Raw genomic sequence first — 68,735 nt, forward strand, 5'->3', positions numbered from 1 at the left:
GTCTGATGACATTTTAGAGTCTCTTGACTTCACAGATTTCAATGTCTGTGTAGATTGTATCAAGGGAAAACAGACCAAAACTAAGAGATTAGGTGCCAATAGAGCTTCAGAAGTCTTAGAATTGATTCACACAGATATTTGTGGGCCATTCCCTACGGCATCTTGGAATGGTCAACAATATTTTATATCATTCATAGACGATTACTCACGTTATGGGTACCTATATCTCATTCATGAAAAATCTCAGTCTGTGGACGTGTTCAAAGCTTACAAAGCTGAAGTTGAGAATCAACTCAACAAAAGGATTAAGAACGTCAAATCTGATCGTGGTGGTGAGTACTACGGTAGATATGATGGCTCAGGTGAACAACGTCCAGGACCATTTGCTAAATTCCTAGAGGAATGTGGTATTGTCCCACAGTACACCATGCCAGGATCACCTAGCATGAATGGTGTTGCTGAGAGACGAAATAGGACTCTTAAGGATATGGTAAGGAGCATGATCGCTCATTCTACCTTACCTGAGTCCCTCTGGGGAGAAGCATTAAAGACGGCGGCTTACATTCTGAATAGAGTACCAAGTAAAGCAGTTGCAAAAACACCTTATGAGCTTTGGACAGGTCGAAAGCCTAGTCTAAAGCATTTCCACATTTGGGGATGTCCAGCTGAGGCAAGGCCTTATAGGCCACATGAAAATAAATTGGACTCCAAAACAGTTAGCAGCTACTTTATTGGTTATTCTGAGCGATCTAGGGGCTATAAGTTTTATGATCCCACTGTCAGAAATATTTTTGAGACGGGAACTGCAACATTTTTTGAGGATGTTGAATTTGGGGGGAGAAATAAGGTTAGAGACATTGTTTTTGAGGAGGAATTGAATTCAAACTCAGTTCCTACTATCATTTTAGACAATGTTCAGGCTTCCACACCTGTCATTGATCAAGAAATGAATCCGGAACCTCAACAAGACAATGTTGAACAACTCCCAAATCAAAATGAGGCTATTGTTCCAGAAGAACAAATTCAACACCCTCAAGAACAAGAGCCATTAAGGAGGTCCACAAGAGAGAGAAGAAATGCTATTTCAGATGACTATTTTGTATTTCTTCAAGAACATGAGGATGAAATTGGAATGATGGAAGATGATCCAATCAACTTGCATCAGGCCATGAAAAGTTCTAACTCTCAAAAGTGGATTAATGCCATGGATGAAGAGAATAAGTCTATGCAAGACAATAAAGTTTGGGAAGTTGTCCCATTACCAGAAGGTGTAAAACCAATTGGTTGTAAGTGGATACTTAAAACCAAGAAGGATGAATATGGTAATGTGGTGAGATTTAAGGCACGTCTTGTAGCAAAAGGCTATACTCAGAAACAAGGCATTGATTATACAGAGACTTTCTCTCCGGTTTCATCGAAAGACTCTTTTAGGATAATATTGGCACTTGTTGCTCATTTTGACCTTGAGTTACATCAGATGGATGTTAAAACAGCGTTTCTCAATGGCGACATTGATGAGACAATTTATATGGAGCAACCAGAAAACTTTGTGGTTGGTGACCCAAAGAATATGGTTTGCAAATTAAAGAAATCCATCTATGGACTCAAGCAAGCTTCTCGTCAGTGGTATCATAAGTTTCACCAAGTAATTATCTCATTTGGTTTTGAGATGAATATTATTGATGATTGTGTATATCACAAGTTCAGTGGGAGTAAATACATATTTCTGGTTCTATATGTCGATGACATATTGCTTGCTACTAATGATATAGGCTTATTGCACGAAACCAAGAGATTTTTATCTAAGCAATTTGAGATGAAAGATCTTGGTGACGCCTCTTTTGTATTAGGAATTCAAATACGTCGAGATCATTCTCGGGGTATTCTTGGATTATCACAAAAGGGCTATATCGATAAAGTACTCAAAAGGTTTGGCATGCAAGATTGTAGACCAGGTGATACCCCTGTTGCTAAAGGAGACAAATTCAGTCTTAGACAATGCCCTAAAAGCAGCCTTGAAATTCAGGAAATGAAAAAGATTCCCTATGCATCAGTTGTAGGGAGTCTAATGTATCTTCAGGTATGTACGCGTCCAGATATTGCGTACATTGTTGGGATGTTAGGCAGATATTTAAGCAACCCTGGTATGGACCATTGGATAGCAGCCAAGAGGGTTATGAGGTATCTTCAGAGAACAAAAGATTACATGCTCACATACGGAAATCGTATCATTTGGAGGTCGTAGGGTATTCGATTCGATTTCGCCGGATGCCAAGATAGCGAAGGTCTACATCGGGCTACATTTTCTTGTTAGTGGAGGAGCTATATCTGGAAAAGTGTCAAACAGTACACTTGTAGCTTCTTCCACTATGGCAAATTTGAATTCGTAGCGTGTTATGAGGCATCAAATCAGGGAATATGGCTGAGAAACTTTGTCACTAGGCTGCGTATTTTGGAGAATGTTGAAAGACCACTTAAGATATTTTGTGACAATAAATCAGCAGTGCTGTATTCCAATAACAATAGGAGCTCATCCAAGTCAAAGCATATTGACATAAAGTTCCTAGTTGTGAAAGAAAGAGTGCAGAGTGGACAGATTTTCATAGAGCATATTGGGACAAACTCCATGATAGCGGATCCGCTCACAAAAGGATTACCACCCAAGGTCTTTCATGAGCACACTGCTCATATGGGTGTAGTATTACTTGAGGATATCATGATTTAGTGGGAGTTTGTATTCTCTTTGCTTTATGTTTGTTTAAGACATTTATGTATTTGGTTATTTTCTGATCAGAAATAAAGTTTTCAGTTTATTCACTCTATTTTGTTATGTTTAATTTTGACCTCACTTTGGTTTAAGGAGGACCAGTTGAAAATAGGCATGTTCGGTTCACATTGCATGTAATTTCCATGCTACACATCCATGATTGATCTATGTCATTTGGCTATATTTGTATATGTGACCATTGATGGGTTTAGTCATGATTGATATGACGAAAATCGCTTTGATCCTATATGGGTATAGTTGATGGACGAGATTGTTGTGAATACCTTTACATAATAGCAAATTTTGAGCTCATAAGGTTATACATTTATCAGGTAACATATGTTGCCCAAGTGGGAGATTGTTGGATTAAAAATCCTTTGTGGGCACATATGTATAATCTATATGCTATTATAAAGTGTGATACAAATTTAAGTGACCAATTATGTTATGGGTATCAAAAGGGTATTAAAGTGTCATGGAATTAATGTGTAGATACCATAAGTTAATTTATAATTTGTTGAGGGGCCAAATTATAAATACCCAAGAGTTATTCTAAGATGACTCTATAAATAGGTAGTGGTCCCCAAGAAACACTAGGGTTTCTGTATTCTCTCCTTCCCCATCAGAGAAAATACTCTAGAAAATAGTGTATTCTTGGAAGATCAAAACCTTCTCTGCAATCTCCAACAATGGCTTCAGGTTAGTGCTTCCGCTGATCTTTTATCATCATCTTCTTCTTTAATTTAGCAAAAGGATTTATGATTTAGGGTTTTCTATATTAAAGCACTTTAGGAATATGTTTAGATCTGTGATTTATATATTTTTTTAAGTGTTTTATTAACCCTAACAATTATTACATAAGGTTTTCGTAGATAGAGAGATAAGCGAGTCCACGTTGAGCCCTGAAGAACTATAAGTTTCATCACAATTGAATTTGTAACCACTAGTAAGAGAAGAAATTGCTCTACCATCATTCCACTTGGCTACAACTTGTTATATATTGTTTTAGATTGTATTTAGCCCACCTTGATATTAAATTTTGAATCCGTCATAAAATAAAGGATTAGTCCTATATAAATATCGACTATGTAAGTACAATAATTGTCAGTACTTGAAACATTATTTAATTTATATTATCATTTCGTACTATAACCAAACAAAGAACTCCCAATTTACCACGGAAATGTAACCAAATGATATTAGGAGTGCATACTAACTCAAATTTGTGGTGGTTTTTCATTTATTGAATTTTTAGATTTTTGCAAATTATAAGGAATAAGTTTAGGTAATTCATTTATTTATTTATTTTTAGCTGCAAGTAATTCTAAGAGTTACTTTTTTTCTTACTGTCTAAAATTGAGAAAGGAATGATAATAATATAACAATATAAATATTATATAATGTTGAAATTAAGAATGTGGGAATAAAAAAGGTGATAACTGGAATAGGTTGGAAGTGAGCAAATGACAGTTGGTAAGAAATCTGCTTTCCCAATTTGGAGGAGATTTCTTTGTTGTTTGAGTTCACCTCCCTTAGTCACAAACTCATGGTCATAGCACCTTCGTTTCATATAGTTTTGTCTTGTGGTTGTGGCTGCCTTTAAGGACCACTCCACATTCATGATATACATATATCATTATTGAACCAAAATAAGCCCACAAAATCTTCATATCCAATCCAAAAAAATTAAAAAATAAAAAACACAAACTACAATTCTCTTCTTCTCTTTTTAGATAAAATAGAAGAAACCTTCCCTGGTTACAACTCATCATTTTCATTCATTGCCTATAATTCATTTTTCAACACTGTTTTATCCCTAATATATATAATTATTGTCTATCCACATGCTTTTTATGTAGGGACTGTAAAAGAGATATTGGAAGTTGTAACATAATATAGGAAATGTGCACTAAGTTTTAACTCTTACTTAAAGAAAATTATTCTCTAACACCATGTTAGTGGTTCAATATTAATTGGATAAATTATAAAATTGAGTAGTCATGCACAATGGACAATACCTGGCACAAATTTAGTAAAGAAATATTACGGTTTTGAATTATAAGCATTGTTACTAAGCATCAATGGTGCCTAGTACATTTGCGACATGTCGTGTTGCGATTGCCTAGCAATACTCTCTAAAAGCTATTATATTAAATTATATGAGACCTGATACTTAATTAGATCAATAACGATATTGACACATAGAAGGGTGCTAAGCACCACGGGTGCCCTTTAGCATTTCTCTTGAATTATAATATAGATTAGATTGCTCTAAAATATAAAATTTGTATTTATTCTATTCAAATTATTAAATGTGGGATTTGTGGCTTAAATATTCAATATTTTTCATACCAGCATTATTATTAGGTACCACTCACAATAATCAACAATATTTTTTAAAAATTATTATGGAAGGAAAATACTAGGCTATTTTAGCATTTCGTAGGAATGAAGCCACTATTATTGAATAAAAAGATAAAATAATCAAACATTGGGAATGAGATATGTTATGACCTCATGGCCGGCCAACTAAGTTGGAATCGAAACCCAATACCCAAAACAAAACTATCCTATTCTCAACTCAAAACCAAAATTGACCAAATTAATTCATACTAAAATTTTTCATATTTCCCCCAAAACGTAAATCTACAAAACCATTTTCATTTTCAATAACCAAAAAGTTTGACTGAATTACTAAGAAGTCCTGATGGTACTCAACAATATATGTCTGAATAGGAGTGCACTCCAAATTTTCTCAATAATAATAATAATAAAAAAAAAATTAAAAGTAATGACAAAGGCATGATTAGGTAGAAATATTAGTATTGGAATTGTGGATGATGGACAATATAAGTTAAGCATAAAAGTTAAATGGTGATATACAGAGTGATATAAAATAAACCAGAGAATTAAGAGACTTTTAGAGAGATATAACAATTTTGTTTAACTTCTTGCAAAGATAAAACAAAAACATTAACAAAAAAATGGAGAATATTAACCAAAATTGTATGCTATTTTTTCTCTTCTTGTTTTTCTTATTACTATATCGTTGTTATTTTATCAAATGAATTAATCATGTACAACACCCAATTGGACCTTTCCTGCTTTATCAAAAGAAGTGGTCGAATTATAAGGCGTTGATGATGATGGATAACAAGCTTTTCTCAGCTCATTATACCTTCCAATATCGAAATCATATTGCTTCATTAATCTTTTCTGCTTAGCCATAAACCTGCTATGGAAAAACCCTTCGAAAGAAGGCTCTTTGGATGTCCTAAGGAAGAATGCATACCCAGCCATGAAGTAAATGGATGTGACATAGAAGCAAATTGGCTCCATCACATCCCAAGACAGTTCCCAAAATGTTAGCCTCATGAACCCAGCCGTTTGAACCATTAGGTAAGCCAGACCGCACCAGAGCTCCTTTCGGACCAGGGACTCGGCCCTCTCGTCAATCTCACCCTTCTGATTCTCTAACTCTTCAAGCTCTTTTCTTCTTGGGTCGTTGGAGCTTGGTTCTGGAGACGGAATCAGTTCTTGAATCACTTTGGCTACCTGAAATTAAGACAATTACAAAAATGTTTGGGTAAAAGATGACTCAGCCTAAACAGATGTAGTGCTATTAGTTAGGGAATATTGTATACATTGACAAGTAACATATATAAAATAGGACTATTATAATAATAATATTAGTATGATAGAATTGAAAATATTGAACTCTTTCGTGAAAGAAAGCAAAACAACAAAATGATCAATCAAGGGACCCCTCCCAATAATGCCAGCCATGAACTAAATTTTAGAAAAGGACAACTGAAACATTTAGAGCCGATGAGGCTAAACATGACTCCAAAAATAATTGTTAGCAATACTATACAATATCATCGAATTCAAACAAACATAAATATATGAATATAAACTATGCAGAACACTAAAAAAAAAAGCCAATTATCTTAGGAAAACCCTGAAGAAGAGAACAAAAAAAAACCTAACAGAGAAATTAAAAGAAAACTAATACCACATGTCCTAAAAGTCCATTATTTAGACTCTCTTAACAAACTTATTATCATCAGCAAATTTATAATAAGTAACTAATTGCTAATTTAGTGATAATAGGTAGAGAAATCTAGCTAATGCCTATCCATAATTCACAATAGCATGGTAGTTATGTATATATATTTTTTTTGAAAAAATAAATAATAAACCAAACAAAACTAAACCAAACAAAACCTCTAATTTAGTTTCAAGAAAAACTCTTAATTTTTTGTTCTTCTAATTTTTCATTTAAAAAACTGTTTTTTTTCCTAGTTGAGAATCCTCTTCCAAAAGAACTTTTATGATCATAATTATGTTCTCACCGAAGAAAAAGTATAATTCCTTTTTCAACTAGTTGATTCTCTCTATTTTTTTTTTTCTTTTTTTCTTTTATTTTTTTGGGGGACCAAATGCAAAAGTTATCATGTTTCTACATGACTCATTAATTTTCTGTCAAGTCCTCAATTTAAATAAATTTTTTTGAGAGGACTGGTATGGGGCCATAAAGGCGGAGGAAAATAAAAATGGTGAAAATTCTTGAGCCATTGTTGAAACCGAAAGGGTTTATATTTGTTCTCCCAACAAACGTGTTTAGATCTGGCGAAACAACAAAGTTTCATTCATTTTCCTGTTGAAAAGAAAATAAATCATTATAAAAATTTATCAGATCCCCAAAATTGAAAAAAAAGAACTAAAACAATCAAAAACACTACGCGAAGTGCATGAATGAATGAATCTCCTGAAAAGAATTTAAACCTTTCAGGACCATGACAATCTGAATCTGAAATCACCAAAAAATTCAAACACACAACAAGAACAAAAATAATACAAACTAATTAATTATCAATTTTATTTATTATGTTAGAATGTAATTTTACCTGTTCTGGTCGGAGAAGAACAACGTTCCCGAAAACGACGACGTTTCCACTCTCATCTAGCATTTTAGCAAATTGTCGTCCTTGCTCTGAATCAGAACAAGTCTCCTCGCAGATCCGTACAAATTCCGTGTAAGAGATACTGCTCTGAGGAATTTCTCTCAGCTTCGATTTAACAGCCTCTAGTTGGGTAACCCGAAGTAACTTTTTCGTATCAGCAATCGTAAGCCCTGGCCTCTCCGACGACGAAGTTTCCGTGGCCGGAGGTGGAGTAAGACCGTCCAAGCGAATCCGGTCCCGGCCGATTCCAATTTCCTTAAGTTTCTCAATCAGGTTACCTCCCATTGGTACTGAGCGTAGCTCGGGAGACATCGCATCCTGCATAGCCCTCTTGTGAATAAAGCGACTGAAGATGGCATTGTCTCCTGGATCAGGAGCGAGATTAGAACGATTAGGACTACGGGGAATGCGATTTTGAGCAGTGGATGAAGATATCCGGCAACTGGTTACGCTTTTGGAAGAGAATTTGTAAATGTTAAAGAGACGCTGGGCTAATGATTTCTTAGACGCCATTGTTGAGTAGAATTAGAGAAAAGAAATCTTCTTTCCGAAGTTTCTGGTAATGAGAGAAGAAAATAAAAGGGTTACTGGTTTTGAGCGATTTAACAATGGTGACTTATTTTCTTTATATAGGGTGTTAATTGGGGAAGACGAAGGAGATATAATGAAAATATCGCGATATTCTCTCGATAAATAAATTTTAGCCTTTACTTTCCGGATGATTCGTTATTACGAGAAATTGATACTAATTCACGAGAGATTTTTTTTTTTTTTAAAAAAAATCTCATGGGTTTGTTTTAATCACCTTACACGTGGTTGGTTAGGTTAGATCATCTAAAACAATCCGTGCCGTTTAATCATATGAAAAATTTAAGAAAGTTGTTATCCAATGATGTTGACTTTCAATAATGTGAGGGTAAAACGAAACGTGGCATAATCTAAACCGTTGAAATAATATTTTTTTGTTAAATCGTTGAAATAATATTTAATTATCAAGAAGAGGAGTAACGTAACACAAATAAATGAGTAGGAAGGAGTAGCTTATTATATCAAATTTTGAATTCTAAAAAATTGTGATTATAAGTTAAGTGTTGATTAACATGTTCGTTTTCCAATTTATTAAAATTAATTAATATTAAAGTATTTGAATTTTTATCAAAGTAAAAATTGCTTAGCTAACCATTGAAAAATTCACATTAAAAGTTAGTATTGAAAATAATAATAATAATAATAATAATAATAATAATAATAATAATTAACAGAGGAGGACAAGTAAATTGACTTAATTGTAACCAAGATTTTCTACAACGGTTCGCTGCATATATTTTGAAATGACACGTGTAAAGGAGTAAGCAGATGTTATCTTGGAGTTAAAAGTAGTAAAATAGAAACGGTCACAGAGTAACATAACTGGCAGCCAAGTCATTAACTGGTGAAGGTGATGTGCATAGCGTGAACGCAAACGTGTCGCCACATATACTATTAATTACCTTTCTCCAATAATGAGAAAAAAAAATATCGTCAATGCAAAAATCTTTCACATTTAATTTTTATCTATGATAATTACTCATTATTAATTTTTTTACTTAACTTTCTTTTTGTCAGGTTCAATAAGGTAACTATTTATTTATTTTTAAAGAATAAGGTAACTACTCGATATAATTCAAAATAATAAAAAATAAGTAATTGTTTGGCTAAGTTACTGAAAATAATTTTTAAAACTCACTGGTTACCTTTAGTAACTTAGCCAAACAAATAATGTAAAAGTAATTTTTTACCCAACTAATGCAAAAAATAATAATAATAAAATCTAAATTCATTATTCAATGTGCTAAAATAATGTTCTTTATTCTTATATATTAATAACTTCTTTTTTTTTTTCTGAAAGTAATTAATAAAAATTTTATTATTAAAAGTTTAAGACAAAATTAAATTTTGTTGAAAATTAATTTAAATTTATTAATTCTAGTTAAATTTGGATAATAAGAACAAGAACCAGAATTATGACCACGCGCGGTTAATTTCCATATATTTATAAAACAGAACATTATTACTTGAATTTTCAAAAACCGATTAAATTTAATATTTGTTTAAAATGATTTATTTTTTATAAAATTACACTAAATATAATATTTATTCAATTATCAAGATTTTATGGGGTTAAAATGAAAATTTTCTTATAATTATAATTAATCCGTGAAAATCAAGAAATCTAATCTAATAATTAAGTAAAACGCGCAGCATTTAATGATAATGCGTAGAATAGCTAATGCTATATTCACAATAGCATGGTAGTTATATGTATAATTTTTTTTTTAAAAAAAAAACTAAACTAAACCAAAAACAACTCGTAATGTCATTAATTAAATAGGTAGTTAGTTGCTCATTATAATAATTAATAATAATAAGGCTCTTCTTTCTTCAGGTTGATCAATTACGATAAGAAAAATTTAATGTATTGTACAGTTAATTTCAATGTGATTTTATAAAACAGATTTTATAAATGATTAAATTCAAATTTGGTTCAAATGATATTTTTTTTGGAACTGATCATATAGATTGAGTTAACACATCAGATGATAACATTACTCGATATTTATATAATGTCTGCAAAATTAATATAAATATCTAATTTTTCAAAACTGATAATTTTTTTTCAGAAAAAAGAGTAAATAACTAAAAATGGTTAATCTATAGGTATATAGTCATTAGTTTGCTTTTGTGGCAAATGATTTGTATAAATCCATATTTTTAGTGGGATAATTAAGTGTCAAAATTCACTGATGATGTGAATATCATCCTGTCATTTTACGTATATAATTGGCAAAAATTAACTATATATATTTCATCATTATCTAAACTTCTTCATAATTAGGCTGCCTAATTAAGTTGTATATTTACATCTCAAAAAAAAAAATTTAAGTTGTATATATATATAATGATCATGTAGATATATATATATATAATTGTATTTTGTTTATGTTATATTTTTTTTTTTAAAAAAAAAACCCATTTTGAATTGATAGATTTCAAAAGGTTATATACATATATATATATACTAGGTAGGAGTTACGTGCCGAGGCACGTAAATGTTAGTTTTAGGTAAAATTTACTTTTTTTTTTTACTTCTTATTTAGATTGTATGTGAAGGTATGATTATACGAATGATTTGTTTTAGCAAATTAATATTTGTGCTATTATAATTGGTTGGTAAAATATAATTAGGTATATATAAATCAAAATAAAATGATACTTATTATTTACTTCTAGAAAATTTGGTATATGAAATACTTGCATACAATACTCCATGTAAATCCGTAGATAACAAGTCAATAGAAAGTGAAAGAAGCTCGGCACCAAGAAAAGTCTTAACACTAAATAAAATAAAATTACTGTAAAAGAAAAATGGCAACTTCTGCCTAATCTTCCATTGGTTCAACTGCTTGAATGGTGAACTGATTGTACTTTGAACTCATTGTTCGGTTTGCATCTACGTACAACTGAATTCTCCATTTTTTGGCTGATAGTTGCCTTGTAGTTTTTTGGACAAACAACTTATGTTTCTGAAGAAAAAAAAATGATTGGTTATAAGTTTTAATGTATTTCTATGTACGAAAATGTATAAATTTTACATATTTATTTTTTTATAGTTACCTCGTCCGAATATGATCTTAATTGAACTGCAGTACATGAGAATATGTTTTCTGCAACATCACCGAACATCACAGCATCTAGCAACTCTGTACCATCGTCGAGTTGTACATATGTCCTTGCACTAATAATTTATACAGAATATGTAACGGTTAGTATGAATATGCAAGAAGTTCAACGATTGATTGATTGATTTTATGGTCCAATTAATGGAAAACAATTTAAGATATATTGATGGAAATGCAATGCACACATTAGAATATAAACAGTTACTATTAGTTAGAGTTTTATATCTTACAAGAGCATTGCAAGCCTAGCAGAATTTAGTAGATAAGACAAACATTAGTATGCAGGTTTATTAGTATGCTAGAAAACTAAATCGTTGAGTAACCACTTGGGGCTAGCTCAAGTGGCCATAGGTGGGTGTGTGAGTGTTGGAGGTCCTGGGTTCGAGTCCCAGGTAAAACATGATGTAATATATAAACGCTTGAATAAAAAAAAAAAAACTAAATCGTTGAAACTTTGATGTAGTCTTGAGCCCCAGACACTTCTGTCTTCTAAATAGTACTTGTGACAGGCTGCATATATATATTGGAAAAAGCAATAAACATTTGGAGCAGACATATTGTGAGACATAACAAGCATGAGCCAAAAGAAAAAGTTAATGTTTCTTTCCCCCCAATAAAACCTCCAAAATTAAAAAATCTATACTAAATTAATAGAACAAATATAAGCACAGTAACTACAGTGATGTCATGTGATTAACTTACTAATCATTAATCATTACATAAGAAAAACCTAGTCAGTGAAAAAAAGAAAAATACACGCGAACATCAAATAAACCTCTACATGCGAATGACCATATATTTTTCTATCTTTTCAAAGGAAGAAAAAACAAATACTAATTTCAAGTCACAATACAGAGCAAGCAACATTTCCAGAAGAAGATATAACGATCATCCATATTCAAGGCCTCTGTGTAGTCATCCATATTCAAGGCCTCTGTGCAGTCATCCTCAGCATCCTAGAAAAGAGAAAAATACACGCGAACATCAAATAAACCTCTACATGCGAATGGCCATATATTTTTCTATCTTTAATGTAACGATCATCCATATTCAAGGCCTCTGTGCAGTCATCCTCAGCATCCAAGTATATCTTTGCAAGTTGATTGATTTTATGGTATTATTTTTAATAAAAAAAATTATTATATCAACGATTTCTATTAAATAAACACAGTACTTATATATAAAGATATATATTTATATCTATATATATATTTATATGTATAGCATGCTATAAGGTATATATTAAAGCGATCGAAAAGAGTATAATAAGAATAATAACATAGAAAAATGCAAAATCTAGTTTAAATATACCCTTAAATATAAATTTATACAGTATAACTTATACTAAAACTTTTATACATATATATTGTGCTATATATATGCATGAGATTCCTTATAGAACTAACTTATTCTTTAATTAATTAGCTATTATTGGTTAAAAAGTAATGGTCTATCAAAAATACTTACACATATATAAACAAATTATTATTATTACTATTTTTTTCACAAAACAAATAACTTTAAAATATAAAAGGGCAAAGAAATCACGGATCGGCCATCAAAACCCAGAAGACAAAATACTCAGCAGACTGGCCATCAAAAATACTTACACATATATAAACAAATTATTATTATTACTATTTTTTTCACAAAACAAATAACTTTAAAATATAAAAGGGCAGCAAAATCAGTACCCACGCAATTGAAAATTATAGAAAAATTGCAATAAACTTTAATTACCAGCAAACATAAAGTCAACGAAATTGGAAAGAATCCAGCAAATTTGAGAATAGAGTAAAAAGACGATAAGGTGTTGAGAAGTAAAAAGACAATGAAGACAGAGTACTCTTACCAGTACCAGTAGAAAGACAACGAGAAGAACTTGAAGTTGTCGAGGCCACGGAGCGAGTAAATTGGAGTGGAGGCTTCAGGATTGACCTTGATTGAGAAAGGAGAGGAGAAGACGATGATAAAGAAAGAGAGTTTTAGTGTTAGTTAATTAAATCTAAACATTATAAATATGAAAGTGAGATTATTAAAAATTGCATTACAGTGAGATGGAATTGAGACCTGAGAGCAAATCTATGGAGAGAGGAGAAGAAGAGATGAGCCAGCAGAGATATTAGGTATGATTAACCTAATATCACATCCCTAAGTTCAAATTCAAAAAATTAACAATTTTCAAATTAAAACTGCTTCCTTATTTCATGATGATATTTATGAGCATAACTAAAAATATTCAGTTTCTTAAAAAAATAAAATAAAAAAAATAACAATAATTTGAATAACATTCAAATAACTTTTAAATAGGAAACACATGTATATTTATATTTATTTAATATACACGTATATTACTTTAATTCAAATTCATATTTAAACAAAAAAAAAAAAACAACAGAAAATAACAATAAATTGCCAGTGTTAATATTCACTAAACGTGTGAAAAGTAATTATTTAAAATAAATGTAAGCTAAACTCGGCTATTGATGCTATTGCTAAGCATTTGTCTTACGATACAATCAGGAGGCCCCCCATGACTTTCAGGATCTTTCTTGAAATCCTCAAGTAGTTCAGAATACCTTCCAAAAAGCAATGCACAATCAGAAATTCTCATTTCTCACCACAATTTACACAGGAAAATGGCAAGAGCTTTGATTCGATAGAAGTTGGAATCTTGTCATAACGATCTAAAAACAAAGAAAAAAGCTGAAATGGCAGTTTTAAGTAAAAAGAGCTCAAGATACTTCAGACTTGAAAAGCCTAAAATAAAAGTTTACATAGACAAGTCCATGACCAAGATCTAAAGCAAGTTTCAGTTCTTTTATTATGAGCTTGTTATCACCTGACAAGTGGTATTCTATATTGAAACTTAAACACATATTCAATCATCTGCAACAAACTTAGACGAAAAAAGGATTTACCTCTGAGATCTGGAACAACAGAAGTGGCAGCAATGGCACGATGTACTAAGGGATCTAAGTTTTTCAACTGTAAGAATTGTAACAGAAGAATAAAGTAGAGAAACTAACTGAGAATAAATGAATAAAATGCCAATTGAAAATGACAGCCAATGTAACGTCCCCGCTTCAAGCCTCCATTGGACCCTTACACCCACAGATTAATGGCTCTTATACACGAGTACGCCACTCTGGCTGCTTCCTGGATTGATGACTGACCCTACAGACCAACACAAGTGTTTCCAGCGTGCTTTGTCCTCACTCACACGCATCCTGGGAAAACTTCCCAGGAGGTCACCCATCCTTGAAATTGCTCCAAGCCAAGCACGCTTAACTGTGGAGTTCTTTCGAGATGGGCTACCGAAAAACAAGATGCACCTTGTTGATATAGGTAGTACCAATCAATCCATTTAAGCTTTCTTTAACTGTGTAGTCCCATACCTACACAGTCTCAGAATCATCCCACTTGACCTTCCCCAGGCGGTGTGGGATTGCACAGCCTTACCGGTGTTTCCCCTTACGGATCACGGGACTACCGATCCGTCACAATCACCCCCGCTACGGGGTCCGACGTCTCGTCGACCACCTTCCGGCAGGTCAAGGCTCGATACCATTTGTAACGTCCCCGCTTCAAGCCTCCATTGGGTCCTTACACCCACGGAATGAATGGCTCTTATACACGAGTACGCCACTCTGGCTACTTCATGGACTGATGACTGACCCTACAGACCAACACGAGTGTTTCCAGCATGCTTTGTCCTCACTCGCACGCTTCCTGAGAAAACTTCCCAGGAGGTCACCCATGCTTTGACATAGGTAGTACCAATCAATCCATTTAAACCCTCTTCAACTGTGTAGTCCCATACCTACACAGTCTCAGAATCATCCCACTTGACATTCCCCAGGCGGTGTGGGATTGCACAGCTTACCCGGTGTTTCCCCTTACGGATCACGGATACCGACCGTCACAATTTATCGTGATAGCCGCAGTCCCGTGATCCGTGGGGAAACACCGGTAGCCGTGCAATCCCACACCGCCCGGGAATGTCAAGTGGGATGATTCAGACCGTGTGCATGGACTACTACAAGAAGCAGGTTTAAATGGATTGATCGGGTACTACCTATGTCAACAAGTGCATCTTGTTTTCGGTAGCCCATCACGAAAGAACTCCACAAGTTAAGCGTGCTTGACACAGGAGCAATTTCAAGGATGGGTGACCTCCCGGGAAGTTTTCCCGGGAAGCGTGCGAGTGAGGACAAAGCACGCCGGAAACACTCGTGTTGGTCCGTAGGTCGATCATCGATCCAGAAGCGGTAGTGGACGAACTCGTGTATAAGAGCCATTAGTCCGTGGGTGTAAGCGGCCCAATGGAGGCTTGAAGCGGGGGACGTTACAAATGGTATCGCAGCCTCGACCCGGCCGGGAAGGTGGTCGACGAGACGCTCGGACCCCGTGGCGGGGGGGGGTGATTGTGATGGCCGCAGCTCGTGATCCGTAAGGGGAAACATCGGTAAGCCGTGCAATCCCACACCGCCCGGGGAAGGTCGTTGTCGGGCAGGATGATTCTGAGACTGTGTAGGTATGGGACTACACAGTTAAAGAAAGCTTAAATGGATTGATTGGTACTACCTATATCAACAAGGTGCATCTTGTTTTTCGGTAGCCCATCTCGAAAGAACTCCACAGTTAAGCGTGCTTGGCCTGGAGCAATTTCAAGGATGGGTGACCTCCTGGGAAGTTTTCCCAGGATGCGTGTGAGTGAGGACAAAGCACGCCGAAACACTCGTGTTGGTCCGTAGGGTCACCATCAATCCAGAAGCGGCCAGCAGTGGTGTACTCGTGTATAAGAGCCATTAATCCGTGGGTGTAAGGGTCCAATGGAGGCTTGAAGCGGGGACGTTACAAAATGGTATCGCAGCCTCGACCCCAAACGTGGAAGTGTGGTCGACGAGGACGTCGGACCCCGTAAGGGGGGGTGATTGTGACAGTCAGTAGTCCCGTGATCCGTAAGGGGAAACACCGGGTAAGCTGTGCAATCCCACACCGCCTGGGGAATGTCAAGTGGGATGATTCTGAGACTGTGTAGGTATGGGACTACACAGTTGAAGAGGGTTTAAATGGATTGATTGGTACTACCTATGTCAACAAGGTGCATCTTGTTTTTCGGTAGCCCATCACGAAAGAACTCCACAGTTAAGCGTGCTTGACCTGGGAGCAATTTCAAGGATGGGTGACCTCCTGGGAAGTTTTCCCAGGAAGCGTGCGAGTGAGGACAAAGCACGCTGGAAACACTCGTGTTGGTCTGTAGGGTCAGTCATCGATCCAGGAAGCAGCCAGAGTGACGAACTCGTGTATAAGAGCCATTAGTCCGTGGGTGTAAGGGCCCAATGGAGGCTTGAAGCGGGGACGTTACAGCCAATTAGGAGCTAAATATTTGTTTGGAAAGGGGGGAAGTTATCACCTCAACATTGACACCAGATAATTCACGCAAGCCTTTTTCAGCCAGGGACAAAGAAGATGGAGGAAAAATCCAAATCCTGCAGAGTGAATAGCATAATATCATGGAAAATTTACACAAAGTGCTATTTTTGTTAAAAATAAATGTAAGCTAAACTCGGCTATTGATGCTATTGCTAAGCATTTGTCTTACGATACAATCAGGAGGCCCCCCATGACTTTCAGGATCTTTCTTGAAATCCTCAAGTAGTTCAGAATACCTTCCAAAAAGCAATGCACAATCAAAAATTCTCATTTCTCACCACAATTTACACAGGAAAAATATAAAACCGATGCTTTTAAGGGAATTTGGTGAATTTCAGCACTTATGATTAAAAGGCTCATAACATAAAGACAAAAGAAAAATCAAACCTTTGAGCAAATTTTTCAGCTTGAATCGGAGCATCAGGAACAGTAGAATCACTCTCAGCTCGTTTTCTTCAAAACAAAACAGCAATTGTACACGACAATCTAATGAATCCTTGATCCCTAAAAAAACATAAATAAAAATCGAAAAAAGAAACTTTAGACAAATCAAATCTCATATAGTTACATACCGGAGACGCCCCAAATGTGTCATATGATCTCACTATTGCAATAGTAGGAAGTTGATTATGTCTGAGAAAGAATCAATTTACAATAGCCTTATGGAGAAGATCAAACAGAGAATCGCAGGCCATACCAAACCATTTTATAAATTTAATATATCTTCTTGATACAAAACTATTATATATGTATACATGATCTTTAACAGGAAGATACACAATAGAGAAACTTTCCCTCTTTTACTCGAATAGCACATGAACCAATACCAATATATTGAAACAAAATATCATAGACAAATCAACCAACTAAACAGCGGTAACTATTTTGGTCTGTGTTGTTAACTTACTGTAATGACTGATGTTGCAAGTCTAGGTCTTTCCTAGCATCTTTTAAGGTAACCATTTTCAGAATAAAGAATGTAGCATAGTACCATAGTGGTGGTAAGATAAACCTCAATGAAAACCTGTGCACTGAAACATGACAGTAAAAAAAAATATCAATGAACAAAAGAAAAGAACTTGCCTCATAAGCCTCAGAGATCTGCTTAAATGTAGCTTCGGCTTCCTCTTTGTTATTACGTGCATATATGCATTTGAAACATGATTTTTCATTTTACACTTGCATTTTGGTTCCAGATGAGGAGGAGAAAAGGAGAATTCCAAAAGTACAATTCTGAACACATAATTAAGAAAAATTATCTCTTACTTTGGAAAGAAAAAAACTATCTTAAGTTATTATCAAAGATATTTAAGAACATAAACGGAAACTCCTGTAGGGAAGAGAAGATGTCAATTGAACAATTAATTATATTTATAATAACTAAGTAAAATAAAAGCTCGCACACTCATTCCTGTCTGGCAAACACAAATGTACCAAAGTATTTGGCAGTTGATGTAAAATCAAGCTTAAAGCAAGGAGTTGAATTAAATTAGACATTTTCATTAAAATCATTTCTTTCAAATTGCTTAGGGTTGTTACAAATAACACTCACACATATTCAAAGGGGAAAATGAATCAAATTACTCTCATGCATATTAACATATCGCGTCAAAACGAGTAGGCACCGTAATCCCTTAACTTGGAAAGTTAAAAATATCTAATTCCTAGCATTTCTTGATAGCCAAACAGGAAAGCGAAAAGGAAATAGAGAAAGCATACCATTTCTTGGGATAGTGGATTTGCGCCAGTGAGTTTGCATTGAGTGACAACGATTCTTTGAAGCTGATCGACCTGGCTATGGAATAGCTCTCTCTGCGAGTCCAATGACTTCGCTAACGAGTCGGCGGAGGTGCCGATCTGTATCTCCAAAAAATCTTCCTTCAAGGCGTTCATCGCCATGAAGTTTTAACATAAGGAATCATGAACTATGATCTCATATCCCAATATCCAACAATATAATTCCAATAATACAAAAAAAGAGCAAAACCCATCAATTAAAATGAACTCAAGAAGCTTAAACAAACATCAATGAACAAAAAAAAAGAACTTGCCTCATAAGCCTCAGAGATCTGCTTAAATGTAGCTTCGGCTTCCTTTTTGTTATTACGATTCTTATCAGGGTGCCATTTCATGGCCAATCTCCTGTAAGCTTTCTTCAAATCATCATCTGTGGCGTTCCTATTCACCTTCAATATGTTATAGTAATCAACACCCATTTTTTCTTTTCGAGAAAAGTATTGATCCAATGATCAGGATCAGATCCAAATCTATCAAATTAGACCCTTTTGATGAAAACCCAGATCATCAATTTCCACAACACCTACAGAGAAAGAGAGAGACGACTTGGTTAAGAAGAAGACTGCATGAAATTTTGTCAAAACGACCAAAAATGAATGAATTGAATGAGAAATTCAACCTGGAAAAGCAAACCCAGATGGGAAATTCAGCGTGTTGAATGAGATCGCAGCCATAGATAGAAGGTATCGATGGTAGCCCTAAGAAGAGAAACAATTCATTTATGTAAATAAACAGAGCAAACAGAGCTACGATTGAGATGATTTTTTTTTTATATATATATATATATATTTATAAAAAAAAAGTTAACGGCGTTAAAAGAACCCGTTTACAAAAAAATAAAAATTATTTATTTTTGGGTTAAAAAAAATAAAAGAATCGTTAAACCAAGAATTCACGTTAAACCAAGAAATGTCGTTAGATAGGCACTTTTAATATATAAAGATATATACATATTATTATTATGTTATATATATTATAACTTATCACACACACTCATGTGTATCGATTATTAGCTAATTTATATTTTTCAAGTATGTACTATATACATTAATTTTAATTTATTCTGTACTTTTTATCAAGTTAATAAACTATGGTAGTTATGGGTTTTTTTTTCTCCCTTATCTTTGAGAAACATCTACACATTGATTAAGTTATCGATATACATAAAATGTATATAAGCCATGACAAGATCAAAGGATAACATAATTTACGTAAAGAAAAAAAAATAGTGATCATGACCAGAACACCTTTTAGGAAAAAAAAAAAGTACACATATATATAGACTTTTATATCTTATATATATGAGAAATAATATATTACAAAAGATGTCATTTTTAGAGCCACTTTACTAAAAAGTCAGCCATTTGAAAGTCAAGCGATTTATTTGTGTTTTTTTTTTTTAATATTAATATTATTATTTACTTATAATTTAGGTGGTATAATTATCTATAGTATACGTGTTAAATATATATCTAGCTTCATGTAACACTAATATATGCATGCATGAAAAACACGTTGGATTTATATTAATTCAAGACTATCGTAATCATATTAACTGTATAATTATAATATATATATTCTTTATTCAAATATATATAGAGTTTTGTTGATCATCAGAGAGTTAAATTATGAGATTTATGTACATATACGTAAGCACTTATGATTAAGATCAACTATCTATATATAATTGTGATTTACTGGTCAGATTTCCATGGGGGAAAGTGAAGTAGTCCCAATCAGAACTGTTATTATACTCGAAATTCTTAATTATCATGATTTACACATTTATAATTAAATAAACACAAATATACAAATATAAATGCTATTAATATGTATAGGAACGTGTGTATACCATCTAGAGCTTCCCATCTAGGCCAACTAATTATTATATATATATAAAAATATAAGTGGTGATTTTTTTTTTAATATTTATAATTGTTATAATTAAAAAATAGCAGTTTTGTTGTAGTAGTACTAAGGATTAAGTGTTAACTCAAAAATACATAAGAACATATTTTTTTAACTTATTTAATATATAGTTAAATGATATGTTATTACGATTTTGTGAGTTAATAATAAGATATTTTTGCCGTTAATTTTTTTAATTAAAATTATATATGTGTAATAATTATAAATATTAAAAAAAATTCGTCCAAATAATATTTAAGATAAAAAATTAATTATATATATGTATAATATATGTCCAACGTGTTTAATCAGTATATCATCAGGTTCATCACATTTTATGATTATCTAGACACTAATATGTATATATATATAATATAAATATAAACACAATATAATTACAAAGGGAATAATTAAGTTTTTATTTTTTCTACTATAATTTTTTGAGAAAGTTGATTATTATACATTTCTGATCATATATAGCTGTGTTATATTATATGAACGAAGACTAAAATAATATATAAATATATTAAATAAGCAACTAATTAAAGAGATATGGATGAATAAAACTTGGAATGAAACGAAGCAATGAGTCTTAAACGGATGAGAACTGTATTTTTTTTATTTTTTTTCTTGGTTGCTATTATATGTTGATGAGTGTTAAATATTACAACTTTCTATTATATAATTTTTTAGTCAATTATTTTTTTTCAAAATTTATTTCATAGCGGTATTGATTATATATAGTGACAATATTATTTATGTAAATTTTTAAAAATTTTCAAATAGTTTACATTGAAAATAGTGTTCAAAAAACTTTGAACTTTTTTTCAGTAATGTAAATTATTTAAAAAAAAAATTAAAATTTAAAGATAATAATATTGTAACTATAACGATTATCGTCATAAAAAAAATTTTAAAAATATTTTTTATGTATTTTCAAGCACGAATATTAACTAATAGATTTTAATAAGAGAGATTGATAATAGCACACCTCCTATATATCATATGTATTATATATATATTATATAATATATTTTGTTAGTACCTTGTGACTTTTGTAAAATTTTGTCTTCAATTTTTTTTTACAAAAATTTACGTTCAAATTGTTTCAAATTTTCACCTTTAATTACACATCTTTTTTGAAAACTTCGCTTATGTGGCAATAAGTTAAAGGTAGACAGGTAGTGTTGTAAGTTCGTGTGTGTAGTATTTATTCGTGCTTTTAAAAAAATGGGTCGTACCGTATCGTGTCAATATTTTTAAAGGGTAGGTCCAACACGGGCCATAGGCTCGGTATTTTCGTGTCGTGCTCGGATTTGTGTCGTGCTTTGAACTTGTCGGCCCGTATTAATTTTTTAAATGGGTTAGCTCATTTTCATATTCAGACTTAAATTCCTGCTTTACTTTTCTATATTTTTTTTTACAATTACAAAATTATATGTATATTTAAAAACTTTAGTTATATTATATTTATATAAATTTTAAATAATATTTTACAAATAATTATATAAAAAAATTATTAATAAAATTTAAATATTTATTTATAAATACTTAAATTTTATATCACACCATATAAATAAATTAATATATAATCTTAATTTTTTATGTTTTAGTAATTTTAATTATAGAATTATAATATTTAATATTATATTTAAATTTTTTTATTATTTTAATTTATTTATAATTGAATAATTCATATCTTATTATTAATAATAAATTATAAAGTTTTTTAACATGCCGTGTGATATTTCTTAGACATTTCGTTGTATTTTTCGGAATTGTCTATTCGTGCTTACGTGTCGTATTTTATGTGCTTCTCGTGTCATATCGTGTTTAAGGACATATTTTTAATTCCGTGTAGTGATAATTTGTAGCATCATGCCGTATCGTGCCCACGTCCTATTTTTTGTGCCTAATCGTGCTCATATTTTTTGGACTCGTACCAATTTCGTGTCGTGTCAAAAAGTCTAACTTATATTTATAGCACTATATTAAAGGTATTGTATTAAACATATACAAATATTATCTCTAAAAATTGTATACACATCATAGCATAACTTATTATATAATAAACTACTATTTATCTATTTATTTTTTATTTGAAGTACTCTTCGTAATTCTTTCACTAATAAAGTTAAATTTGTCTTGTTAGTGGTAGATCATAGTAGTAGATGATGACAAATTATTTGAAAAAATGAGCATAATGTAATTATAGGAGAATATTTGTAATTATTTTCTTAGTGGAGAATTTTTACAAGAGAAAAATGTTCAAAAACAAAAATCTATTGGGGTCAACAAATTCTGTTATAATGTATATAGCTAGACATGGACGTTATTTTTACAAATGTATACGTGTAACGTCCTCGCTTCAAGCCTCCATTGGGCCCTTACACCCACAGAATGAATGACTCTTATACACGAGTACGTCACTTTGGCTGCTTCATGGACTGACGACTGACCCTACAGACCAACACGAGTGTTTCCAGCGTGCTTTGTCCTCACTCACACGCTTCCTGGGAAAACTTCCCAGGAGGTCACCCATCCTTGAAATTGCTCCCAAGCCAAGCACGCTTAACTGTGGAGTTCTTTCGAGATGGGCTACCGAAAAACAAGATGCACCTTGTTGATATAGGTAGTACCAATCAATCCATTTAAGCTCTCTTCAACTGTGTAGTCTCATACCTACACAAGCCTCGTAATCATCCCACTTGACGCTTCCTGAAGTGTGGGATTGCACAGCTTACCCGTGTTTCCCCTTACGGATCACGGGACTACTGACTGTCACAATCACCCCCCCTTACGGGGTCCGACGTCCTCGTCGACCACACTTCCGGCTGGGTCAAGGTTCTGATACCATTTGTAACGTCCTCGCTTCAAGCCTCCATTGGGCCCTTACACCCACAGAATGAATGACTCTTATACACGAGTACGTCACTTTGGCTGCTTCATGGACTGACGACTGACCCTACAGACCAACACGAGTGTTTCCAGCGTGCTTTGTCCTCACTCACACGCTTCCCCGGGAAAACTTCCCGGCGAGGTCACCCATCCCCTGAAATTGCTCCCAAGCCAAGCACGCTTAACTCTGTGGAGTTCTTTCGAGATGGGCTACCGAAAAACAAGATGCACCTTGTTGATATAGGTAGTACCAATCAATCCATTTAAGCCTTCTCTTCATCGTGTAGTCTCATACCTACACAGTCTCAGAATCATCCCACTTGACCTTCCCCAGGCGGTGTGGGATTGCACAGCTTACCCGGTGTTTCCCCTTACGGATCACGGGACTACTGACTGTCACAATACGTACACTAAATAATCATACATACACATGTATACAAACAAGAGTATCTAATTTTGTTATGTGGATGTGGTCCACATGATTTTTTTTTTTTTTCTCTCTTTATTATAATTTGAGTTTAGAGGATTGGATTCTTAATATATACGGTTCAATAATTTGACTATGGCAACTCTAGGAAGATATTATAAAATAATAATTTCACATTTATTTTTCATCCACTTGTTAACATTATTTGACATATATCTCCACCTCCACCATAACCATCATATTTGTGAATCATTCTTTGCCCTACGCACAATTATTGTTATTATTATTATGATGTAAGGGAAAAAAAATAGTAATTTGTGCGTATATATCCATCATGGGTAATTTTTTTCTTCAAAATGCCCCACTATTTAATTTTAATAAAGTGGGATTGTGGGAGTACAAAACCCCTTTGGTGATAACATTTTAATAACAAATTAAATAGTTTATTTTTTCTTCACAAAAATTACTTGTAACTAATAATATTATTGAAATTACAAATCATAACTAAATTAGTGTTAGTCATAATTAACACTTTAGTTTTTGTTACACTTGTGATTTTAGTGAATAATTTAGAGTGTGTTTGTTTAATTGTTTGGTAACAATTATTTAAACAATTTTTTTTATTTTTTTTATTAGAAAAGTAAATATATATATATATATATATATATATTTAGAAAAGCTAATTAGGATTTTTGTCCCCTGAACTTTGACATGTACCAAATCATGCCCATGAACTTTTAAGGTCATTGAAAATGCTCCCTGAACTTTTAATGTCCTTAAATCCAACAATCTCAATAGTTCAGGGGCATTTTCAATAGCCTTAAAAGTTCAGGGGCATGATTTGGTACATGTCAAAGTTCAGGGGGTAAAAATCATAATTAGCCATTTAGAAAATACACCTAATTGTTTTAATTTTTTTTAAAAAAAATTGAAAACAAAAGGAAGTTATTTTAAAAATCTATTCAAACCATTTTTTAATCATAGTTTATTATGTACTCTTTTTTATTGATATTTCATCTTCTCTCACCTCTCAATAAGGATAGATATTAGGTAGATAATGAGCGGGTAATACATCGCCCAATCCCATCCCCACTCCCCATTTATGCTCCATATACAGTAGAACCTCTATCCAAGAATACACTTGAGACCAAGTAAATTATATTCTAATTTGGAGGTTATAACTAAATAGAATTACACTAGAAAAAAAAAATTAAAAAACAAAAAAATATCAATGTAACAATAATAACAATAAATAATCATTAATGTACTATATCATAATAGAAATATTTTAAAGTAAATATAATTTCATACATGTATTATATAATTTATTAATTTTATATAAATAAATTTACAAAATACATGTATATATTTTATTAAGATGTAATTATTCTTATATAGAGGTATACTTTGTTAATACGGGACTTAGAAAATGTATAACTAATTACAATTTAGATGTTATTCTTATTTATAACTGGCCCAAATCGGGACTTGATTTTTTTATAACAAATTAGAGGTTATTCTTGAATAGAGTATTCTTAAATAGAGGTTCTACTGTATATAAAAAAGAAAGAAAAGTTATTGTATGCATCCATGTATCTTCTAAATTCTAAATTTTACTTTTTATTAAAAGAAATTTACACTAAAATAATATACACTATATTTACTAACAGTTTCAAAAAAATTGATTTAAAAACTTGGTATTATTACTATTAATTAATATATCATTGGAAATATATGTGCAGACTCACATAGAAGCTTGGGGTATAGTTGTCCTCTAAAAAAATTTTTTTAAAAAAATATATATATACGTACATTTTTATTAGTTAAACATATATTTCAGTAAAAAAAATTATATTTATATATAATATTAACTTTTAAATTTAATGAATAAACTAAATTTGATTTATGATAAATGTCAAGGTTCAAATCTCATTAAGACCACTTTTTTTTTTTTTTTTTTTTTTAAATTTATTTTTGCCTCCTCTACCTTAAAAAAAAATTACACTCGCCACTACATTTAGTTGTGACTACATCATCATGATAATATTCTTTAGTCCGATCTGTTTTTCAATAAAAAGCAAACATATATTCAAATTTCTCTTGATCACTAAAAAAACAAGTCTATTTAATATAAAAGAAAGAAAAAATATAAATGAAAAAAGAAAAAAGTTGACAAATTATGTGATTGATATCTATATTATATATCGATATAGATGGAGTAGCTAATTAATAAGACGTTAGCTAGGCCACAATACCTTATATTCCTTTCAGTCTTTTTGAACTTTAATTCTCACTTCACCAACATTTTCTTTCTTTTTTTTTTAGATATATTTACATATATTTTTTTCTTCATTGATTATGAATTTTTATTATAACCAATTAGAAGCTTTTTTTCCTGTAAAAATTGTGACACGAATGTCAAATAAATATTGAGTATCCATACTAGAATCAAAGTATATATAAATATATATGTATTATATATAAGGCTAATTAAGATTTTTATCTTTGAATTATAATATGTACTAAATTATATCTTTTGAACTTTTTAAGCCGTTAAATTTTTTTCTGAACTATTGAAATTGTCAATTTTACTAATGTGGCATTTATCCATGTCTCTGAACTTTAATATCTACTAAATCACGTCCTTTAATCAATTTTAACATACACCTAATTAGACAAAAGTCCTTAAATTATTATCAATTTGTTAAAAAAAAAATGTGAGTGATTATTACATATTTAAATTATTGTTGGACCAAGATATATATAGCATATATTCTTATTTCCTTGAGGTATTATTGTACTACACTAGACTTATATATGTATATAATGCATGAGATATATAGATAAAATTTTTATTCTATATTATATATATATATATATCCTTCCAATATATATATATATATGATGGATATCTAATATATAGATATAAAAAATTCAATAAATATATACATGACGAGTTTGATCACAAAGTATTGATCCTTTTTTTTCGATTCGTATATATATATCATCAAGGTACTTACTAGACATACAAAGGAATCATCAAATCAATCCAATTACCGACAAAACTTAATTATTATTCTCTTACATATATATATTATATATAAATATTATATTAATGTTTTTAGAAAAGAAGAAAGAAATAAAAACATTATTATCCATTAATAATCCCTAAACCTAGCTATAATATAATGATTTTATATATACACATAATAAAGACATCTAATACACAAGTGATCAATCCAATAATTAGGGTCTTGTCCTGTGACATGAGTAAAAAGTTTGAAAAGTTTTAGAAGTTATAGAATTCTGTTTTGTCTTTATCTTATGGCTTCCTCTAGTCAACAAGTGGATTCACTAAACGATAACTATGATTCTATACATCTGGAAGAAGAAGATGAAGGAGAACTACTGTGTGATTCCATTGAAGATGTGGGTCAGCCTATAGATGATAGGTGGTGTTTGGTGGGGAAATTTCTAACAAGGAGACATGTAGATGTTGATGCAATGAAACATACGCTGGCCTCTCTATGGCAACCTGGCAAAGGTGTATTCATCAAAGAATTAGAGCCTAATCTATATGTCTTCCAATTCTATCACGAAATCGATATTCAGCGAGTAATTGATGGTAGTCCCTGGACTTTCAATAGAAACCAACTGATATTTGAAAGGCTCAAGAAAGGTGAAAATCTGCGAAGTATCATACTGTCTCGAATGGATTTGTGGGTTCAACTGCATAATCTCAGAACTGGTTTCATGACAGATGTTGTGGTGAAGAATGTGGCTAATTACATAGGTACCTTTGTCAAGTCAGATCCTAAAAATTTCATGGGCATCTGGCGTGACTACCTACGTGTTAGAGTCACCATTAATATTGAGAAGCCTCTAAAAAGAAGGATGAAATTGAAGAAGACGAATGGAGAATGGATTTGGTGTAATTTCAAGTATGAGTTTCTCCCCACTTTTTGTTTCATATGTGGTTTAATAGGACATACTGAGAGATTCTGTTCGCGCTTATTCGATAAACCACTTGAAGAAATAGATAAACCATATGGCATTTGGATGAAAGCAGAGCAAAGAAGACATAATCATGCTGGCTCACGGTGGTTGCGTACTGGAACGGAAGCAGATGCCCAGTTTTTCGATGCTACAGTTGTCCAAGATGTGAACACGGAATCAGTTAATGCAGTTAATTCTCAAGATAACGGTATCAACAATTGTAATGTCAGAGCTGTCAATGCTGAGATCGTGGGCAGAAGAGGAAATCATGGAGTAAATCAGCAAGTAATGTTGAATGACAGTAACAATAATACTAATATGCTCTGTCATGGTCAATCTAACGAAATTGAAGGCTACATAGGAGATCGCACATTAATTATTTCAGATTCTAAAAGAAGGAGGACTAATGCTGATGGAATTGAAAATTCAAGTGAAAATGAAGAAGATATGAATGTAGATAGTTCTGGTGGGCTGTCAAAAAATGGGCAAAAGGTGGGTTCTGGGGTCCAGGCCCACCTAGGGTCATGAGTATCCTTAGTTGGAATTGCCGTGGGCTTGGGAACCCACGGGCTTTACAATTCCTAAAGGATATTGTGATCCAAAAGAGGCCCAAATTCATTTTTCTATGTGAAACTCTAAGTAAAAAAGATGTTCTTGAAAGGCTTCGTGTCAGCCTTGGGTTCGATGGTCTCTTGGCTATTGATGTTGTTGGTAGAAGTGGTGGAATCGCTTTGCTTTGGAAAACGGAGGATGATGTCAAGGTGCTTGGTTACTCTAATTCTTACATTGATGTTAGTGTTCATTGTAATCATAACATGGTGTGGAGACTAACAGGGTGCTATGGCGAACCTAATAGAAACCTTCGATCAAGAACCTGGGATATGTTAAGAACCTTATCTGCTAGATATAACCTGCCTTGGTGTGTTATAGGCGATTTAAACAATGTGTGTCTTCCTGAAGATAAGAGAGGCGGCAATGCATACCCAACTTGGTTAATAGACGGCTTCAATCAAGCTCTTATGGACTGCAATTTGAGAGACATGGAGTTGATCGGTTATCCCTTCACTTGGGAAAAGAGTAGAGGAACGGCTAATTGGATTGAAGTGCGGCTAGACAGAGCTTTGGCTACCCAGGATTGGTTAGACCACTTCAACTCAGCAAAGTTGTTCAATATCGATGTTTCAAGCTCTGACCACACTCCCATCTTATTGGTTCCTAATTCTTTTGATACTACAATTCCTAAAAAGAGATTTCGTTTTGAGAATTGTTGGCTCCGTGAACCAATGTGTGCACAAGTTATCAAAGAGGGCTGGTCTAGTTGTCCATCTAATGCTATTACTGATAAAATAGCTCATTGCAGCCACTTGTTACAAGCCTGGGGAGAGAGCTACTCGGGTAACTTCAAAGATAGAATCAAAGGACTCAAAAAAGAAATCCAATGTTGGAAAAAAGGAAGAGATGATTTGTCTGTTAGAAAGCATAAAGAAGCTGAACAAAATCTCTTTGAAACTTACACTCAGAGAGAAATATTTTGGAGACAAAGATCTAAACAACTTTGGTTGAGAGAGGGAGATCAAAATAGCAAGTTTTTTCACGCTTATGCCTCAACTCGAAGACGCACCAATTCTCTGTCAAAGCTTCAAAATGCAGCAGGTTTTTGGGTGGATTGGCAAAATGGACTAGCTGACGTTATCAAAGATTATTTTACTGAGCTATTTACCTCTTTTCCACACTCATCAGAAACTATTACAAACAGCATTCCTACTTCGATTTCTACAGACCAGAACCTACAGCTGATTGCACCGGTTACTGCAGAAGAGGTCAATAGAGCTGTGAAGCAGATGCACCCCGACAAATCACCAGGACCTGACGGAATGACACCAGGCTTCTTCCAACGCAACTGGAACACTGTCGGAGCAGATGTGATAAAATTGGTGAGGAATTTTTTCTGTACTGGACTGCTACCTTCTGGTTTAAATCACACTAATATGGTTCTAATTCCCAAGAAAAAGAATCCTATGAATATGGGTGATCTTAGACCAATCTCTTTATGCAATGTCTTGTACAAAATTATATCCAAAGTAATCGCTAATCGACTCAAAGAGGTTCTCCCTCAGCTTATCTCAGAGTACCAACGTGCCTTCATACCGGGGCGTTTAATTTCCGACAACATTATGATATCGTATGAAGTCATGCACTATCTAAAGAGGAAGAGGCATGGAAAAGAAGGCTATATGGCTTTAAAACTTGATTTCAGTAAAGCATATGATCGTGTCGAGTGGCCTTTTATTGGAGCTATGATGAAGAAAATGGGCTTTCATGAACACTTTGTGCAACTAGTACTTCAATGTGTTTCAACTGTACAGTACACAATCCTGAATAGTGGCAAAGAAATCAGCAACATCAACCCCCAAAGAGGCATCCGCCAAGGTGATCCATTGTCCTCCTATCTTTTCTTGATATGTGCCGAGGGATTTTCTTCTATCATAAGGAGGTTTGAGTCATCTAATCTTTTAAAAGGCTGTAGAGTAGCTAATAGAGCCCCTATTATTTCCCACATGCTTTTTGCGGACGATAGCTATATCTACTGTAGAGCCAACGACAGAGAAGCCGCTAATGTTCTTAATCTACTTCAGACATTTCAACTTGCTTCAGGACAAATGGTTAATTTTGCCAAGTCTTCAGTCTTTTTTAGTTCTAATACAAGTAGAGCTGATAGAGATAGACTTTGTTTACGTCTGAATGTCCAAGAAGCTGATTCTAACAGCTTTTATTTAGGACTCCCTTGCATGGTTGGTCGAAATAAAAAAGCCATCTTGGGCTTCTTGAAGGATAAGATGCAGAAACGAGTTCAACAATGGGAAAGCCGTTTTCTCTCCAAATCTGGTAAAGAAATTCTCTTAAAGTCAATAGCACAAGCTCTCCCAAGCTTTGCTATATCAGTTTTTTTGCTTCCAGTTGAAACTTGCAAATCAATGGAGAGTATTATGAGTAAATTCTGGTGGAAGTCTTCGAATCAAAATCAAGGAGTTACTTGGGCCAGTTGGAACAGACTTAGCAAACACAAGAATGAAGAAGGATTGGGTTTTAGAGACTTGAGAGACTATAACTTAGCAATGCTTGGTAAACAAGCATGGAGGTTGATTTCTAATGAAGGTTCTATAGTTTCAAGAGTTTATAAAGCAAGATAATATCCCCAAGAATCTTTTTTCTCTGCCTCCCTTGGATGTAATCCTAGCTTTATTTGGAAGAGTCTTTTTGAAACCAAAGATCTTATTAAAGCTGGAACTATTATTCATATAGGGAATGGGTTGCACACAAGTATCACTTCTGATCCATGGCTGCCTGATTTAAACAACCCGAAGGTTACCTCTACTCACCCAGCTTTATTTGGCCAAAAAGTGGCTAGTCTTATGTGTGTAGGTGAAACTAGCTGGGACTCTGAGATAATTAACGATCTGTTCGATGATAGGGATAAAGCTTTAATTTTGGGCATCCCTCTTAGTCAGGCTAGCCGTGAGGATTGTTGGAGTTGGTTGCTGGAAAAATCAGGTATTTATTCTGTCAAAAGTGCCTACAGATTTTTACAACAATCAAAGAATAATGGCCAACAAAACTCTGCTCTTTGGAAGGATTTTTGGAAAATAGAAGTTCCTTCTAAAGTTCTCCACTTCGGCTGGAAGGCTATCACTGGTTGTCTCCCTACAAAAGTCCAACTCCAAATCAAGCATGTACCGGTCGACAATCTTTGCCCCTTCTGCAATGTTGCAGCTGAGACTATCATTCACATATTGGTGTACTGCCCGTATGCCAATTCTTGCTGGATCAGATCAAGCATCAGTATTTCTACTGATACGTTTGTCTCTTTTAGCTCCTGGTTCGAAGCACAAGTTGCTGGAAAAAATGGCAGCTTGTTGAAGGAGATTTTAATGATCGCGTGGGCTATATGGAACGCAAGAAACAAACTGGTCTGGGATAAAAAGAGTATGCTAGCTGCTGATGTTGTTTTGTCTGCAAGATCTACCCTTAATCAATGGAGTTTTGCTCATCAAAGAAGAATGGATCCTCTGCTTATGTTCAATGAACATAATGTCGAGGTTGAGCATTGGATTACACCCGCGAACGATACGATTAAGGTCAATGTGGACGGAGCAATCTTTGAAGCTACAAATTCTTTTGGGTTTGGTTACATTGCTAGAAGAAGCGATGGTTCTCTTCTTGAGGCAGCTTCGGTTGGAAAGATTGGCCGAGTTGCTCCCGAAGTTGCTGAAGCTGCTGGCATCAAAGAGGCCCTTAGTTGGATCAAAAGCAAAAATTGGCACAACGTTTTTCTTGAGTCTGACTGTTTAGTAGCGGTTCAAGCTATACACAGTTCGGCTTCCCTCCCATCTGCTTTTGGACAACTGGTTGCTGATTGTCAACAGCTCTTAGCTGCTTTGAATAATGTTAAAGTTTATTTTGTAAAACGTTCTGCTAACAAGGCCGCGCATTTCCTTGCGAGAAGCTCTTGTTATCCGTCAGTTCGTGTTTTTTATGACTACAACTCACCTGAGTTAGTAGAGATTGTTAAGAATGATTCATATCTCTAATAAAATGATCCATTTCCATTCAAAAAAAAAAAAAGTGTCGTCATCCTATTTAAATCGTCGTATGTGTATATTTAACACTATAGCGGAAGCTGAGTTTTTTGTTTTGTTATAAGACCGAAAATGAAGGAACAAAACACGTTGTTCCTCATGTATTGGGGGAAACGATATTATTGTTTTAGGATGTTATAATAATTAGATTAATTAATTAGTGATTAATACTTGTAGGTTACTCCATTATACTTTCATTATATATAAGATAAAAATAAATAAATACATTATTAGTGTTTAATAAAACAACGTTACGGATGATTAGGGTGGCGAGTAGGATCGGAGTAATAGCTACATAAATATATCACGCCGTCGTATATTTTGTTTATTTTTTAGTAACTTTTGTAATACATAAATTGCTATTTACATGTTACATACATGTATTATTCGAAATACATCAACAAAATAATAAACTAATTTTTCTTTTTTAAAACAAAAAAAAGAGCCACGTATACCAAAACCACTTACTAAAACTCATGATTAATAAATTGGCCAGTACCAAAAACTCACCAATCTTGAGATAACGGATCACCTTTTTGTGCTTGTTTATTTTTGATTTTATTTAAATCTACTTCACCAATCTTGAATCATCTCATTATTTTTATGAGCTTGCTTATTTATTTTGATTTTGTTTCCATACTTTCATGGATCAAATGCATGCGCTAAGAATATGACTAATCATTATAACATGACATGGAGTCATTGAGTCTCATCTCAAAATTAATTGATAATGAGTGGTGTTGTCCGTATTTTCGAATGGATAATACGTGGCCTTCTCGTGAAGGTCAATGATTATCGGGCCTATCATCAAGCTCAAGAGGACTAGACATATAGTGGTACCACCAAACACAAGCTGAAGTCGGACCTCATTTCCAAATATTAGGTCTAGGGATCCGACTAGGTAAATAGTTCCCAGAGACGTGTAATAGCACTCCCATGGTCAATAGAATATTCTTTCCAATCAGACAGGAACGCCCTCAAGAGCCATCCGGGAAGGGAAGCCAAAGAGGTGCCCAAGTTGGTTTTTGTCGTCCCAAAAGATGCTTAAGTGGCACACCTCTAACGCAATCCTACAAAATATGGGAAAATGTCCCCTTTACCAACTCGTGGAAAGGCTAACAGTGTGTAAACTTTTTTAGGATTGCAACACTACTCTGACATGTCATTTTCTCATACTATCTAATGACCTACCATGCCCAATAAATTCAATCATGCATATGCTAAAAATATTGTATTTTCCCCCTAATAGGCCACTTTCTACATGAAAAAATTATAGTTGGGATCAAATTCGTCCATCCCATAAAGTATGGTTGCCTATAAATAAGGCATATCATCCACCATCACTACTACAAATATCAGAATTCGTGACAGTCCTAAAAATAATTTTTTTGGGGACCATCACTAAAAAAATTAAGTAACTATTTAAAATCGTCAGGAAAAATTTAGTATTCCCGACGATTTAAAATTGTAGTAAATAAAATAGGCGACGTTTTTTTAATAAAATGTAATTTTTTAATGGACCTTTATAGGCGACGGTTTAAAATCGTCGCCTATACTATAGGCGAATGTTTAAAACCGTTGCCTATAAGGGTCCATTAAAAAAGAATCACCTACTTATTCTTGCCACATTTCCCACGTGCCCACCTACTTTTTTTCTATTTCCCACATGCCCACCTATATCTTCTCACCTATTTCTTCTCCATTTCTCACACCCTAAAACAAAAATCTTAACTCTCCAAAACCCCACCCACGCCTCCGCACCATCGCCCTCCTCTCTTGCCGTCTTCCTCCTGTTAGAAATAATTGGGGTCACAATTGTATATATAAAATGTGTGTTGAGTCATCAAATAAATAAGTCAAATTTATGTGGTCTATTTTGGAATAAAGTTTATGACTTATGGGCATGATTGTCATGATTTTAATATATGGATACCAATTAGATAGTTTCTGATTTGATGAGGGGCCAAATTAGAAATTATTAATAAATATTACCAACTGTTGTAACAGTTGGTAATATAACAGGTATGGGTCCCCATTTTGCATCGTATCATTATTTTTCCAGAGTTCCTGAATCCCCATCATCAGGAAAATAAGGTTTTAAAAGTTTTGATACAAAATTGGAAGATCATACCAATCGAAGATCGATTCTATGGACTCCGGTACGCTTCCGCTAATCTATATTTCATTGTTTGATTCTCATGAATTAATTAGGGCTATATTCAGAGTTTACAGTATTCTAACATGTGGTATCAGAGCATCCCTAAATTAATTCTTGAGAATATATGGTAGTGTTGATCTTCCATTAAATTATTATTTCTGCATTTGGAATATTTAATTAATCTTGCTATATATATATATGTGTCCCACCGCTGGAAATTTGTTCCGGTTTCAATCGCTGGTTAATATATAACATCTGCGATTGAAGTTGTTTTTTATGTATATATTGCGATTGAAGAGTTTACTCTTTATTATCTCTGACAGGAAAGACAAATTGTTTAAGAAATATATAATGGTATGGGCGGTAGAATTTCACTGGTTGATTATAATCAGTGTTAATCGTTAAACGATAAAAAAAAAATATTTAAGTTATTGTATTTGATTTTATTTGATTTCGTGTCAAGCCCATCCCATTATATTCATTTCAAAGTTTTGATTATATATGTGACTGAACATATATAAATCTTATATAAACCTGCATGCTTTTGGTTCTGTCATGCGAATGCATATGCATTCTGTTATGTTTTATTATTATTATTATTATTATTATTATTATTATTATTATTATTTTAAAATATATTATAGTTTTAAATAATAATAATAATAATTCAGTAACAATTGAATTCAAATTTTGGTTTTAAAATTTATTAAGGATATTTAATATTTAATTAAATTAATTGAAACAAAATATCACCAAAGTGATCTCTTTTGTGTAGATTAATTTAATAAAAATATTATGATAATGGTGTGTATGTAATTCATAAATTTATTAACTAACTCAAAGGTGAGTTAATATTTGGATGAATTTCATGCATGTTTGTGGTGATAAATGTGGGACAATTATAAGGAATTTTGTGTGAATAATATGTTAGTCCAAAGATTGCATATTGTTTGACATAATTTATTGTCAATATTTGATCACTATAACAAGAGTACAGCTTACAATTAATATTATTGTCCAAAGACTTAATATTAATGTTGTGTTTGGTATCTTGAGATGGGATTAACCAATATTTGAATTTATTGTTTTATTTGGATTCTTATATGAGCATGTTATTTATGTAATTGTATTGTTCTTTTCAGCTGTTGCTAGTGTATCTGCTAATCTTAATTCGGTACCGGTCCTTAATGGTAATAACTTTAAGGACTGGAAGGAGAACATTTTTATTGTTCTTGGCTGCATGGATCTTGACCTTGCATTAAGGATGGATCGTCCTGCTTCTCTTATGGATACCAGTACCTCAGAGCAAAGGAGGATTTATGAGAAGTGGGACCGTTCAAACCGCACGAGTCTTATGATCATTAAGCGCGACATACCTGAGGCTTTTAGGGGTGCGGTGTCCGAGGAGGTCACCGATGCCACAACTTTCCTTGCTGAAATTGAGAAGCGCTTTGCAAAAAGCGATAAGGCGGAAACAAGTACTCTTTTAAATAAACTTATTTCCATGAAGTTTAAGGGCAAGGAAAACATAAGGGAGTACATTATGAAAATGTCTCACCTTGCTTCAAAGTTAAAGGCACTAAAGCTTGAGCTTTCAGATGACTTGCTTGTGCATTTAGTGCTTATCTCTCTTCCTCCACAATTCAGTCAATTCAAGGTCAGTTACAACTGCCAAAGGGAGAAGTGGACTCTTAATGAGCTCATTTCATTTTGTGTTCAAGAGGAAGAAAGACTGAAGCAAGAGAAGACTGAAAGTGCTCACTTGGCAAGCACCTCTAAAGATAAGGGCAAGAAAAGAAAGAATGAGGCTGCTAAGGATAAAGGTCCTGCACATAAGAAACAAACTCAAACCAACAGTGATGATGGCTGTTTCTTTTGCAACATGAAAGGACACATGAAGAAGTAATGTGCTAAGTATATTGCATGGCGAGCAAAGAAAGGTACATTTCTTACTTTGGTCTGTTCTGAGGTAAATTTAGCTTCAGTACCAAGAAACACTTGGTGGTTAGATTTCGGTGCTACTACTAACATCAGTGGTTCTATCCAGGGTTGCCTGAGTTACCGAAAGCCAAATGATGCTGAAAGAAGCATTTATGTGGGAGATGGCAAGTCGGTAAATGTGGAAGCAATAGAGCATTTTAGGTTGTTGTTAAGTACTGGTTACTATTTAGACTTAATAGATACTTTTGTTGTACCGTCTTTTAGACGGAATTTGGTTTTTGTTTCTTGTTTGGACAAATTGGGTTATTGTTGTTCATTTGGAAACAAATGCTTTAGTTTATCTATTAATTCAAATACTGTTGGAACTGGCTCACTTATGGTTTATGACAACTTATATTTGCTTGACACTGTTGCTTCTTATAATGAAACCTTGAATGTGGAATCACGTGGTACTAAGCGTAAAATGGATAATGAAAAATCAAGTTCCTTATGGCACAAACGGTTAGGTCACATCTCTAGAAATAGAGTTGAGCTACTTGTGTCTGATGGAATTTTAGATTCAATTGATTTTTCAGACTTTGATGTTTGTATTGAATGCATCAAAGGCAAACAGACCAAAACAAAGAAATTGGGTGCGAAAAGAGTTACCGATGTCTTAGAGTTGATACACACAGATATTTGTGGGCCATTTCCTACACCTTCTTGGAATGGTCAACGATATTTCGTATCATTCATAGATGATTACTCAAGATATGCGTACCTATTTCTACTTCATGAAAAGTCTCAAGTGTTGGACGTGTTCAAATCTTTTAAGGCTGAAGTTGAGAATCAACTTAGCAAAAGAATAAAGCAAGTCGAGTACGGCAGTGGTGGTGAGTACTATGGCAGATATGACGGATCAGGTGAACAACGTCCAGGACCTTTTGCCAGGTATCTAGAGGAGTGTGGAATTGTCCCACAGTACACTATGCCAGGATCTCCTAGCATGAATGGTGTTGCTGAAAGACGAAACCGTACTCTTAAAGATATGGTAAGGAGTATGATCAGCCATTCAACCTTACCAGAATCACTCTGGGGAGAGGCACTTAAGACAGCAGCCTACATTTTGAATAGGGTACCAACTAAAGCAGCTGCAAAAACACCTTATGAGCTTTGGACAGGGCGAAAGCCTAGTCTTAAGCACTTTCATGTTTGGGGATGTCCAGCTGAGGCTAGGCCTTATAGGCCAAATGAAAAGAAGCTGGAACCCAAAACTGTGAGTAGTTACTTTATTGGATATTCTCAACGATCTAGGGGTTTCAAGTTTTATGATCCCAAAGTAAAGAATATATTTGAAACGGGAACTGCAAAGTTCTTTGAGGATATTGAGTATGGGGGGAGAAATACGGTTAAAGACTTTGTTTTTGAGGAGGATTTAGAATCAACCACTTCTCTTGAAGATGACTTGATTCCTATTCCAATAGTTGCTTTTGACAATATTCAAGATTCCATTCCTAATATTGATCAAGTTTTAGATCAAGAGCAACCAAACATAGTCAATCAAACCCCAGAGGTACAAACTCAACAACCTCAAGAACAAGCGCCTTTGCGACGATCCACTAGAGAAAGAAGAAATGATATTAATCCAGATGAATACATAGTGTATCTTCAAGAACATGAGGATGGCATTGGAATGATGGAAGATGATCCAATCAACTTTCATCAAGCCATGAAAAGTTCTAACTCTCAAAAGTGAAATGATGCCATGAATGAAGAGAATAAGTCTATGCAAGACAATAAAGTTTGGGAAGTTGTCCCATTACCAGAAGGTGTAAAACCAATTAGTTGTAAATGGATATTTAAAACCAAGAGGGATGAAAATGGTAATGTACTGGTGAGGTTGAAGGCACGTCTTGTAGCAAAAGGCTATACTCAGAAAGAAGGCATTGATTATAAAGAGACTTTCTCTCCAGTTTCATCGAAAGACTCTTTTAGGATAATAATGGCACTTGTTGCTCACTTTGATCTTGAGTTACATCAGATGGATGTTAAAACAGCGTTTCTCAATGGAGACATTGATGAGACAATTTATATGAAGCAACTAGAAAACTTTGTGGTTGGTGACCCAAAGAAAATGGTTTCCAAATTAAAAAAATCTATCTATGGACTCAAGCAAGCTTCCCGTCAATGGTACCACAAATTTCATCAAGTGGTTCTCTTATTTGGTTTTGAGATGAATGCTGTTGATGATTGTGTGTATCATAAGTTTAGTGGGAGTAAGTGTATATTTCTAGTTCTATATGTCGATGACATATTGCTTGCCACTAATGATATAGGCTTATTGCACGAAACTAAGAGATTTCTATCGAAGCATTTTGAGATGAAAGATCTTGGTGACGCCTCTTTTGTTTTAGGAATTCAAATACATCGAGACCATTCTCGGGGTATTCTTGGATTATCACAAAAGAGCTATATAGATAAAGTACTCAAACAGTTTGGCATGCAAGATTGTAGACCAGGTGATACCCCTGTCGTTAAAGGAGACAAATTTTGTCTTAAACAATGCCCTAAAGGAAGCCTTGAAATTCAAGAAATGCAAAAGATTCCCTACGCTTCGGTTGTTGGGAGTCTAATGTATGCTCAAGTTTGTACGCGTCCGGATATAGCGTACATTGTTGGAATGTTAGGCAGATACTTAAGCAATCCAGGAATTGATCACTGGAAAGCAGCCAAAAAGGTTATGAGATATTTGAAGAGAGCAAGAGAGTACATGCTCACATATAGGAGGTCAGATCACTTTGAGATCATTGGATATTCTGACTCCGACTTTGCGGGATGCCAAGATAGTTGAAGATCTACTTCGGGCTACATATATCTGTTAGGTGGTGGAGCTATATCATGGAGGAGTGCAAAACAAACACTCATAGCTTCATCCACCATGGCAGCAGAATTTGTTGCGTGTTATGAGGCATCCAACCATGGTATATGGCTGAGAAACTTTGTCACTGGGCTGCGCATTGTGGATAGAATTGAAAGACCACTTAAGTTGTATTGTGACAATAAGTCAGCTGTATTGTATTCCAACAACAATAGGAGCTCGACGAAGTCAAAACACATTGACATCAAGTTCCTTGTTGTAAAAGAAATGGTACAAAGTGGACAGATTTGTATAGAACACTTAGGTACAAACTCCATGATTGCAGACCCCCTTACTAAGGGTTTGCCACCCAAGGTCTTTCATGAGCACACTGCTCGTATGGGTGTTTTAGATTATGAGGATATCTAGATTCAGTGGGAGTTTATCTTTAGTGTGTTTTATTTGTTTTATGAAACATGTGTATTTGGATATTTTTCTGATAAGAAATTATGTTATTCAGTTTATTTCACTTTGTACATTTAAGCTAAAGTTTTGATCTCCATAAAGTAAAGTAGGACCAATTGAAAATTGACATGAATAGATCACCATGCATGTAATTTTCATACCACATTATCATGATTGATCTATGTCATTTGGCTATGTTGATATATGTGACCATTGATGGGTTTAGTTGTGATTGATACAACGAAAATCGCTTTGATCCTATGTTGATATAGTTAATGGACGAGATTGCACATGCCTATAGTTATGATGACAAAGTTATGAGCTCAATAAGGTTAACACATTTATATGTATACATATGTGACCCAGTGGGAGATTGTTAGAAATAATTGGGGTCACAATTGTATATATAAAATGTGTGTTGGGTCATCAAATAAATAAGTCAAATTTATGTGGTCTATTTTAGAATAAAGTTTATGACTTAAGGGCATGATTGTCATGATTTTAATTTGTGGATACCAATTAGATAGTTTCTGATTTGATGAGGGGCCAAATTAGAAATTATTAATAAATATTACCAACTGTTGTAACAGTTGGTAATATAACAGGTATGGGTCCCCATTTTGCATCGTATCATTATTTTTCCAGAGTTCCTGAATCCCCATCATCAGGAAAATAAGGTTTCAAAAGTTTTGATGCAAAATTGGAAGATCATACCAATCAAAGATCGATTCTATGGACTCCGGTACGCTTCCGCTAATCTATATTTCATTGTTTGATTCTCATGAATTAATTAGGCTATATTCAGAGTTTACAGTATTCTAACACCTCCCTCTCTCGATCTCCATTTCTTCTTGTCTCTCTCGTCCATCGATCTCCACCACCCCTCCTCTCGTCGGTCTCCCTCTACTCTTCGTCGCATACGTCCGACCACCACCACCTCCCGTCGGTGTCCCTCTCATCTTCGTCTCATACGTCGGACCACCACCACCTCCCGTCTGTCTCCCTCTCTCTCTTTCTCTCTCTCCAAGCTTGGTATAAATACATTTATTTATATATTTATTATATATATTTATTTTGTTATTGTATAAATTTAATGTGTTTTAAAGTTAGTTATTATTGTAACAAAATTAATTAGTTATTTTATTTTAATTTAGGTAAAATTATAAAGCTAATGGAAGAAAAAAAAATGAGGGAAAATATAGATTTTTCCACCATTAATGGCAGAAAAATCTGTATTGTTTTTAGTATAGGGCACGGTTTAAAACCGTCACCTATACCCTGTTATAGGCGACAGTTTTAAACCGTCAGGAAACTCACATTAGCGACGGTTTTGAACTGTTGCCTATTATGCCCGTTTTACGACGGTCGCATAGGCAACGGTTATAAAAACGGACGGGAATACTTTAAATGACTATTTTAAAACGTCGGGAAAACTCATTTTTGTAGTAGTGCATGCAAAAGGTTCGCACACTAGAAAACAAAGAATATTTTAAAAATCTGTAAAACTCTATTACTATAAGTTCTATAATATTGTCTAGTGAACTACTAAGGCTCGTTAAAATTCTAACTACGTAAAATTGTGTGTTTATTTGCCTTCTCAACTATTTCTTTAACTCTAAGCTCTCACTACAACAATAAAGGGTATTAGCATCCGCCACTAATAATGGGGTCATTAACGACAGGAAACGGAGTCCACTGCTAATAAAGTTCAAAATTTTAAAAAATAATATTTTTCGTTATTAGCGACGGGACCCACCATGCTAATGTCCACCGCTAATAATAATCGAGAAAAAACTGTTAAATTTCTTGCCCATTTAAATTTAGAATTCATTAGCGGTAGAGTATTACTCGCCTCCTCTCTCAGCTAACAATAATTTTTAATTTTAAAATATTTTTTTTTTTTGAATGGTTAATTTTAAAATATTAATTTGGCCTTATAGGGTATGTTTAAGCTTTATTAGCGATATGACACATTATTGAGTACTTTTTAGCATTTTTCCTATTTTGTATGTTTTTAAATTTATATGCTTTATTTTCTTGTAGTTTGATATGATTTATAAATTAATACTATTGTTTAATTTTTTCCTCCAAAAAAACCCCAACTTATATTAATATTATTAATTATTTCGCATGCATCAAACTTTTAGCTATATATACCTTATACATTTCACTATAATTTTTTCTATTTATATCAAATATACATAATAGATATAAAGAGAATTAGAAATGAGTTAGCTAGATATTAGGAGAAAAATATTTATTAAAAATCATTTGAAAGTCAAATAGTAGTAATGGAGTGCTAGCTTTCTTCACATATTTTTAAAAAATTTCAAAAGTATATTCATTTTACCTCATCTAATGAAGTTCATTTTTTTAACATTTAATATAATTTGAATTTGAAAAAGTAGATTTATATTAATTTTACCACATCTATATATGAGTGCTCTTAGTGGAGAATTTATAGAAAGGAACCATAGAAAAAAAGGAACAAAAAGTTGTGAATTATTAAGGAATAGTAGTACATATTATAGAATTTGGAATATACCAATTTTGAAACTCTAGTTGTTGACAAGAATTAATAACTTGATATTATACACAAATATAAATAAATGCCACTAGGGGAGAAGTCATATATAAAATATTAATAATGTAAGAAAAAAAAAATAACAAGTACTTTCTTGCGTGCTTCTACATAAGCATGTCCAACTTTATAATTAGGATTATTTTAGGTCCACTCCAATCAAAGTCTAATCTTATTTTAATTATTTGATAATGAAATCCAGATGTAATACATCATCAATTAATCATATATGATTTATTATTATTAGATGAAAATTAAAGGAGTGACACAAGTTAATATCATGAGTTGAAGAATCACGTCCCTCCTTTTTATATAAAAATATTTTTATGCCTAATTATATATCTTCGGTGATTAGTATATAATTATAGTTAAAATAATAATAATTTGTTTTGTTGTGGACGACATAGTACGGCCTAAAGCTAGCTTGGTAATGCTGAGTTGTTTTGTTTATAATTTTATTCCAAACGACATAAATATAGAGATTAGAGAGTCATAATTAATATAAATAATAATATGTGAGTAATTAATTAAGTTTTGGAATATGCACCTCCCATTCCCAATGCCTTAAATTATTAAATTTGAAGATATATCCACAAATCTGACTCAGCATGTTATCATCCCTTGTGGCTTATTTGAATACTTTTTTAAATTGTGTTTGTACGTTAGATTTATATATTATATATAAAAATTACATATATACATGCATTAATCTTGAAAGTGTTCGGTAGATTATTATAACGAGTAATTTGCGGCAAAACTCCCTCAACTATCAATTTACTTGCAAAAAACCATCCAACCTCATATTTTGGTGGGAAAACCCTCCAAAGTACTGTTTCGTTTACATTTTTAAGGTGCCGTCTATTCAGCTTTGTTAAGTCCTAATTTTGCCCACGTGGCAATGACAGGTCAATAAAAAATTATCCTACGTGGCCATATTTTAAAAAATAAAAATTAAAATAAAAACAAAAAATTTAAGAGTAATTTGCGGCAAAACTCCCTCAACTATCAATTTACTTGCAAAAAACCATCCAACCTTAAAGTTTTTTAGATGGTTTTTTGCAAGTAAATTGATAGTTGGGGGAGTTTTGCCGCAAATTACTCTTAAAGTTTTATTTTTATTTTGTAAAATATGGCCACATAGGATAATTTTTTAGTGACTTGTTATTGCCACGTGGGCAAAATTAGGAGCTGGACAGACGGCACCTTAAAATGTAAACGGAATAGTACTTTGGAGGGTTTTTCCACCAAAATATGAGGTTGGATGGTTTTTTGCAAGTAAATTGATAGTTGAGGGGGTTTTGCCGCAAATTACTCTATTATAACAGACAACATTAAGCATACATTTTATAATTTGTCCAAAAAAAAAGATTAGTTTAGAAAATAAAAAAGTTCCGTTGCCGGGAATCGAACCCGGGTCTCCTGGGTGAAAGCCAGATATCCTAACCGCTGGACGACAACGGATCATGTTTGTTGCTTAGAGATTATATTATATATCCTAAATAATTGTTTATACTTTATAATTTATGTTCGTATATGTAAATCATATATTATAAGCCCTTTGAAGTTTGAAGTTAAAAGCAAGTCTTATACAAAACTCTTAGGAGGCATTTTTTTTTTATCTTATTAACTATTTTTTTTTTACCCTTTTGATGCAATTTTTTCCCTTCTCAAATTAATATTTGACTCTTGCTGGTGTGCATTTTACTTACCAATGAAAAATGTGGGTGAAACCCAATAAATAAGTAAATAAATATTTATTTATATAATCGTGGAGCAAGAAAAAATACTTGGATTCAATAAAAAAGGGGAATTATATATGAGTTAAGATCATTTGGCACCAATTTTAATGATAATAATAGTTGTTGTTAATTATAGTGTAAACCATAATGGACAATAATAATTGTGATGGGAAAAATGGATGATGAGAATATCTCTTGAAATTTTAATGCATATAATATCTTACACCACATTGCTTTGCCGGTTCTGTACTCAATGGCTGATTTTACACACAATGATATGATGAATGTGCAAATTGCTTAATAATTTTGATTGTTTTAACCAGACTCAGGTGGTCTGAATCTGATTCCATTCCTTCATAACCAACCAATATTGAAATATATATACTATAAATAAAATAAATCAAGATTAATTTTTAGAAAGAAAACAATATCCATGTGATCATCTTCCTCATTGTTGGTTTCCCACAATAACCTTCTCTTAATTAATACTTTTCTTTCTTTGAGAATGTGTATGTGTAGAATCTAGACTAGGCTAGAGTAGAGACCAATTTAAGAAACAATAGTCATCTACTATGCCAAAAACTTTAACTTTAATTATTTTAAAGTTTTACTAATTATAAAGTCTTTGGACCGAAATTGTACTATCCCATGATGAAGACTAGCTAAGAGCACACTTAATACATGAGTTAAAATAGTTTAATCTTTAAATATTGAGTGTGCAATCAAAATTTTACATTGATTAAAATTAGAAAATATCATGATAATATAAAGGTGGACACTACTAGATTAGTATGAGATTTTTTGGGAATGTGCTTAAAAATAAAATATGAGGACTTAGACACAAAGGTATCAAACTAATGTGAGAGTTAGTAGAAGAGCGTGAGGGCTTTCGTTGGAGATTTGCGATTATATTTTTATGAAAAATTCATTAAGGAGTAAATTACGGAGTATAAGTTTCAAATTAAAAGTAAAATTTGCCCCCAAAAGAAAAAACGGGTAAGTTTTATAAGGAGTAAATTATGACCTATTGAGTTTATACATATTTACATGTGTTAGATCAATTATATAAAGGTAAATGGTCGCGAAACCTTCAAAACTTTCATTTTGGTTTTACTTAAACCCCAAAACTTAAATTTGGGTGGTAAAACTCCCAATACTCCTATTCTGTTAACAATTTAATATTTTCGTTCATTTTGAGTGTAAAGTGTCATATGTTGGACTGAACACTGTGTACACGTGGCACAATTTTATTGGTCCACGTAAAAATTATTTAAAAAATATAAAAAAATTAAAAAAAAATTAATTTGAAATTATAAATAAAAAAATAATTTTTTTTCTTTCTTTTTTTCCTTTCTTTCTTTTTCTTTTTCTTTTTCTTTCTTTTTTTCTTTCTTTTCTTTCTTTTTCTTTTTCAGTTCATCTCCTCTGACCTCTCTCGCTCTATCACTCTCTCTCTCTATCGATCTCCTCTCTCTATCTCTCTTAGTCTCAATCTAGGGTTTTCAAAACCCTTGGACAGCCACTACGGTAGTTCTCCGACCACCCCAAGCCACCTTGACTCCTCTCTCTCTCTCTCTATCTCGATCTCCTCTCTCCCTCCCTCTTAGTCCCGATGATCTCAAATCCCTTTGGCAGCCACCACAGGCCACCTTGAAGGTTCTCCGAAAACCCCCAGCCACCTCGACGGTTCTCTGACAACCTCCAGCCACTTCGACGGTTCTCCGACAACCCCCAGCCACCTCGACGACGCTTCTCTCTCCCTCGGTGCTCTCGTAAGTCCTATCCTCTCCTCATTTCTCTTTATCAAAATTGTTGTTTTATTTTTCCAGTGTTTTGTGATTTGGAAAAATACATATTTTGGTTTAAGAAACTATATTTTGGTATTTTGTAATTTGCATTTTTTTTTCTGTTTTAGGTGAGCTTTGATTGGTTTTATGTGGTGGTGGTAGTTTTGGTGAGGTGTTGGTAGTTTTCTGGTGGAGAGAGAGAGAAGAGAGAGAGAGAGAGAGAGAGTTGACTATAAATGAAAAAACTGAAAAGAAAAAAGAAACAGACGAAAGAAAAGAAAAAAAGAAAAAAAAGAAAATTATTTTTTATTTATAATTTTTTAAAATTTTAAATTAATTTTATTTTAATTTTTTTAAATAATTTTTTACGTAAAACAATAAAATTGTGCCACGTGTATACTGTGTCCAGTCTAACATGACACTTAACACCTAAAATGAACTGAAATATTAAATTGCTAACAGAATAGGAGTATTGGAGGTTTTACTGCCCAAATTTGAGTTTTGCCGTCATTTACCCATTATATAATTGATCTAATGGTATTAATCATTATATATCAAACTAAGCATACAGTACATTAACTAAAAAAAACTTCAACATTAATTTTATTAGATTATCTCAAATTGTGTAAATTTTGTGCTAAATTTGACTACAATGATCAATCTATATTTAGCCCAAATTTTATAATTATGTTCCAATACACTAAGAATATAATAAACTTCATTTAAATTAATAGAAAGTGATAAAAAATCAAGAAAAACATTTATTTTTTTTTTCTTTTATTTTTTTTTGAAGAAAAAGAATTCCATCAAAAAGGCACAAAGCCAAAAATTAAATAGAGCAATACAAGAAATTAAAAATTGGTATCCAGGAAGAAGACCTGGCCACTAAATTTGATAAACATCTAAAGATAGAGCATACGAGCAAGAGAATGTGCCATACTATTATATAAACACTTAAAATGAGAAAGAGTAATAATAGAAAAAGAGGACCAGATATGGTTAATATCTTTGACAATAGAATCAAATTAAGTAGAACAAATTTCAATACTCAAAATAGCTTGCACTAAACAAAGACAACCAAAGAAAACTATAAGACTTGTGTAACCCAAATGAAGACAAAGCAGTAGGCCTTGCAACATGGCCGCCGCCTCTGCCACATGAGGCTCATAAGCAACAAACATTGGCGATGCACCTGAGCAGAGAAACACTCTCAACTGGTTCAACACCACGGCCCCTAGGCCATGTTCTACCCTTCTGCATGAATTCCAACATCCACAAATAAGTTAATATCCCCGAACACTATCTCATGAGTCCCATGGTTAGTAGACGGACCAATTACCTTAGGAACACTCTGGACCACCAACATAGAAAACAAACCCTAAGCGTCTTGATACCGCCAAAGAAAATTCAAAGACCACTAGTTGACCATCATATCTGAGAGTAATTTATGATCATAAACAAATGTATTCTACCTATGCCAAATCCTCCACCAAAGAACAACAAACATTTCTTTTTTATTGAAAGTATATAAAAACATTTAATTTACAATATAGAAAAGAGTATTTAAACATTCCATTTTACTCACAGCAATACAAAATAAAAAAATTATTTCACACTCGTATAAAATAAAAAAATTACTTGTACAACAAACAATTTGAATCCTGTTTTTTGTGTTAATTTTTTTTTTTTGAATTTCTCAAATTTTACAAAATAATTTAAATAATTACAACTTATTGGACCATGAAAAAATTGAACTAAAAAATTCGTCAAAATGCCAAAACAAGTCCATAGAATTTTCCTATAATTACATAAGGCACTATTTTTTGTAAAAAAAATTACATTTTTACGTTTGAAGAATTTTTTTTACATTTTTACGGTTTTTCATAGAAATAACACAAAAACAACAAAAAAAATACATAAAAGTAACATGAAAATAGCATCAAAAAATAATATACATATAACAAAAAATTAACAAGAATACAACATAAAAAGACCGTATTTTCTGTAAATAAAATTAAAAAAAATCGTAAAAATATTTAAAATTCTGTGAAACCATATTTTTGTAAATTTTTTGTTGTTTTTGTGTATTTGTGAAATAATCCCTATTTTGTTTGATTCTATTTCAGCTTTAATTCGTATTCATATATTTCCATTCCTTAGCCCAAACGCAGCAAACTTACCACCCCTTCTTGAATCAAACAGCCCAAAGTTCAAAGCCTGCAAGCCCAAACGTAGAAGGCTCCTATGCTATCAATCAATACGAGTACGACAAGGATATCAATTGGGCCATCGACCTTTATACAATGGACCAGCCCAGTTATATCTTTTGGGACAATTTAAAAAAGAGAAATTTGAAATTATATACATATTAGGAACTAAAATTGGTATCCTAATCTAAAACTATACATAATTTGTAAAATGGGATAACTTTTACTTAAACCCAATTTTACCTCTCTCTCTCTCTCTCTCTCTCTCTCTCTCTCTCTCTCTCTCTCTCTCTCTCTCTCTCTCTCTCTCTCTCTCTCTCTCTCTCTCTCTCTCTCTCTCTCTCTCTCTCTCTCTCTCTCTCTCTCTCTCTCTCTCTCTCTCTCTCTCTCTCTCTCTCTCTCTCTCTCTCTCTCTCTCTCTCTCTCTCTCTCTCTCTCTCTCTCTCTCTCTCTCTCTCTCTCTCTCTCTCTCTCTCTCTCTCTCTCTCTCTCTCTCTCTCTCTCTCTCTCTCTCTCTCTCTCTCTCTCTCTCTCTAGCATTTGAAATCGCACCACCCACGAATCCCCACTCGAACGAAGAACTCACCGAACCCACCACCCCACGAAGGGAACCCATCCACTGAGCACGCGACGAGCCTTTCCCGTTTCGGTTTTTTAATTTTTTTTTTCTTATTGATTATGGTAAAAATATTGTTAGTTGATAGATTTAGGTTGGATATGTGCATTCTTGATTAGATCTAGGGTTAGATGGAGTAGATCTAGGGTCTGTGATCTTTCTGGGCAAGAAAATCTGATTTTCTGGTTTGACATGAGCTTGAAGATGAAGGCCCGATGCATGGCCCGATGGTCCGATGCATGGCCTGATGTAGGCCCGATGGTCTGATGCCCATTTTGGATTTTTTTTAAAAAAATTCTATTTATAGGACTGGCCCGATGGGCCCGATGTAGGGCTCGATGGTCGGCCCGATGGTCAGATGCCCACTTTATTTTTTTTTTAATTTTTTTCATTTTATATGATTGGCCCGATGGGGCCGATGTAGGGCCCGATGGTCAGATGATTGGCCCGATGGGCCCGATGTATGGCCCGATGTAGGGCCCGATGCCCACTTTATTTTTTTTTTTATTATTTTTTTGTTTATAACAAAGAGAGAAGAAAAGAGAGGGGAGGCGGTAATGTAAATTGGGGTATTTTAGGGATATTCTAAAATGTGTCATATCCCACAAATATTAAATGTTATGTGTTTAGAGAAAAAATATTAAGTATATGTAAGTATAGAAAATCAAATTTCCCTTTCAAAAAATATACAAAAGCAACAAAAAAATACGGTTTTTTACGGAATTTTCAATATTTTTACAGTTTTTTAGATTTTGTTTACATAAATACGGTCTTTTATGTATTTTTATGTTGAATTTTTATTTATATATTATTTTTTTTATGTTATTTTGATGTTATTTTCATATGGTTTTTTTTTATTGTTTTCTTGTGTTTTTATAGAATACCGTAAATATGTAAGGGAAAAAACTTTGAAAGTAGAAATATAACAAATTTTTAAAAATTAGTATTTTATGTAATTATCTTTTTTTTTTTGCTTGAAGTTACTCATCATATTATTGTATTCCATTTTATGAAAAATTTTCAAAAATATTATTTTTTTTTTATATTTTATTTACAATTTTACAGCCTAAAATTTTTTATTCATAAAAATACACTTTTTAGCAAAAAGTAAGAAAACAACTAAAAAATAATAAGTAATTAACCTCACGATAACTATTATTAAACTATAACACAACCTATTGACAATTATAATACAACTATAAATAAACAATAAAACAATTAATAAATAGTTTATTATTTTTACCAAACTACGTATTTTTGTAAATAAATAAACTTAAAGCGTAAAAATGAAAATTTATATGTTAACTTGTTCTGTAATTTTTTTAAAAAAAAAATTTAGTCTGTTATGTATAAACTTCTTTGGTAAAATATAGTGTATATTAACAAAAATAAAAGGTTTGATACGTACCTTTTGCTAATCAAGATTAGAAATACCCTATTTCGTTTGTTAGGAAAAAAAGTTCTAAGTCATTATCATAGTTCTACTTCTCCATTAGGATAGTAACATGTTTATTAAACTCATAAAGATGAAAGAGTTTAGAATGAAAAATAATAATAATAATCATAAAATCATATGAAAGAATGAATAGTGTTTAGGTAAATTCCTTAGCTATGCATTACTTGATGTATATAATTTTTTAAAAAAATTTTAAAGAATGATATATTTTATTGGAAGTGTTCTAAGAAATGGCATCTTCCTTATCTTCCTTTTGGTTTAGTTGTCACCCTCACTCACTTTAGTAAGAGCACTCTCAACAGTTTCTCTATTCTATTCTTTAAAATACCTCACTAAAACTTTATTTTTTTTATTTTACCTCACACATTTACATTACACCATACATCAGTTTCTTTATATTTTTCTCTATATCATTTAAATATTATATCTTCACATATATTTTATTAATAAAAATAAAAAAAACAATACACAAATGAATAAAAAGAAGAATAAAAAATTAATTAAAGAAACAAAAAAATAGAAAGAAAAAATATAAAATATATTTACCTCTTCACTATTCATTGAGCTATATGTAGAGAATAGTTTCTTGGAGTTTGGAAATATGTATAATAGCTAAGAGTTTAAAGTATTTGATGGAGCTTAATTTTAAACTCTTAGCTATTTTATTTTACCTTTTAGCTATTGTAACTCATTTGTTGTGAGTGTTCTAACTCTGGCTAGTCCCCATGTAATAATGAGTTTTAAGATAAAAGAAATTGAATTACTCATCAATTAAAAGAATATATTATTTTATTTCCTAAAATTAGCTCCAACAATTGGTGTGACAAATTCATATGTAAGCAAAGCAAGAACTTTTTATTGTCTTTTTTTTTTTTTCGTTTCTTTTAGGCCTTGAGTTGAGTTTTCTTAGTGGAATTTATTCAATTATATCCACTTAAGCCCGCTAAAGAGAATCATAATATGTCAACTATGTGAATTAAATTGTTGTCCAATAGAAAACTCAAGTGGTAGATAGTTATTCTGACTTTTTATAAGAGTTAAACTTCATCATTAATGTTCAAATCTATATTTTTAATGAAAAATTAATAAGCATGAAATTGATTTGTGTTTAGTAACATTTTTTTAAATTAATTTTTTTTATTTTTAAAATTAAAAAAATAAAAATATTTTCTAAAATCATAATCTATAAAACTATTTTTACTTTTGAATATTTTAATTGAGAATCAAAATTTTAAAAAATAAAAAAAGTCACTTTCAATTTTTTTTTAAAACAAATTTCTTTTTTTTTTTTCATTATTTTAGACTCACCCTAACCTAGACCTTGGAACCTGAACCCCGACTCAAATCCTAACCCAGACCTGGACCCGACTTTAATAAAATAATAAAAGATGAGAATGAAATTCATATAACACATATTATATTTTTTATTTTTAAAATTAAAAAATAAAAATGTTACCAAACACTACCTAAATAATGTAATTATATTTGTGTTTAACTGTTAAAAAAAATTATATTTGTGTTTAAATGTTAATTAAAAATTATATGAATTCTTATTTTTATATCTGACAAAATCATTATCAATTTGCACAATAAAATAATATCGTATGATAATTGACTATTTAAAACATAGTAATATTTCATAACCACACCTAACTAATTAGAATTAATTAGAAAGACAAAATCAATTATCAATTTGCTCAATAAAATATAAGGTAAATAATAATATCATTTTAAATCTTGCGTTTTGTAAAAGTTACCAATTGGATCTTGTGTTTTGTAAAAGTTACCAATTGGATCTTCTGTTTTGTTAAATGACAAAATGAACTCTGTATTTTCCAAAATGGTAAAAATAGAACTATGAGCTTAATTTTCGACAACTTTTTCTTTTAGTATAACCAACTTGAAGACAATTTCTAACACGAACAGATACAGAAAATGTAAATAATTTTGTCATAACACTTTTAGATCGGACTATTATTAAATTTTATTTTGACAAAAAATCAGTTCAGGGTCCTATTTGTACCATTTTAGAAAATACAGGGTCTATTTTATCATTTAACAAAACAAAGAATCTAATTAGTAACTTTTGCAAAACAGAGGGTCTAAAATAGTATTTACCCTCAAATATATTGTATGATAATTTATTATTTAAAACATAGTAATATTTCATAACCACACCTAATTAATTAGAGTGTAATAGAGACAATTACTTCCAATTACAAGATTATTGTATAATTACATTTACACGGTTAAACAAACACATCAAACTTAATAATAATTTAAATTACAATCAATTTTAAGTACAAAGTGATTTTTTCTAAATGCACCTAATTTAGTTAAAATTGACTTTAATGCAGCCATTATTTACCAAAAGATGAAAATAAGAAAAATCCATATCCAGTTAGTTACGAGTACTACTTTACATCATCCAAACAAATCTTTAACCTTGTAACATAGAAAAGTACTTGAATAAAATAAATTGTATATTTTTCTATATAAAAACTTTCAGATATTCATTACAACAAAGTATAAGCCTGATCAACAACAATGGCGATGATCCAATTTTCACCTATAAGAAGGATCAAACAAAGTCTTTGACCCAAGAACAAGAGGTGAAATTTTTACCTTACAAATGTTTTCGACTTGCAACTAAAACCCGAACCAGTAAAGGTCTAGCCACTCAACTTGATGATTGCCTTATTATTCTCTGTATGATCACTCTCCTAGCCATTGTTATTTCTTGAATACACTTCTCATTCTGTTGAGTTAAGCTCTCAGTAGTTTCAGTAAACACTTCCAGCTTCTTCTTGATCTCGTCTATAACGATCTTTAAAGAGTCCTCTTGAGTAAAAGCGAATTCAGCATGAACCATCAGTGACTCAATCACAATTTCCAACTTGTTAACAAGCAGCCTAATGTTCTCCAAATCCTTGAGTGTAACAAAAGTTCCAACCTGCATTGAGCTGGTTAAAGCTCTCTGTCCTCTAACAGCATTTCCATACCGATTCCAAAGCACATTACACCATTTCCCAACCGAGCCTATCGGGACAGCCAATGCACCCAGCAGGGCTGTAACAACAGGCGGTGCAGCAATAGCAGCAGCCACAACTGTGAAAATCAACACCGAAACAAATGTTGCCACGAAAATAACATTCGATACCTTCCTCCAAGTCTTGATAGATTTCAGTTTCTTATCAAGCTTTCTCTTTCTTTTCTGCAACTTTTCCAACATTGTCACCTGTTGCTTAAACACAGATTGAAATAACACAAAGAACTCTTCAGTAAAAGGGTCTCCGGCCTCCTTGAATCGAGCTAGTTCTTGTAATGTCTTGGCAAAGCTACTACTACTCCCACTAGAACCACATTCAGTTTCTTCCTCAAACTTCCTAACCGCAGCTCGAATTATAAGCTGGTTCCCCATTGTACGCTTTAGACATTTCTCAAGAGCAGAACAGAAATCCAAAGTTTGGATACTGTTATCAAAGTACATCTCAACAAGAGAAAACATCTCTTGATTGTTCCATATATCTTTCTTGTTCTCTAATATCACTTTCACCACTTCTTGATTCATCTCAAGTAAACAATCAGTCATCTCTTTGAGTGAGTTGAAAGACAAAGATCTAACCTCAAGTCCAGTGGCAAGGGTGCCAATGACTCTGTTAGTTCTCTCCTGAAGAACAGCATCAAATGACTGTAAACTAGGGTCTTGTTTACAAGCTGTCTCGTAGGAGCTTAGATCAATTTCATACTGTGAATTTTTACTATATTCAAGTGGTGTCAGTGGCTGTGTCTGTGTCTGTGGTTGTAGTTGTGGTTGTGGTTGTACTGAATCAGTACTAGACGGTTTGCTAGAATGTCCTCCCATCATTTGTATAGTTAAAAACTCAGAAATGTAAAAGACCCAGAATCTGAATTTTGTTTATGGAACCACCAAATTCAAAAAATTCCCCTTTTTTTCCTCAGTGTTTGTAATTCAATTGAATCTCTCAGGTAAAGCTTGAACAAACCCAAATTTGATCAATAAAATAGTCAAATATTATTGATTTCCTAAAGAAGAGATATCCTAGGTTGTCCCAACTCAGGTCAAACCTTCTGATTTAGTAAATTAAAGAAGAAAAGTCACAAAGTTCGGATTTTTCGCCTAGATCTTAAAAACCCAGATGGCCAAAACCAAAAAAATCTAAAGCTGAAAACGTTTCAAGTAAAGAAGAGAAAAATAGAGAGAGAAAGAAAGAGCCCAATTGTTTAAAACGACTTGAATTACCTGAAATTCAGCTTAAATAGAAAACCCAAGTGGAGTTCTTGTCTGGTTTCCATTCGAAGATCTAAACCAAACTCTAGTAATCCAGCCATAAATAAATAGCTCTATCCCTTCCAAAACCCAGAGAAAATAATAAAAGCAGAAAGCTTTAATGATAAAAGAAGAGTCTTTCTTTTGTGGGGCAAAGAAAAGAAGGGTTTTAGGTTATTGATTTAGAAGAGAAGAAGTTGAAAAGGAAGTAAATGACTCACTCACATTGTCGTTTAACAATAAAGTGTAATATTCTTTTCTCCTTCTTCTGTAGTTCTACTCGTTCAAAGAGTCAAAGTCTCCAAGGGCGTCGGCGACTTTGCTTCTTTGGTGAATAATTATGATTTTTTAGTATAAAAATTTGAATAATGAACAACTCAAATCATATTTAGCTGAGACGGAAACATCGAAGATGTTGCTTGTTAAACGACAAGTCAATTTACAATTATTAATTTATTATTATATCATTCCTCTGCGTGTTCTATTCACATTGAAGTTTCCAACATTAATCCTCAAGGATTATATATTAATACTATGATTAGTAAATAACAACACACTTTCTTTCTCCTCTTCTACTCTCTCAATTCTTTAATATTCACATTTCTATACACCAACAATAGATCTGCTCTTCGTTATTCTTCTCTCAATTTGATTATTTACATGTCTATTAAAAAATGACTAAATATTTTAGACTCTATGTTTTGAAAAAATTACAAATTGAACTTTATATTTTATTAAATGATAAAATAAATTTTGTATTTTTCAAAATTGTATAAATAAGACTCTGAATTAATTTTTTGTCAAAATAAAACTTAATAATAATTCAATCTAGAGATATTATGACAAAACTAGTTATATTTTCTGTATCTGTTCGTATTATAAATTGTCTTAAAGTTGGTTATATTAAAAAATAAAATTGTTGAAAATTAAGCTCAGAGTCCTATTTTTATCATTTTGAAAAATATAGGTTTATTTTATCATTTAACAAAACAGATGATCCAATTATTAACTTTTGTAAAATACAAGGTCCAAAATGATATTTACTCATAAAAAATAAAGTAATTTGCCGTATAAATCCAAGTTTAATTTTTTATTGTAAATAAATACCTAGATTTAATTTTTAGTGGTAATAATATTTAAATTATATTTTTTATCTGACCGTTAAATGTTAAGTCATTATTCACGTATTATTTTTTTATTGATATATTTAAACTATTTTAAAATATATATATATAATGACCTGGATCAATCAAAAATGTATAGGGGAGTTTTTTTTTAGGAAATTATACTATATACTTCTTTTAAATTAATGTTTTTAATTTTTATATTCTCTTTCAAAATCTATTATACCTACTTCTTTTTTCAATCATTCTACTAATTTTACCCCTATTACTTCACGATATTTTTCATTCTTCTCTAATTAAAATTTTGCTCCAACTTTCCCTCAAACTTACATATCTATCTCCAAAGAACACACAATTTATTATGTTTGAAATTATATCTTAATCGATAATTTGAGTACAATACTCATAAAAAGAGAGTGAATTAAATTTTATTTGAAGATAAATTTGGCTAATGTATAACAAAAAAAAAGTATTCTTCAACTTCTCCCAATTTTTTTTTATATTTCATAAATTTTTAAGTACACTTTATTTTGATAATTTTTTATTTTTTCTAAAATATATATCTTTAATTTATACACATTTTTTTAAGAAAAAAATTATTCCTTCTCGTATTCTTAGAAAATATATTTTAAATAAGACAAAAAATTAAATAAAATATTATATAAAATTTTATTAGAAAAAAAAAACACATGATTTAAAAAAAATGTGAAAATAATCATTCGAGAAAATAATGTGAAAAATAAATATTAAAAATGATTTTTAAAAATTAATTTAAGTTAATTTTTTTATTAATATTAAGTGTCTTTCTAATTCTATGGGTTGCAAATAAAACTCTGAATTAGTATAATTTTATTAGTCTGTTATTTTTTTAAAAGTAATTTGCCGTATAAATACATAAGTTTAATTTCTAGCTGCAAATAATACTTTATAATTTTAGAACTTCTGTAGGTACCTGATTAAGTAAATTATCACGTGGCAATTCTTGATTGGTCTAAATTATTAAATTTTTATTATTTAAAAAAATTAGTTTAAATATACCAATAAGAAAATGACACGTGGATATAATAGCTTAACATTTAACGGTTAGGTACTTACAGAGTTCCAAAAATATAACTTAAATATTATCACTGCTAAAAATTAAACTTAAGTATTTATTTGTAATTGAAAGTTAAACTTAAATATTTATGCCGCAAATTATTTTTTTATGTATAAGATGCAGGGCCGGCCCAAGCATTGGGCAGCTTGGGCTATTGCACAAACCCCTATTTTTCTAAGGCCCATTTTTTTTTTTTAAAGAAAAAGTTTATTTTTTTATCTTTTATTTTTCTACTATATACATAAATAAAAAATTTATAATTGAAAATTTATGAACAAATCTTAAAAAAAAAGTTAGTAATAAAATTATAGTTTTAGTGTACACGTTTTTTTTTATATATATATATATAAAAAAAAGTCTAATTTTAAAATTTTAAATAAGGCCCCCAAAATGCTTTGGTCAGCATGATAAATGGAAATTTCGCTTATTGAATTTTTTTTTTTTTTTTTTTTATAGGAGATTGAATAAAAGGTTTCATTGTCGTTTGTAATCATGTAAATACAAAGTGGGTACAGATTTTTTCCTTTAAAAAGTTAATATAATAAATAAATAAATAACTAAATGAAAAATGTCACTCAGAAAAGTTAATAACAAATAGTTAAATAAAGTTGTTTCTAAATCACAAACAAACATGTCGTTGTAGTATAGTGGTAAGTATTCCCGCCTGTCACGCGGGTGACCCGGGTTCGATCCCCGGCAACGGCGATTTTGCTTCTTTTCCAATTTTGTATTTGTGATTAAAAAGTTAAAGAACCAAATAGGTCTACATTTATTATAGTTTTTTTATTCATCATTTTTATATTAACTAACACCTACCTACAACCCTGTTTTCCTTCTTCCATAAATTAGATAAGTAAATTTATTAAAACATAAATGTGTCTGTATAGTGTGCAAGTGTCTAGTTAGAACTATTTGAATCATGTTGGGGTGTGTTTTAACATTCAAACCAGTAAAGTTTCATACCAACTTGAAGAATGCCCACAATTTTAATGAGTATTAATTTATGCAAATCTTGGGATTTTATGATTCTTGTTTTCATCAAATCTAATTTCAAATAGTAAAACAAAGTGAAGAAAGTACCAAAACAATAACAGCTCCGCAGCTTATTTGATTTCTTGTATACTTAATAATTGAGAAACAAATTCAATAAGAGAAATAATAATAAAAATAATCATAATTAGTAGTACGAGTTACTAGTTACTGATTACCATAGGTTCTAGCTCTAGTAACTCTTTCGCCCAATGACTTTCTTTCACAACAAACCCCATTTCATAGGATAAAAAATGCACTAATCCTACTCAAGGTTACAAGTGCATTAAATATAAAAGAATTAACAGAGTCTAGAAGTACAATATTAGACCAAACAAGAGTACCTAACAATTTGTACCAAGAATTTACAAAGAGGACCAAACAAAACCAAACATGTTTGTTGGGAAAAAAAAAAAAAAAACAGAGCATTTTTTGTACCTAATAAACACTTGCAGAAGAAAGGACCAAAGAAACCAAATGTGTTGGAGGAAAACAAACAATTATGAAAAATACAACAATACTCAAAAGGGTTAAAACAGACAGAGAAAATATTTTTATTTCATTGAGAATGCTCAAAACAAGATCAACTCATCATAAAGTATAAGAATTTTTTTTGCAAGATTTGACTTAAGCTGTAGTATAGTGAACTAACTCCACCAAAACAATTTGAACATATACATACCAAAGTAGAGCAGCAGCACTAATTATTATTGTACTAATAAAATATTAAATGATATCAATTTTGCCTATAAGCAATATAATTAGCCAAAGCAATTAAAGGAGCAGCCTTTATGGGATCAAAACCAGAAAGATGCTGTTTGGCTTCTGTGTTCAATTGCTCAGCAAATTCTCTTGATTTGTCAATACCCATTAGCCTTGGATAAGTAACCTTATCAGCCACCAAATCTTTCCCAGCAGTTTTACCCAATTCTTGAGAAGATTTAGTCACATCAAGAATGTCATCAACAACCTGAAAAAGCAAGCCAATACACCTAGCAAAGCTCCTAAGTTTTTCAACTTCTTCATCTGTACCACCACCAAGAATAGCCCCCAAAACAACAGAAGCTTCTAGAAGAGCCCCAGTCTTATGGAGATGAATGAACTCAAGTTGTTCAAGCCCAACATTAGCCAAACCCTCTGAATCAATATCAACCACTTGACCAGCCACTAATCCTTCTGACCCAATTGACTTAGCAAGCTCACCAATCGCCCTGACAATCTTGGCTGCCGGAACACCAACGGTAGAGACCGCCATGTGCTCAAAAGCAAAGGCTAAAAGTGCATCGCCGGCTAAAACGGCCACGTCTTCTCCGAAGACTTTGTGGTTTGTGGGCTTTCCACGGCGGAGGTCATCGTTGTCCATACAAGGGAGGTCGTCGTGGATTAGAGACATGGTGTGGATCATTTCGACGGCGCAGGCAGCCGGCATGGCTACGGATTCTTTTCCGCCGACGAGTTCACAGGCTGAGAGACAGAGCATGGGTCTGACTCGTTTTCCTCCGGCGAGGAGTGAGTAACGCATGGACTCGTGTATCATAATGGGATCTCTGAGCAAAACGGCTGAGTCTAAAGCTTGGTTGACTGAGTTGGCTTTTTGGACCATGTAAGACTTGAAATTGAAGATGGATTTTTCTTCATCGCCTTCTTTAACGGCTTCTTGCTCGGTTAGAACAGCTGAGATTGATGAAAATGGTGAAGTGGGTCGTTTTTGTTTTGGGGTTTGGATTGAAAAGGGTGTTTTTTTCAAAGGGTGGTAGAGATTGAGATTGAAAGTTGATAAGGATCTGGATCTACCTCCTTGGTTGAACATGGAACAGGTTTGAACCCATGTGAGATTTACAGTGCTCATCTTCTTAGTCTTGGCAAAGATTGAAGCTTTTTGATTTTGTGAAAATGAACAAAGCAAAGACACTCTGTGCTAACAGATTTAAAAGCTTGTAAAGGTTGAATTTTTAAATAAGAATCTATTGCATTCTCATTCTGTGAATCTGCACAATTGAGAAAAATTTTCAGAATGGGAAAGAGGGAGGGAGTGTGGATACAAGGAAGGTACAAAATGGGGTCTTTAAAAGTAATGAGAGCAATATAGGAAGACCAACCAAACAAGAAAAAACATAGGACAAGGATAGGATATTAGGATTGGATGGCGTTATATATCTAGAATCTCTTTGTTTTAAAAAATTAAAAAAAAAAAAAACATTTATCACAAATAATTTTTCTGTGTATCACTCCATCCTTAACTGGAAAAAATAAATAAATACATAAATAAAAAAATTATCTATTAAGTATGTGTTATAAATATTAATAATTATGTAGATGTCAAAATTTTTTATTTATTGTCATTAATTGTAATCAACATTCCTCTTTTTCTTAGTTTTCCTTTTTCTTAGTTTCTTAATATTTTACTCTTGTATTTGTATAAATAAGGGTTCACCCCATTGAAATAAACAACTCAGAAATTCTCATTCACTTTCTCTTTCTCTTTTCTTCTTCTTCTTTCTTCTCATCTACTTTATATAATTTTATATTATTTTATAACACGTTATAAGCACGAATCTCTGCCCAAGCTTCAAGCATGAGTCTCTGTCCAAGTCCCAATGTAAGTATTTTGTTAAAGTTCTTGAATTGTTTCAAAGTCATGATACACTAAATATATATATTTATATATATATACTTATCTGACTGAAACAATTTCAAGAATCTTCTGTTTTCTTTTTTCATTTTTTATCTATATATCTATATATCTATATATTATATATGTATGTATATGTTTTTATATATTTATTATTGATTTCATATATATATACATATTATGTTCTTATCATTCATAATATTTACAATATATGTGTGTCAATGATATGATAGAGAAAATCTGTATAAATTATACATATGTCCAAAAGATTATGTATCATCGATAAAATATTGCACATATCGTGAAGATTATGCATCATCGATAAAATATTGCATATATCCTGAAGATTATGCATTCTCGATAAAATATTGCATATATCCTAATGATTATGTGTCTTCAATAAAATCTTGCATATATCCTGAAGATTATGCAAACGTAATATTCATTATATAGTTGACTTATATATAATGAAAGAGATGAATACATATTTATATATATGTCCTTGTATTCTTTGAGGACAATGAAAAGTAATCTAATATCGATATAAATTTTGACAAACATTTCCTGAAGTAAATGTTTTATATTTATCGAAGAAAAAAATGATTGTATTTATGTGAATACAACTAAAGAATCATTAAAAATGATTATTATGGATGCAATTTTATAGTGGATTTTGAATACCCAAAAAGAATGTTAAGAAAATTGCATTGAAACATCAAAGTATAAGAATAACAATGAGCATGACTAATGTTATTTAAATACATGAGGCATGTATTTATTGTTCATCATTCCCTGCAGAGAATGATACGAATCGAAGTCAATTACTTTTAAAGATTCCTCGTATTAGTCATGTTATTATACATTGTTATTACTTGCAATGTTGGAAATTATTGAATCTGACATATATTAAAGATTAAATTTTGCATACATCTTGGAGACTATGCAAAAATTGCATTCATATATATTCTTTGAAATATCGTAAAAGAAATTGTTGAATAATTTCTTATATTTTTATGGATGAACAAGTAATAAATTTTTAAGAAATTTATAATAAGGTTCTACTTGTTCAACGTCGTTTCCCGAAGTGAATGTAATGATTTTAAATAATCAATGACATTATTTACTACTCAAATATTTCTAGAAAAAAGTGGAAACAACCAAAATATGAGATACCACACACAATCAAAGTGCATGAAATCTATATATCATGTGTGGAATTGAATAATAGTGATCGCGTACCTGTAGTACGGACACACTTATAATCAAGATAAAAGTATACTTGATTATTTAATAGAATGTGAATTGTACAAACTTATTGTGCATTTAAAATATTTAAATATCATTACCTAAAGAGAATGAATAGACATGAAATTCTATTTCAAAGAATATAGATTTCACATATATTGGTAATGCCAGAAGCAAATTAATATATACATATTTTATTATTTCTTGAAATCAATAGTTTCAAACTATTGTTGGTACAGGATATGTATATATATAGTTACTATATAATTCAGTTTGCATATTCCTAAAAGTGGATATATAATTTACTAATATTTGTTAGTAATCCAATATAGTCAAAGTGATAAAGAATCACAAAATGATTATTTGAAAAGCTTCCTGAAGAAGTCTTACATACAATTGCTACTTTGAGTAGTAAAATATCTTTGTATGTACCTAGATGTATAACTTTTATCTAGTTATGAAAGTGATAAGAAATAACTTATTATATGTACTGGCTGTATATTTAAATATATAATATATCAAGTCATGATAATCAGACTGATGAATAGTCTATTAATAAATTAGACGACTTGTTAAAAAAATACTAGGAAAAAATGAATGATATATTATGGTTATATCTATTTGACCATTATAACAACATGATGAAGTTGTCATGTACATTTTATATTATACACATCATTGAATTGATGATAGTGATTCCTGAAGAAATATAAAGTTTGATAAACATAATAGTGACTCCTGAAGAGTGTATATGTTTTGGAGAATAATATAATTATATTATTCGTGTATATAAAAATGAAACTTGTAATGATTATGTTGTAGTGATTTTATATTACCTTATGAAAGTTTCATTGAAATACAAATTATAGTGAGCTTGAAGTTCATGAATTGAATTATTTTGACATGATCAACCATATGCAATAAATTGTCAAAAAATTTGACTAAATTTTGTTGAAGAACCAGAAGATTCTTCTCATTGTTAATTAATAAGGCTCAAAAGAAGAATGTGCATATATTTGCACATAAAAAATATTTAAATTATATTTCTTTAACAATCTTGAGCCATTGTTAGATTTTTATTGTATAGTTTCTTTTCGATGTAATAAGATTATATGATCATGCATTTACAAAATGTGTAAATTTATGTATTTCTAATTATACACGTATGACTCATTCTTAGAAATGAATTAAGTTCATAAGGATTGAACTTGAAACTGAAGTTTATTGAACCTGAAGTTCAATGTCATATAGTATATATAAGTTTAAATAAATATTGATTCATTGTGATATACTGAAATCCCTACAGGTATATTAATATTATTAGATATCACAATTTTTAAAAATTCTCTCGATCAGGGGGAGAGAAGCAGTTGGGATCGATGATAATTTTTGAAAAATAATCCTTGCACAAAGTATATAAGAACAATATAATTCAAAATGATATATACCAACTGCAAATCAATATTATTCAAAGTTGAGTTAGAATGAGTTGAAAACGCCTAAAGCGTAAATGAACAATATAGAAATTATTAGTAAATGTTCATTTGATTTGCCCTGAAGTTGTTAAATCTAGAGGTACTCATGGAGATACTTTAATGTTATAAAGTATTAAAATGATAATCGTGATGAAAACGGTACTTGAAGAGACTCCCAAAAGAAGTTAGACTTAACACATTTGATCATAATTGAATCCCTGAAGTGACTCTATATAGGTACCTATAAATGATAAACATATTTAAAAAATATGTAATTTAAAGAGATCTCTATAAATTATGTCAATATGAGAGGAAATTATCATTTATTGAAATTTTTGTCGACAATAAATATTGAATGTGTACATATGCAATAAACTAACATGAGATAGCAAGGATCATGGTATTAGATTTGTCGAGAATTATCGACATACATTTTGTTTTTGGCCAAAATATTATGACGCGGTCCAGGCAAATTTACTCACATAAAGTGAAGTAAGACCTGTAGGGTGTGCAAATATATATTTCTAATGAGAAATTTACATATATGTATTTGTACATAATGAATTGTTGTACAAAGTTTGCATAGACATGAGATTGATTAAAATAAGGCTTAAATATTGAGAAAATATAATCATGATTTGATTATAGCCTGGAATATATTTTATGAGGATTTATAAGCGTCACATAAATGTTGCAACAAAATGTTATTTATTTGGAGCTCCTAATATAGTGAGAATTTGAAATAAGCCTTATCTAAAAATTCTAGAAGAATTTAATACATGTCTTAAGTGATATAAATTCAAAGTCGCGCGCACTATATGACAAAGATCTTTGTATGAAATAAAGACATGTAAGTAAATTATTATTTGAAAAATACCTATGGTTGTCTATGCAATATAAATTCGTAAATTATACGTTGTGATAGACTCTTGAAGAGTTTTTGATTAATTGAAGAACAAACTTTTATTTCTTTTGTATATCGAGAAATATTATATGTATAAAGTTTGTTCATTAGTATTGAAGTCCTGAAGTACTTCATATGTATTAAGAATTATATATATATGATCATTTGATATGGAAATTAAGATCATACAACAAGATGGAACAAATATATAGTCTTGGAGTACCATCATTGTCACAAATGAAAATTTATAGTACCATTAATGTGTTATGTTCATATCTACTTGAAATTTTAAATTTTAGTATGAACAAAGTTGTGTACACACATGAATGATACAATTAGTTGGATAAAGACTAATGTTCCACGAACCCCTCATCTATAATTTAGAAGTCCATACATACTCTAGAAGAGTTATAGAAAATATATGCAAAGATTGTATATGATGATATTTTGAAAGTGATAACAATAATCTTATGAGATATATTATCACCAAAAGAATTATGGATCATATGTGCATGAGGGGGAGACATATTCATGTTGCACTCTTTTTCCCTTAGCTCAGGTTTTGTCCCACTGTGTTTTCCTGGCAAGGTTTTTAACGAGGCAACTTGCAAATAATTATGAATATGAAATATATATTGTACTCTTTTTCCCTAGCTCAGATTTTGTCCCACTGGGTTTTTCTGACAAGGTTTTTAACGAGGCAACTATAAATCATGTTAACATACTTGCATTTTATGAAGCAAGTAGAGAATGTGTGGGAGTGAGATCATTGACATAGCATATTCGGGAAACATATGGATTGCACTCTATAAGAAGTATCAACACAAACAGTTCTCTATGGATAATACTGCTTGCATCCCTCAACTAAAAGGAGGTACATTGAAGGAGATAGAGTCAGAACACATTTCACAAAATTCTTCTTTATACGCTTCAAGAAAATACATATTGGTGTTCAACATATTCAATCAAGTGTCAATCTTGCAAACTTATTCACAAAGTTATTACCAACATCAACATTTGAGAAGATGGCAGACAAGATCGAAATTCGTCGATTAGAAGATCTCCACAAATGCCTAAATGAGGGGGAGTTAGTTTACACTATATTCTTTTTCTTTGATCAAGTTTTCAGCAAGATTTTTTATTATGGACATCCAAAGGGGAGTGTTATAAATATTAATAATTATGTGGATGTCCAAATCTTTTATTTATTGTCATTAATTGTAATCAACATTCCTCTTTTTCTTAGTTTCCCTTTTTCTTAGTTTCTTAATATTTTACTCTTGTATTTGTATAAATAGGGATTCACCCCATTGGAATGAACAACTCAGAAATTCTCATTCACTTTCTCTTTCTCTCTTCATCTTCTTCTTCTTTCTTCTCATCTACTTTATATAATTTTATATTATTTTATAACAGTATGTACTTTTTTTTTTCTAAGTAACTTGTGCTATAAATATTTATATTTAATTTTTTATTATAAATAAATATTTAAGTTTAATTTTTTTGTGGTAATAATATTTGTGGTAATAAATATTTAAGTTTAATTTTTTTGTGCTAATAATACTTAAATTATATTTTTAATATTTTATATGACCTTACTTGTTAAGTGTTAAATAAATTGTCACGTGACAATTCTAATTGATCAAGGTCATGATTTTTTTTTTAAAAAAGAAATTAGGCTAATTAGTAATTTTCCCCCCCGAACTTTGACATGTACTAAATCATACCCCCTGAATTTTTTTAGCCGTTAAAAATTCTCCCTGAACTATTAAGATTGTTAAATTTAAGGACTTTTGTCTAATTTTAGTAAAAAAATTGTAACATGGATGAAAGTTCAGGAAGCATGATTTAATACATATAAAAGTTTGAGGGGCATAATTTGGTGAGTAATTTGCGGCAAAACCCCCTCAACTATCAATTTACTTGTAAAAAACCATCCAACCTCATATTTTGGTGGGAAAACCCTCCAAAGTACTGTTTCGTTTACATTTTTAAGGTGTCGTCTATTCAGCCTCGTTAAGTCTTAATTTTGCCCACGTGGCAATGACAGGTCAATAAAAAATTATCCTACGTGGCCATATTTTACAAAATAAAAATTAAAATAAAAACAAAAAATTTAAGAGTAATTTGCGGCAAAACTCCCTCAACTATCAATTTACTTGCAAAAAACCATCCAACCTTAAAGTTTTTTTAGATGGTTTTTTGCAAGTAAATTGATAGTTGGGGGAGTTTTGCCGCAAATTACTCTTAAAGTTTTATTTTTATTTTGTAAAATATGGCCACATAGGATAATTTTTTAGTGACTTGTCATTGCCACGTGGGCAAAATTATGAGCTGGACAGACGTCATCTTAAAATGTAAACAGAATAGTACTTTGGAGGGTTTTCCCACCAAAATATGAGGTTGGATGGTTTTTTGCAAGTAAATTGATAGTTAAGGGGGTTTTGCCGTAAATTACTCTAATTTGGTAGATATCAAAGTACGGGGAGCATGATTTAGTACCTGAAACAGTAAAATTGAATGAAATTAGACAAAAGTCCTTAAATTTAACAATCTCAATAGTTCAGGGGGAATTTTTAACGGCAAAAAAAGTTCAGGGGGCATAATTTGGTATATGTCAAAGTTCAGGGGGTAAAATTACTATTTAGCCAAAAAATTAATTTAAATATACTTATAAGAAAATGACACGTAAATAATAGATTGACATTTAACAGTCAAGTACCTACCAAGTTCCAGAAATACAACTTAAGTATTATTCCAAAAATCAAACTTAAGTATTTATTTACAACCGGAATTAAATTTAAATATTTATGCCACAAATTACGATGCAATTTTAATAAGAAATTTGTGATGATGAGACAAAGATAAGAATTAAAATTCTTAATATGGATAGGGACAAGGAAAGTACTACCCGCCAATTTTTTAACCCGTGTTCAATACCATACCATGTTTGTTCATCATTCAAATAGATGGGTTCATCTTTAATCTTTAAGTGAATAAATACATAAAAAAAGAAAAAAAAATCTCTATTAGATATGCACATATAATTTTTTTTATTGGGTGAATGTTGGATACACTCTGTTGTGATTCTTCGAATTATGAGAATTTTCTATCTTGTCGGGATCTTCCGTCCTATTTTTAATGAGACAAAGATAGAAGTTAAAATTCTTAACATGAATACTGGATAGGGATAAAAAAAGCACTTCCTGCCAATTTTGTGACCCATATTTGTTCTTCATTCAAATAGATGAGACTAGTTAAGGATTCTTAATGCCAATGGTTTTCATACACAATAAAATGAGAGAATTGCTTAGATTTTTCCTTTTTATAATGATATGACCAAATTATTATTAATTATTTTATTTTATTTTCTAAAAAAAATGAATTTTTATTTACATTAAATAAAGAATAAATATCAAATAGCTTAGAAACTTATCTTTCTTTTTAACTGGTTCTTCCAATCTTAATTGGGTACCGCTTGGTAGGAGAACTATAAAAATGTTCTTGACGTTTTTAATGATAGATGTAGTTTTGGTATGGTAATTCGTGACTCCACAAGTGAGGTTATAGTTTCTACTGTTTAACAGATTTTAGGTACTTGTTTTTTTTAAAATTGCAAAAACTTTAACTTTAAAAAATATTGCCATCAAATGTCGTTTGTTAGGTTTTCAGAATGTGCTTTTTGAATTTAATTGTTTGAATGTGGTAATGAAATTTAATAACAAGTTTTTGTTGGCTTCTTTGGATTTAGTCCTTGCATATATAGACATAGTTTTGCTGAATTTCATTTTGCTATTTTTTTTTTGTTTTAAATCTTTTAATGTTGTTATTCATTCTTTGAAAATATGTCTTGTTGGGAGTTATTAATAAGGTTTGATGGTCTCCTTACTCCTCTTGTATCTATAATCTTATTTTTTATGAGATAAATTAATATAATCAATATCCCTTCCACATTTTCTTCAAGCGTTTTGCTTGAAAGGTAATCATTTGGGGTTTCTTCTCAAAAAGAAAAAGAAACAATGCCTCCTGAATCATTAACTTAACTATATTAAATATTGGGGTTTTTTCAATATTATACCTAAAACTGATTTTATTTATAAAAATATCTTTAAGAAAATTATTTGCACAAATAACGTTGTACCACGTCAGCATACATACCAGAATTTAAAATAATTACCGAAAATGGAAAAAAACTGGAAAAATCTCGTTTCCAGAAATTTTTGCTTTTTAGGAATTTTGAAAAAAAGAAACCATTTAGTTGCTTTTGATGTGAATAGGATATCAATTGGTTACTTTTTATTAAAAAAAAAATTATTTCAAAATTTTACACATATATAAATAATAAAATAACTATTTTAATATGTGAGAAACATATATTTTTTTTTTGTCTCCAAAAAAGGATGAATAATATTAAAAGAAACTTTTTTATTTCTTTTTTATATTTTTAGGCTATATTATGTTATTTTATTGTTTAAGATACCTTGAGGTTACTTTTTTTAATGTAATTCATATGGTGTTTCAGATGCTATTCAATTTATTTACAAATTATTTTATAAACGTATTAAAATAGTTTTATAAAAATAAATTTATTTTTATTT

At 31.7% G+C, this 68,735-nt stretch overlaps 5 protein-coding genes and 2 non-coding genes across 13 annotated transcripts; 1 reads left to right on the forward strand and 6 right to left on the reverse strand.

Moving 5' to 3' along the window:
* Positions 1-5,685: 5,685 nt before the first annotated feature.
* Positions 5,686-8,360, reverse strand: LOC115714439 (calcium uniporter protein 2, mitochondrial). The gene is made up of 2 exons (XM_030643153.2): positions 7,678-8,360; positions 5,686-6,322 (listed from the first exon to the last, which is right to left on the reverse strand). Exons 1-2 carry the CDS (start codon positions 8,245-8,247, stop codon positions 5,837-5,839), a joined length of 1,056 nt encoding a protein of 351 aa, XP_030499013.1. The 5' UTR covers positions 8,248-8,360; the 3' UTR covers positions 5,686-5,836.
* A 2,655-nt stretch (positions 8,361-11,015) lies between these two features.
* On the reverse strand, positions 11,016-18,885 carry LOC115714473 (uncharacterized). 7 transcript variants are annotated; one of them, XM_061114556.1, is made up of 9 exons: positions 18,612-18,885; positions 17,280-17,923; positions 17,062-17,128; positions 16,873-16,948; positions 14,375-14,441; positions 13,966-14,032; positions 13,306-13,391; positions 11,389-12,409; positions 11,016-11,297 (listed from the first exon to the last, which is right to left on the reverse strand). In XM_061114556.1, the coding sequence occupies exons 2-8, from the start codon at positions 17,311-17,313 to the stop codon at positions 12,402-12,404; spliced, it is 405 nt and encodes a 134-aa protein (XP_060970539.1). In that variant the 5' UTR covers positions 17,314-17,923; positions 18,612-18,885; the 3' UTR covers positions 11,016-11,297; positions 11,389-12,401. The 7 variants fall into 7 exon arrangements, with proteins under 7 accessions (XP_060970539.1, XP_060970540.1, XP_060970538.1 ...); XM_061114557.1 differs by having other exon boundaries at positions 13,306-13,590; XM_061114555.1 differs by lacking the exons at positions 11,016-11,297; positions 11,389-12,409 and having other exon boundaries at positions 13,044-13,391; positions 17,280-17,345; positions 17,465-17,525; positions 17,800-17,923.
* Positions 17,334-19,108, reverse strand: LOC133028990 (uncharacterized). The gene is made up of 6 exons (XM_061114012.1): positions 18,944-19,108; positions 18,612-18,770; positions 18,070-18,125; positions 17,800-17,916; positions 17,465-17,525; positions 17,334-17,345 (listed from the first exon to the last, which is right to left on the reverse strand). Exons 1-6 carry the CDS (start codon positions 19,106-19,108, stop codon positions 17,334-17,336), a joined length of 570 nt encoding a protein of 189 aa, XP_060969995.1.
* A 24,817-nt stretch (positions 19,109-43,925) lies between these two features.
* TRNAE-UUC (transfer RNA glutamic acid (anticodon UUC)) lies at positions 43,926-43,997 on the reverse strand. The gene has a single exon. It is a non-coding gene; the product is annotated as a tRNA-Glu (tRNA).
* Positions 43,998-52,806: 8,809 nt separating this feature from the next.
* Positions 52,807-55,201, reverse strand: LOC115714429 (UPF0496 protein At2g18630). Its single transcript, XM_030643134.2, has one exon. It carries the CDS (start codon positions 54,207-54,209, stop codon positions 53,022-53,024), a length of 1,188 nt encoding a protein of 395 aa, XP_030498994.1. The 5' UTR covers positions 54,210-55,201; the 3' UTR covers positions 52,807-53,021.
* A 2,284-nt stretch (positions 55,202-57,485) lies between these two features.
* TRNAD-GUC (transfer RNA aspartic acid (anticodon GUC)) lies at positions 57,486-57,557 on the forward strand. Its single transcript has one exon. It is a non-coding gene; the product is annotated as a tRNA-Asp (tRNA).
* An 854-nt stretch (positions 57,558-58,411) lies between these two features.
* On the reverse strand, positions 58,412-60,114 carry LOC115714435 (geranylgeranyl pyrophosphate synthase, chloroplastic). The gene has a single exon (XM_030643142.2). It carries the CDS (start codon positions 59,728-59,730, stop codon positions 58,618-58,620), a length of 1,113 nt encoding a protein of 370 aa, XP_030499002.1. The 5' UTR covers positions 59,731-60,114; the 3' UTR covers positions 58,412-58,617.
* Between the last annotated feature and the right edge of the window lie 8,621 nt (positions 60,115-68,735).

Source organism: Cannabis sativa, chromosome 4, assembly GCF_029168945.1.
Source record: "Cannabis sativa cultivar Pink pepper isolate KNU-18-1 chromosome 4, ASM2916894v1, whole genome shotgun sequence".
Lineage (NCBI taxonomy): Eukaryota > Viridiplantae > Streptophyta > Magnoliopsida > Rosales > Cannabaceae > Cannabis > Cannabis sativa.

Coding starts and splice junctions, on each gene's coding strand:
- LOC115714439 (XM_030643153.2), bottom strand. CDS start 8,247: ATGGCGTCTAAGAAATCATTAGCCCAGCGTCTCTTTAACATTTACAAA. Junction 6,323..7,677: donor TTCTTCTCCGACCAGAACAG/GTAAAATTACAT, acceptor TCTTAATTTCAG/GTAGCCAAAGTGATTCAAGA.
- LOC115714473 (XM_061114554.1), bottom strand. CDS start 17,313: ATGCTCCGATTCAAGCTGAAAAATTTGCTCAAAG. Junction 14,033..14,374: donor TGTTGTTCCAGATCTCAGAG/GTAAATCCTTTT, acceptor GCTTTTTGGAAG/GTATTCTGAACTACTTGAGG. Junction 13,392..13,965: donor GGGGGCCTCCTGATTGTATC/GTAAGACAAATG, acceptor TTCTCAATCAAG/GTCAATCCTGAAGCCTCCAC.
- LOC133028990 (XM_061114012.1), bottom strand. CDS start 19,108: ATGGGTGTTGATTACTATAACATATTGAAGGTGAATAGGAACGCCACA. Junction 18,771..18,943: donor AGATCTCTGAGGCTTATGAG/GCAAGTTCTTTT, acceptor AACGCCTTGAAG/GAAGATTTTTTGGAGATACA. Junction 17,917..18,069: donor TCTGGAACCAAAATGCAAGT/GTAAAATGAAAA, acceptor TTCAGTGCACAG/GTTTTCATTGAGGTTTATCT.
- LOC115714429 (XM_030643134.2), bottom strand. CDS start 54,209: ATGATGGGAGGACATTCTAGCAAACCGTCTAGTACTGATTCAGTACAA.
- LOC115714435 (XM_030643142.2), bottom strand. CDS start 59,730: ATGAGCACTGTAAATCTCACATGGGTTCAAACCTGTTCCATGTTCAAC.